This window comes from Hyla sarda, unplaced genomic scaffold, assembly GCF_029499605.1.
Source record: "Hyla sarda isolate aHylSar1 unplaced genomic scaffold, aHylSar1.hap1 scaffold_2088, whole genome shotgun sequence".
Lineage (NCBI taxonomy): Eukaryota > Metazoa > Chordata > Amphibia > Anura > Hylidae > Hyla > Hyla sarda.
The window spans coordinates 1-54556 of NW_026608753.1; the positions used below are offsets into that span (position 1 = coordinate 1).

At 46.0% G+C, this 54556-nt stretch overlaps 21 non-coding genes across 21 annotated transcripts; all 21 read left to right on the forward strand.

The window, feature by feature from the left end:
* The first annotated feature begins 2023 nt into the window (after positions 1-2023).
* Positions 2024-2214, forward strand: LOC130318943 (U2 spliceosomal RNA). The gene has a single exon (XR_008865366.1). It is a non-coding gene; the product is annotated as a U2 spliceosomal RNA (small nuclear RNA).
* A 2080-nt stretch (positions 2215-4294) lies between these two features.
* Positions 4295-4485, forward strand: LOC130318956 (U2 spliceosomal RNA). Its single transcript, XR_008865377.1, has one exon. It is a non-coding gene; the product is annotated as a U2 spliceosomal RNA (small nuclear RNA).
* Positions 4486-6568: 2083 nt separating this feature from the next.
* On the forward strand, positions 6569-6759 carry LOC130318963 (U2 spliceosomal RNA). Its single transcript, XR_008865384.1, has one exon. It is a non-coding gene; the product is annotated as a U2 spliceosomal RNA (small nuclear RNA).
* Positions 6760-8826: 2067 nt separating this feature from the next.
* Positions 8827-9017, forward strand: LOC130318959 (U2 spliceosomal RNA). Its single transcript, XR_008865380.1, has one exon. It is a non-coding gene; the product is annotated as a U2 spliceosomal RNA (small nuclear RNA).
* A 2077-nt stretch (positions 9018-11094) lies between these two features.
* LOC130318960 (U2 spliceosomal RNA) lies at positions 11095-11284 on the forward strand. The gene has a single exon (XR_008865381.1). It is a non-coding gene; the product is annotated as a U2 spliceosomal RNA (small nuclear RNA).
* Positions 11285-13360: 2076 nt separating this feature from the next.
* LOC130318962 (U2 spliceosomal RNA) lies at positions 13361-13551 on the forward strand. Its single transcript, XR_008865383.1, has one exon. It is a non-coding gene; the product is annotated as a U2 spliceosomal RNA (small nuclear RNA).
* A 2097-nt stretch (positions 13552-15648) lies between these two features.
* LOC130318961 (U2 spliceosomal RNA) lies at positions 15649-15839 on the forward strand. The gene has a single exon (XR_008865382.1). It is a non-coding gene; the product is annotated as a U2 spliceosomal RNA (small nuclear RNA).
* A 2094-nt stretch (positions 15840-17933) lies between these two features.
* On the forward strand, positions 17934-18124 carry LOC130318964 (U2 spliceosomal RNA). Its single transcript, XR_008865385.1, has one exon. It is a non-coding gene; the product is annotated as a U2 spliceosomal RNA (small nuclear RNA).
* A 2081-nt stretch (positions 18125-20205) lies between these two features.
* Positions 20206-20396, forward strand: LOC130318965 (U2 spliceosomal RNA). Its single transcript, XR_008865386.1, has one exon. It is a non-coding gene; the product is annotated as a U2 spliceosomal RNA (small nuclear RNA).
* Positions 20397-22484: 2088 nt separating this feature from the next.
* LOC130318945 (U2 spliceosomal RNA) lies at positions 22485-22675 on the forward strand. The gene has a single exon (XR_008865367.1). It is a non-coding gene; the product is annotated as a U2 spliceosomal RNA (small nuclear RNA).
* A 2098-nt stretch (positions 22676-24773) lies between these two features.
* LOC130318946 (U2 spliceosomal RNA) lies at positions 24774-24964 on the forward strand. Its single transcript, XR_008865368.1, has one exon. It is a non-coding gene; the product is annotated as a U2 spliceosomal RNA (small nuclear RNA).
* Positions 24965-27046: 2082 nt separating this feature from the next.
* LOC130318958 (U2 spliceosomal RNA) lies at positions 27047-27236 on the forward strand. The gene has a single exon (XR_008865379.1). It is a non-coding gene; the product is annotated as a U2 spliceosomal RNA (small nuclear RNA).
* Positions 27237-29323: 2087 nt separating this feature from the next.
* LOC130318947 (U2 spliceosomal RNA) lies at positions 29324-29514 on the forward strand. Its single transcript, XR_008865369.1, has one exon. It is a non-coding gene; the product is annotated as a U2 spliceosomal RNA (small nuclear RNA).
* Positions 29515-34288: 4774 nt separating this feature from the next.
* Positions 34289-34479, forward strand: LOC130318948 (U2 spliceosomal RNA). The gene has a single exon (XR_008865370.1). It is a non-coding gene; the product is annotated as a U2 spliceosomal RNA (small nuclear RNA).
* Positions 34480-36558: 2079 nt separating this feature from the next.
* LOC130318949 (U2 spliceosomal RNA) lies at positions 36559-36749 on the forward strand. Its single transcript, XR_008865371.1, has one exon. It is a non-coding gene; the product is annotated as a U2 spliceosomal RNA (small nuclear RNA).
* Positions 36750-38839: 2090 nt separating this feature from the next.
* Positions 38840-39030, forward strand: LOC130318950 (U2 spliceosomal RNA). Its single transcript, XR_008865372.1, has one exon. It is a non-coding gene; the product is annotated as a U2 spliceosomal RNA (small nuclear RNA).
* A 5325-nt stretch (positions 39031-44355) lies between these two features.
* On the forward strand, positions 44356-44546 carry LOC130318951 (U2 spliceosomal RNA). Its single transcript, XR_008865373.1, has one exon. It is a non-coding gene; the product is annotated as a U2 spliceosomal RNA (small nuclear RNA).
* A 2075-nt stretch (positions 44547-46621) lies between these two features.
* LOC130318952 (U2 spliceosomal RNA) lies at positions 46622-46812 on the forward strand. The gene has a single exon (XR_008865374.1). It is a non-coding gene; the product is annotated as a U2 spliceosomal RNA (small nuclear RNA).
* Positions 46813-48896: 2084 nt separating this feature from the next.
* Positions 48897-49087, forward strand: LOC130318953 (U2 spliceosomal RNA). Its single transcript, XR_008865375.1, has one exon. It is a non-coding gene; the product is annotated as a U2 spliceosomal RNA (small nuclear RNA).
* Positions 49088-51169: 2082 nt separating this feature from the next.
* LOC130318954 (U2 spliceosomal RNA) lies at positions 51170-51360 on the forward strand. The gene has a single exon (XR_008865376.1). It is a non-coding gene; the product is annotated as a U2 spliceosomal RNA (small nuclear RNA).
* Positions 51361-53435: 2075 nt separating this feature from the next.
* Positions 53436-53626, forward strand: LOC130318957 (U2 spliceosomal RNA). The gene has a single exon (XR_008865378.1). It is a non-coding gene; the product is annotated as a U2 spliceosomal RNA (small nuclear RNA).
* The last annotated feature ends 930 nt before the right edge of the window (positions 53627-54556 follow it).

A 54556-nucleotide genomic window follows, 5' to 3' on the forward strand; every position in this document is an offset into this window, starting at 1 on the left:
GCCCTGTGGGCCTTGCTGCTGCAGCCAAAAAACAAAAGGTGGTGCTGCTGCTGCTGCTTCTGCTTGTGTCTGGCCGCTGTTGGAGCGTCCAGGCACAGGACTTCTGCTGCTGCTGACTAAATGGCCTCCTTAATTGGATCATTTGAGTAGCCAGCACACCTGTGCAGGTAGGGCATGACATGATAGGCAGCTGCCTTGATAGCGGGTGGGTGCTGAATGTTCCTAATTGACAAAATAAGATTAATGCTTATGAAGAAATATAAAATCTCATCCCTTCCCCAATATCGCGCCACACCCCTACCCCTTAATTCCCTGGTTGAACTTGATGGACATATGTCTTTTTTCGACCGTACTAACTATGTAACTGTGTAACATAACATGGGGGGGGGGGGGGGGGGGTCTCCTGGCTGTTCACACAGGTGTGTCATTGCTGTACATTGACCATGCATTGCTTCTGTGGTATTGCAAAGGCAAAGACAAATGCTTCCAGCCATCCATTGCACTAATGGATTGGTCATCAGCTGGCTGTCTATGTCCCGCATCAATATAGACCAAAGTACAGAGGGTTAGGCTATGCTATTGTGCACCTACCTGATGCATCAGAAGGTGCGAGGCCCTTGCTAAATTCTGTGCACAGACTTTGAGATCTATACTTTAGACTGTATCTAAACCTGCTCCAACATGGACTGACATTCTGGCCTACTTTCAGCCGATGCGACTTGTCTGTCGCTGAACAGTCGCTTTTTATGTATTCAGCACCTATGTATAATGTTGTAAAAATGCTCTAGAAGCTAAAGTCGCAGAAATGTCACACATATTTGGCCTGCAACTTTCTGTGCGACAAATTCAGACAGGAAAAATCAGTATAAATCCTTAGAAAATTATCCCCCAGTGTCTCCATCTGCTGGCGGTATTGAATAAGCATTGCTGCACTGATGGGGTATGCATTAGACGAAAAAAAAGAAGAAAAAGAAGAATAATACGCCCAGAAAAGAGGCGAAAAGGAGAAAAACGTAAAAAAACGTGAAAAAAAAGTAAGAGGAAGAGAAGGGAAAAAAAGGTGGAAATGGGTTTAAAAGTGATTTCGGCGGAGAAATATATATACATATATATATATATATATATATATATATATATATATATATATATACGCGCACACACACACATATATATAAACGTATTCTCCGTTGAGATATTGCAGCCGCTGCTGTGTCCAGGCCCAGGAGCCTTAGCACTGTGCTGTGATGTCACTCAATACCACTGACATCACTAGGTGTAAACAACATCTCTCCTTTGCTGTGTATGTGACTATGGAGCTGTTTGGTGATGTCGTCTATTATGGCCTTCATAGAAGCAACAGGAGATTGTTGCATCCATCTAGAACCCTCAGAACTACAGTGCTATGATGTCACTCACTTCCACAGGCCTTGCAGAGTGTAAACAACAACAACCCAGCTTTGTTGTGTATGTAACCATAGGGATTTGTGATGTCACCTAGAACCTTCACAGCAGCGACAGCTTTATGAGGAGCATCAGCACTGCTCTGCCTGAGCAGAACCATCACCGCCATAGGTTGTCAAATAACCCGGATTTAACCCACACAGGTAAGTCCAATGGGGTGCAGGCATGTCCTCTATGCTTACAGCTTCCCGTGGGTGTTGGTTTGATACCGTTTGGGGACAGCCAAGGAGGCATCTGCAGGCAACAAAGGTAGGTGTGTGCTTGTGTGTGTGTTTCCTATGCAGATCCTAAGCCCAGTGTCACATGCAAGTAGGAGGAGTAAGAAGGGTTCCTGGCAAATCCGGGTTATGGATTGCATTTAAAAAGGCCCCGTGGGAGTGCAATGGGCCCCTGTCTTGCTGCTTAGCAATAATGGTATGGGTTTAGGTTCTGCTGTGTGTACTGGTGGTTGACTGCCCCCCAGCCCAGAGTGTGCATGGAAAATTGTCTGGCAGCCTCCCTGACAGCAAGCAGTGATAGTGCCCATGAAGGGGACCTTGTTGGGCCCGCCCCTTTCACGGTTATCGCTTCTCGGCCTTTTGGCTAAGATCAAGTGTAGTATCTGTTCTTATCAGTTTAATATCTGATACGTCCCCTATCTGGGGACCATATATTAAATGGATTTTTGAGAACGGGGGCCGATTTCGAAGCTTGCTTCCGTCGCCCTATGCATTGACCCGATATGGCAGTATCTTCGGGTACAGTGCACCACCCCCTTACAGGGTTAAAAAGAAAGATTCCTACTTTCATTGCTACCTGCTTGCTGGCTAGCCAGCTAGCCAGCCCTGTGGGCCTTGCTGCTGCAGCCAAAAAACAAAAGGTGGTGCTGCTGCTGCTGCTTCTGCTTGTGTCTGGCCGCTGTTGGAGCGTCCAGGCACAGGACTTCTGCTGCTGCTGACTAAATGGCCTCCTTAATTGGATCATTTGAGTAGCCAGCACACCTGTGCAGGTAGGGCATGACATGATAGGCAGCTGCCTTGATAGCGGGTGGGTGCTGAATGTTCCTAATTGACAAAATAAGATTAATGCTTATGAAGAAATATAAAATCTCATCCCTTCCCCAATATCGCGCCACACCCCTACCCCTTAATTCCCTGGTTGAACTTGATGGACATATGTCTTTTTTCGACCGTACTAACTATGTAACTATGTAACATAACATGGGGGGGGGGGGGGGGGGTCTCCTGGCTGTTCACACAGGTGTGTCATTGCTGTACATTGACCATGCATTGCTTCTGTGGTATTGCAAAGGCAAAGACAAATGCTTCCAGCCATCCATTGCACTAATGGATTGGTCATCAGCTGGCTGTCTATGTCCCGCATCAATATAGACCAAAGTACAGAGGGTTAGGCTATGCTATTGTGCACCTACCTGATGCATCAGAAGGTGCGAGGCCCTTGCTAAATTCTGTGCACAGACTTTGAGATCTATACTTTAGACTGTATCTAAACCTGCTCCAACATGGACTGACATTCTGGCCTACTTTCAGCCGATGCGACTTGTCTGTCGCTGAACAGTCGCTTTTTATGTATTCAGCACCTATGTATAATGTTGTAAAAATGCTCTAGAAGCTAAAGTCGCAGAAATGTCACACATATTTGGCCTGCAACTTTCTGTGCGACAAATTCAGACAGGAAAAATCAGTATAAATCCTTAGAAAATTATCCCCCAGTGTCTCCATCTGCTGGCGGTATTGAATAAGCATTGCTGCACTGATGGGGTATGCATTAGACGAAAAAAAAGAAGAAAAAGAAGAATAATACGCCCAGAAAAGAGGCGAAAAGGAGAAAAACGTAAAAAAACGTGAAAAAAAAGTAAGAGGAAGAGAAGGGAAAAAAAGGTGGAAATGGGTTTAAAAGTGATTTCGGCGGAGAAATATATATATATATATATATATATATATATATATATATATATATACGCGCACACACACACATATATATAAACGTATTCTCCGTTGAGATATTGCAGCCGCTGCTGTGTCCAGGCCCAGGAGCCTTAGCACTGTGCTGTGATGTCACTCAATACCACTGACATCACTAGGTGTAAACAACATCTCTCCTTTGCTGTGTATGTGACTATGGAGCTGTTTGGTGATGTCGTCTATTATGGCCTTCATAGAAGCAACAGGAGATTGTTGCATCCATCTAGAACCCTCAGAACTACAGTGCTATGATGTCACTCACTTCCACAGGCCTTGCAGAGTGTAAACAACAACAACCCAGCTTTGTTGTGTATGTAACCATAGGGATTTGTGATGTCACCTAGAACCTTCACAGCAGCGACAGCTTTATGAGGAGCATCAGCACTGCTCTGCCTGAGCAGAACCATCACCGCCATAGGTTGTCAAATAACCCGGATTTAACCCACACAGGTAAGTCCAATGGGGTGCAGGCATGTCCTCTATGCTTACAGCTTCCCGTGGGTGTTGGTTTGATACCGTTTGGGGACAGCCAAGGAGGCATCTGCAGGCAACAAAGGTAGGTGTGTGCTTGTGTGTGTGTTTCCTATGCAGATCCTAAGCCCAGTGTCACATGCAAGTAGGAGGAGTAAGAAGGGTTCCTGGCAAATCCGGGTTATGGATTGCATTTAAAAAGGCCCCGTGGGAGTGCAATGGGCCCCTGTCTTGCTGCTTAGCAATAATGGTATGGGTTTAGGTTCTGCTGTGTGTACTGGTGGTTGACTGCCCCCCAGCCCAGAGTGTGCATGGAAAATTGTCTGGCAGCCTCCCTGACAGCAAGCAGTGATAGTGCCCATGAAGGGGACCTTGTTGGGCCCGCCCCTTTCACGGTTATCGCTTCTCGGCCTTTTGGCTAAGATCAAGTGTAGTATCTGTTCTTATCAGTTTAATATCTGATACGTCCCCTATCTGGGGACCATATATTAAATGGATTTTTGAGAACGGGGGCCGATTTCGAAGCTTGCTTCCGTCGCCCTATGCATTGACCCGATATGGCAGTATCTTCGGGTACAGTGCACCACCCCCTTACAGGGTTAAAAAGAAAGATTCCTACTTTCATTGCTACCTGCTTGCTGGCTAGCCAGCTAGCCAGCCCTGTGGGCCTTGCTGCTGCAGCCAAAAAACAAAAGGTGGTGCTGCTGCTGCTGCTTCTGCTTGTGTCTGGCCGCTGTTGGAGCGTCCAGGCACAGGACTTCTGCTGCTGCTGACTAAATGGCCTCCTTAATTGGATCATTTGAGTAGCCAGCACACCTGTGCAGGTAGGGCATGACATGATAGGCAGCTGCCTTGATAGCGGGTGGGTGCTGAATGTTCCTAATTGACAAAATAAGATTAATGCTTATGAAGAAATATAAAATCTCATCCCTTCCCCAATATCGCGCCACACCCCTACCCCTTAATTCCCTGGTTGAACTTGATGGACATATGTCTTTTTTCGACCGTACTAACTATGTAACTATGTAACATAACATGGGGGGGGGGGGGGGGGTCTCCTGGCTGTTCACACAGGTGTGTCATTGCTGTACATTGACCATGCATTGCTTCTGTGGTATTGCAAAGGCAAAGACAAATGCTTCCAGCCATCCATTGCACTAATGGATTGGTCATCAGCTGGCTGTCTATGTCCCGCATCAATATAGACCAAAGTACAGAGGGTTAGGCTATGCTATTGTGCACCTACCTGATGCATCAGAAGGTGCGAGGCCCTTGCTAAATTCTGTGCACAGACTTTGAGATCTATACTTTAGACTGTATCTAAACCTGCTCCAACATGGACTGACATTCTGGCCTACTTTCAGCCGATGCGACTTGTCTGTCGCTGAACAGTCGCTTTTTATGTATTCAGCACCTATGTATAATGTTGTAAAAATGCTCTAGAAGCTAAAGTCGCAGAAATGTCACACATATTTGGCCTGCAACTTTCTGTGCGACAAATTCAGACAGGAAAAATCAGTATAAATCCTTAGAAAATTATCCCCCAGTGTCTCCATCTGCTGGCGGTATTGAATAAGCATTGCTGCACTGATGGGGTATGCATTAGACGAAAAAAAAGAAGAAAAAGAAGAATAATACGCCCAGAAAAGAGGCGAAAAGGAGAAAAACGTAAAAAAACGTGAAAAAAAAGTAAGAGGAAGAGAAGGGAAAAAAAGGTGGAAATGGGTTTAAAAGTGATTTCGGCGGAGAAATATATATATATATATATATATATATATATATATATATATATATATATACGCGCACACACACACATATATATAAACGTATTCTCCGTTGAGATATTGCAGCCGCTGCTGTGTCCAGGCCCAGGAGCCTTAGCACTGTGCTGTGATGTCACTCAATACCACTGACATCACTAGGTGTAAACAACATCTCTCCTTTGCTGTGTATGTGACTATGGAGCTGTTTGGTGATGTCGTCTATTATGGCCTTCATAGAAGCAACAGGAGATTGTTGCATCCATCTAGAACCCTCAGAACTACAGTGCTATGATGTCACTCACTTCCACAGGCCTTGCAGAGTGTAAACAACAACAACCCAGCTTTGTTGTGTATGTAACCATAGGGATTTGTGATGTCACCTAGAACCTTCACAGCAGCGACAGCTTTATGAGGAGCATCAGCACTGCTCTGCCTGAGCAGAACCATCACCGCCATAGGTTGTCAAATAACCCGGATTTAACCCACACAGGTAAGTCCAATGGGGTGCAGGCATGTCCTCTATGCTTACAGCTTCCCGTGGGTGTTGGTTTGATACCGTTTGGGGACAGCCAAGGAGGCATCTGCAGGCAACAAAGGTAGGTGTGTGCTTGTGTGTGTGTTTCCTATGCAGATCCTAAGCCCAGTGTCACATGCAAGTAGGAGGAGTAAGAAGGGTTCCTGGCAAATCCGGGTTATGGATTGCATTTAAAAAGGCCCCGTGGGAGTGCAATGGGCCCCTGTCTTGCTGCTTAGCAATAATGGTATGGGTTTAGGTTCTGCTGTGTGTACTGGTGGTTGACTGCCCCCCAGCCCAGAGTGTGCATGGAAAATTGTCTGGCAGCCTCCCTGACAGCAAGCAGTGATAGTGCCCATGAAGGGGACCTTGTTGGGCCCGCCCCTTTCACGGTTATCGCTTCTCGGCCTTTTGGCTAAGATCAAGTGTAGTATCTGTTCTTATCAGTTTAATATCTGATACGTCCCCTATCTGGGGACCATATATTAAATGGATTTTTGAGAACGGGGGCCGATTTCGAAGCTTGCTTCCGTCGCCCTATGCATTGACCCGATATGGCAGTATCTTCGGGTACAGTGCACCACCCCCTTACAGGGTTAAAAAGAAAGATTCCTACTTTCATTGCTACCTGCTTGCTGGCTAGCCAGCTAGCCAGCCCTGTGGGCCTTGCTGCTGCAGCCAAAAAACAAAAGGTGGTGCTGCTGCTGCTGCTTCTGCTTGTGTCTGGCCGCTGTTGGAGCGTCCAGGCACAGGACTTCTGCTGCTGCTGACTAAATGGCCTCCTTAATTGGATCATTTGAGTAGCCAGCACACCTGTGCAGGTAGGGCATGACATGATAGGCAGCTGCCTTGATAGCGGGTGGGTGCTGAATGTTCCTAATTGACAAAATAAGATTAATGCTTATGAAGAAATATAAAATCTCATCCCTTCCCCAATATCGCGCCACACCCCTACCCCTTAATTCCCTGGTTGAACTTGATGGACATATGTCTTTTTTCGACCGTACTAACTATGTAACTATGTAACATAACATGGGGGGGGGGGGGGGGGGGGTCTCCTGGCTGTTCACACAGGTGTGTCATTGCTGTACATTGACCATGCATTGCTTCTGTGGTATTGCAAAGGCAAAGACAAATGCTTCCAGCCATCCATTGCACTAATGGATTGGTCATCAGCTGGCTGTCTATGTCCCGCATCAATATAGACCAAAGTACAGAGGGTTAGGCTATGCTATTGTGCACCTACCTGATGCATCAGAAGGTGCGAGGCCCTTGCTAAATTCTGTGCACAGACTTTGAGATCTATACTTTAGACTGTATCTAAACCTGCTCCAACATGGACTGACATTCTGGCCTACTTTCAGCCGATGCGACTTGTCTGTCGCTGAACAGTCGCTTTTTATGTATTCAGCACCTATGTATAATGTTGTAAAAATGCTCTAGAAGCTAAAGTCGCAGAAATGTCACACATATTTGGCCTGCAACTTTCTGTGCGACAAATTCAGACAGGAAAAATCAGTATAAATCCTTAGAAAATTATCCCCCAGTGTCTCCATCTGCTGGCGGTATTGAATAAGCATTGCTGCACTGATGGGGTATGCATTAGACGAAAAAAAAGAAGAAAAAGAAGAATAATACGCCCAGAAAAGAGGCGAAAAGGAGAAAAACGTAAAAAAACGTGAAAAAAAAGTAAGAGGAAGAGAAGGGAAAAAAAGGTGGAAATGGGTTTAAAAGTGATTTCGGCGGAGAAATATATATATATATATATATATATATATACGCGCACACACACACATATATATAAACGTATTCTCCGTTGAGATATTGCAGCCGCTGCTGTGTCCAGGCCCAGGAGCCTTAGCACTGTGCTGTGATGTCACTCAATACCACTGACATCACTAGGTGTAAACAACATCTCTCCTTTGCTGTGTATGTGACTATGGAGCTGTTTGGTGATGTCGTCTATTATGGCCTTCATAGAAGCAACAGGAGATTGTTGCATCCATCTAGAACCCTCAGAACTACAGTGCTATGATGACACTCACTTCCACAGGCCTTGCAGAGTGTAAACAACAACAACCCAGCTTTGTTGTGTATGTAACCATAGGGATTTGTGATGTCACCTAGAACCTTCACAGCAGCGACAGCTTTATGAGGAGCATCAGCACTGCTCTGCCTGAGCAGAACCATCACCGCCATAGGTTGTCAAATAACCCGGATTTAACCCACACAGGTAAGTCCAATGGGGTGCAGGCATGTCCTCTATGCTTACAGCTTCCCGTGGGTGTTGGTTTGATACCGTTTGGGGACAGCCAAGGAGGCATCTGCAGGCAACAAAGGTAGGTGTGTGCTTGTGTGTGTGTTTCCTATGCAGATCCTAAGCCCAGTGTCACATGCAAGTAGGAGGAGTAAGAAGGGTTCCTGGCAAATCCGGGTTATGGATTGCATTTAAAAAGGCCCCGTGGGAGTGCAATGGGCCCCTGTCTTGCTGCTTAGCAATAATGGTATGGGTTTAGGTTCTGCTGTGTGTACTGGTGGTTGACTGCCCCCCAGCCCAGAGTGTGCATGGAAAATTGTCTGGCAGCCTCCCTGACAGCATAGCAGTGATAGTGCCCATGAAGGGGACCTTGTTGGGCCCGCCCCTTTCACGGTTATCGCTTCTCGGCCTTTGGCTAAGATCAAGTGTAGTATCTGTTCTTATCAGTTTAATATCTGATACGTCCCCTATCTGGGGACCATATATTAAATGGAATTTTTGAGAACGGGGGCCGATTTCGAAGCTTGCTTCCGTCGCCCTATGCATTGACCCGATATGGCAGTATCTTCGGGTACAGTGCACCACCCCCTACAGGGTTAAAAAGAAAGATTCCTACTTTCATTGCTACCTGCTTGCTGGCTAGCCAGCTAGCCAGCCCTGTGGGCCTTGCTGCTGCAGCCAAAAAACAAAAGGTGGTGCTGCTGCTGCTGCTTCTGCTTGTGTCTGGCCGCTGTTGGAGCGTCCAGGCACAGGACTTCTGCTGCTGCTGACTAAATGGCCTCCTTAATTGGATCATTTGAGTAGCCAGCACACTGTGCAGGTAGGGCATGACATGATAGGCAGCTGCCTTGATAGCGGGTGGGTGCTGAATGTTCCTAATTGACAAAATAAGATTAATGCTTATGAAGAAATATAAAATCTCATCCCTTCCCCAATATCGCGCCACACCCCTACCCCTTAATTCCTGGTTGAACTTGATGGACATATGTCTTTTTTCGACCGTACTAACTATGTAACTATGTAACATAACATGGGGGGGGGGGGGGGTCTCCTGGCTGTTCACACAGGGTGTGTCATTGCTGTACATTGACCATGCATTGCTTCTGTGGTATTGCAAAGGCAAAGACAAATGCTTCCAGCCATCCATTGCACTAATGGATTGGTCATCAGCTGGCTGTCTATGTCCCGCATCAATATAGACCAAAGTACAGAGGGTTAGGCTATGCTATTGTGCACCTACCTGATGCATCAGAAGGTGCGAGGCCCTTGCTAAATTCTGTGCACAGACTTTGAGATCTATACTTTAGACTGTATCTAAAACTGCTCCAACATGGACTGACATTCTGGCCTACTTTCAGCCGATGCGACTTGTCTGTCGCTGAACAGTCGCTTTTTATGTATCAGCACCTATGTATAATGTTGTAAAAATGCTCTAGAAGCTAAAGTCGCAGAAATGTCACACATATTTGGCCTGCAACTTTCTGTGCGACAAATTCAGACAGGAAAAATCAGTATAAATCCTTAGAAAATTATCCCCCAGTGTCTCATCTGCTGGCGGTATTGAATAAGCATTGCTGCACTGATGGGGTATGCATTAGACGAAAAAAAAGAAGAAAAAAGAAGAATAATACGCCCAGAAAAGAGGCGAAAAGGAGAAAAAACGTAAAAAAACTTGAAAAAAAAGTAAGAGGAAGAGAAGGGAAAAAAAGGTGGAAATGGGTTTTAAAAGTGATTTCGGCGGAGAAATATATATATATATATATATATATATTTATATATATATATATATATATACGCGCACACACACACATATATATAAACGTATTCTCCGTTGAGATATTGCAGCCGCTGCTGTGTCCAGGCCCAGGAGCCTTAGCACTGTGCTGTGATGTCACTCAATACCACTGACATCACTAGGTGTAAACAACATCTCTCCTTTGCTGTGTATGTGACTATGGAGCTGTTTGGTGATGTCGTCTATTATGGCCTTCATAGAAGCAACAGGAGATTGTTGCATCCATCTAGAACCCTCAGAACTACAGTGCTATGATGTCACTCACTTCCACAGGCCTTGCAGAGTGTAAACAACAACAACCCAGCTTTGTTGTGTATGTAACCATAGGGATTTGTGATGTCACCTAGAACCTTCACAGCAGCGACAGCTTTATGAGGAGCATCAGCACTGCTCTGCCTGAGCAGAACCATCACCGCCATAGGTTGTCAATAACCCGGATTTAACCCACACAGGTAAGTCCAATGGGTGCAGGCATGTCCTCTATGCTTACAGCTTCCCGTGGGTGTTGGTTTGATACCGTTTGGGGACAGCCAAGGAGGCATCTGCAGGCAACAAAGGTAGGGTGTGTGCTTGTGTGTGTGTTTCTATGCAGATCCTAAGCCCAGTGTCACATGCAAGTAGGAGGAGTAAGAAGGGTTCCTGGCAAATCCGGGTTATGGATTGCATTTAAAAAGGCCCGTGGGAGTGCAATGGGCCCCTGTCTTGCTGCTTAGCAATAATGGTATGGGTTTAGGTTCTGCTGTGTGTACTGGTGGTTGACTGCCCCCCAGCCCAGAGTGTGCATGGAAAATTGTCTGGCAGCCTCCCTGACAGCAAGCAGTGATAGTGCCCATGAAGGGGACCTTGTTGGGCCCGCCCCTTTCACGGTTATCGCTTCTCGGCCTTTTGGCTAAGATCAAGTGTAGTATCTGTTCTTATCAGTTTAATATCTGATACGTCCCTATCTGGGGGACCATATATTAAATGGATTTTTGAGAACGGGGCCGATTTCGAAGCTTGCTTCCGTCGCCCTATGCATTGACCCGATATGGCAGTATCTTCGGGTACAGTGCACCACCCCCTTACAGGGTTAAAAAGAAAGATTCCTACTTTCATTGCTACCTGCTTGCTGGCTAGCCAGCTAGCCAGCCCTGTGGGCCTTGCTGCTGCAGCCAAAAAACAAAAGGTGGTGCTGCTGCTGCTGCTTCTGCTTGTGTCTGGCCGCTGTTGGAGCGTCCAGGCACAGGACTTCTGCTGCTGCTGACTAAATGGCCTCCTTAATTGGATCATTTGAGTAGCCAGCACACCTGTGCAGGTAGGGGCATGACATGATAGGCAGCTGCCTTGATAGCGGGTGGGTGCTGAATGTTCCTAATTGACAAAATAAGATTAATGCTTATGAAGAAATATAAAATCTCATCCCTTCCCCAATATCGCGCCACACCCCTACCCCTTAATTCCCTGGTTGAACTGATGGACATATGTCTTTTTTCGACCGTACTAACTATGTAACTATGTAACATAACATGGGGGGGGGGGGGGGGGGTCTCCTGGCTTGTTCACACAGGTGTGTCATTGCTGTACATTGACCATGCATTGCTTCTGTGGTATTGCAAAGGCAAAGACAAATGCTTCCAGCCATCCATTGCACTAATGGATTGGTCATCAGCTGGCTGTCTATGTCCGCATCAATATAGACCAAAGTACAGAGGGTTAGGCTATGCTATTGTGCACCTACCTGATGCATCAGAAGGTGCGAGGCCCTTGCTAATTCTGTGCACAGACTTTGAGATCTATACTTTAGACTGTATCTAAACCTGCTCCAACATGGACTGACATTCTGGCCTACTTTCAGCCGATGCGACTTGTCTGTCGCTGAACAGTCGCTTTTTATGTATTCAGCACTATGTATAATGTTGTAAAAATGCTCTAGAAGCTAAAGTCGCAGAAATGTCACACATATTTGGCCTGCAACTTTCTGTGCGACAAATTCAGACAGGAAAAATCAGTATAAATCCTTAGAAAATTATCCCCCAGTGTCTCCATCAGCTGGCGGTATTGAATAAGCATTGCTGCACTGATGGGGTATGCATTAGACGAAAAAAAAGAAGAAAAAGAAGAATAATACGCCCAGAAAAGAGGCGAAAAGGAGAAAAACGTAAAAAAACGTGAAAAAAAAGTAAGAGGAAGAGAAGGGAAAAAAAGGTGGAAATGGGTTTAAAAGTGATTTCGGCGGAGAAATATATATATATATATATATATATATATATATATATATATATACGCGCACACACACACATATATATAAACGTATTCTCCGTTGAGATATTGCAGCCGCTGCTGTGTCCAGGGCCCAGGAGCCTTAGCACTGTGCTGTGATGTCACTCAATACCACTGACATCACTAGGTGTAAACAACATCTCTCCTTTGCTGTGTATGTGACTATGGAGCTGTTTGGTGATGTCGTCTATTATGGCCTTCATAGAAGCAACAGGAGATTGTTGCATCCATCTAGAACCTCAGAACTACAGTGCTATGATGTCACTCACTTCCACAGGCCTTGCAGAGTGTAAACAACAACAACCCAGCTTTGTTGTGTATGTAACCATAGGGATTTGTGATGTCACCTAGAACCTTCACAGCAGCGACAGCTTTATGAGGAGCATCAGCACTGCTCTGCCTGAGCAGAACCATCACCGCCATAGGTTGTCAAATAACCCGGATTTAACCCACACAGGTAAGTCCAATGGGGTGCAGGCATGTCCTCTATGCTTACAGCTTCCCGTGGGTGTTGGTTTGATACCGTTTGGGGACAGCCAAGGAGGCATCTGCAGGCAACAAAGGTAGGTGTGTGCTTGTGTGTGTGTTTCCTATGCAGATCCTAAGCCAGTGTCACATGCAAGTAGGAGGAGTAAGAAGGGTTCCTGGCAAATCCGGGTTATGGATTGCATTTAAAAAGGCCCCGTGGGAGTGCAATGGGCCCCTGTCTTGCTGCTTAGCAATAATGGTATGGGTTTAGGTTCTGCTGTGTGTACTGGGTGGTTGACTGCCCCCCAGCCCAGAGTGTGCATGGAAAATTGTCTGGCAGCCTCCCTGACAGCAAGCAGTGATAGTGCCCATGAAGGGGACCTTGTTGGGCCCGCCCCTTTCACGGTTATCGCTTCTCGGCCCTTTTGGCTAAGATCAAGTGTAGTATCTGTTCTTATCAGTTTACTATCTGATACGTCCCCTATCTGGGGACCATATATTAAATGGATTTTGAGAACGGGGGCCGATTTCGAAGCTTGCTTCCGTCGCCCTATGCATTGACCCGATATGGCAGTATCTTCGGGTACAGTGCACCACCCCCTTACAGGGTTAAAAAGAAAGATTCCTACTTTCATTGCTACCTGCTTGCTGGCTAGCCAGCTAGCCAGCCCTGTGGGCCTTGCTGCTGCAGCCAAAAACAAAAGGTGGTGCTGCTGCTGCTGCTTCTGCTTGTGTCTGGCCGCTGTTGGAGCGTCCAGGCACAGGACTTCTGCTGCTGCTGACTAAATGGCCTCCTTAATTGGATCATTTGAGTAGCCAGCACACCTGTGCAGGTAGGGGCATGACATGATAGGCAGCTGCCTTGATAGCGGGTGGGTGCTGAATGTTCCTAATTGACAAAATAAGGATTAATGCTTATGAAGAAATATAAAATCTCATCCCTTCCCCAATATCGCGCCACACCCCTACCCCTTAATTCCCTGGTTGAACTTGATGGACATATGTCTTTTTCGACCGTACTAACTATGTAACTATGTAACATAACATGGGGGGGGGGGGGGGGGGGGGGGCTCCTGGCTGTTCACACAGGTGTGTCATTGCTGTACATTGACCATGCATTGCTTCTGTGGTATTGCAAAGGCAAAGACAAATGCTTCCAGCCATCCATTGCACTAATGGATTGGTCATCAGCTGGCTGTCTATGTCCCGCATCAATATAGACCAAAGTACAGAGGGTTAGGCTATGCTATTGTGCACCTACCTGATGCATCAGAAGGTGCGAGGCCCTTGCTAAATTCTGTGCACAGACTTTGAGATCTATACTTTAGACTGTATCTAAACCTGCTCCAACATGGGACTGACATTCTGGCCTACTTTCAGCCGATGCGACTTGTCTGTCGCTGAACAGTCGCTTTTTATGTATTCAGCACCTATGTATAATGTTGTAAAAATGCTCTAGAAGCTAAAGTCGCAGAAATGTCACACATATTTGGCCTGCAACTTTCTGTGCGACAAATTCAGACAGGAAAAATCAGTATAAATCCTTAGAAAATTATCCCCCAGTGTCTCCATCTGCTGGCGGTATTGAATAAGCATTGCTGCACTGATGGGGTATGCATTAGACGAAAAAAAAGAAGAAAAAAGAAGAATATACGCCCAGAAAAGAGGCGAAAAGGAGAAAAACGTAAAAAAAACGTGAAAAAAAAGTAAGAGGAAGAGAAAGGGAAAAAAAGGTGGAAATGGGTTTAAAAGTGATTTCGGCGGAGAAATATATATACATATATATATATATATATATATATATATATATATATATATATACACGGCACACACACACATATATATAAACGTATTCTCCGTTGAGATATTGCAGCCGCTGCTGTGTCCAGGCCCAGGAGCCTTAGCACTGTTGCTGTGATGTCACTCAATACCACTGACATCACTAGGTGTAAACAACATCTCTCCTTTGCTGTGTATGTGACTATGGAGCTGTTTGGTGATGTCGTCTATTATGGCCTTCATAGAAGCAACAGGAGATTGTTGCATCCATCTAGAACCCTCAGAACTACAGTGCTATGATGTCACTCACTTCCACAGGCCTTGCAGAGTGTAAACAACAACAACCCAGCTTTGTTGTGTATGTAACCATAGGGATTTGTGATGTCACCTAGAACCTTCACAGCAGCGACAGCTTTATGAGGAGCATCAGCACTGCTCTGCCTGAGCAGAACCATCACCGCCATAGGTTGTCAAATAACCCGGATTTAACCCACACAGGTAAGTCCAATGGGGTGCAGGCATGTCCTCTATGCTTACAGCTTCCCGTGGGTGTTGGTTTGATACCGTTTGGGGACAGCCAAGGAGGCATCTGCAGGCAACAAAGGTAGGTGTGTGCTTGTGTGTGTGTTTCCTATGCAGATCCTAAGCCCAGTGTCACATGCAAGTAGGAGGAGTAAGAAGGGTTCCTGGCAAATCCGGGTTATGGATTGCATTTAAAAAGGCCCCGTGGGAGTGCAATGGGCCCCTGTCTTGCTGCTTAGCAATAATGGTATGGGTTTAGGTTCTGCTGTGTGTACTGGTGGTTGACTGCCCCCCAGCCCAGAGTGTGCATGGAAAATTGTCTGGCAGCCTCCCTGACAGCAAGCAGTGATAGTGCCCATGAAGGGGACCTTGTTGGGCCCGCCCCTTTCACGGTTATCGCTTCTCGCCTTTTGGCTAAGATCAAGTGTAGTATCTGTTCTTATCAGTTTAATATCTGATACGTCCCCTATCTGGGGACCATATATTAAATGGATTTTTGAGAACGGGGGCCGATTTCGAAGCTTGCTTCCGTCGCCCTATGCATTGGACCCGATATGGCAGTATCTTCGGGTACAGTGCACCACCCCCTTACAGGGTTAAAAAGAAAGATTCCTACTTTCATTGCTACCTGCTTGCTGGCTAGCCAGCTAGCCAGCCCTGTGGGCCTTGCTGCTGCAGCCAAAAAAACAAAAGGTGGTGCTGCTGCTGCTGCTTCTGCTTCTGCTTGTGTCTGGCCGCTGTTGGAGCGTCCAGGCACAGGACTTCTGCTGCTGCTGACTAAATGGCCTCCTTAATTGGATCATTTGAGTAGCCAGCACACCTGTGCAGGTAGGGCATGACATGATAGGCAGCTGCCTTGATAGCGGGTGGGGTGCTGAATGTTCCTAATTGACAAAATAAGATTAATGCTTATGAAGAAATATAAAATCTCATCCCTTCCCCATATATAGCGCCACACCCTACCCCTTAATTCCCTGGTTGAACTTGATGGACATATGTCTTTTTTCGACCGTACTAACTATGTAACTATTGTAACATAACATGGGGGGGGGGGGGGGGGGGGGGGGTCTCCTGGCTGTTCACACAGGTGTGTCATTGCTGTACATTGGACCATGCATTGCTTCTGTGGTATTGCAAAGGCAAAGACAAATGCTTCCAGCCATCCATTGCACTAATGGATTGGTCATCAGCTGGCTGTCTATGTCCCGCATCAATATAGACCAAAGTACAGAGGGTTAGGCTATGCTATTGTGCACCTACTGATGCATCAGAAGGTGCGAGGCCCTTGCTAAATTCTGTGCACAGACTTTGAGATCTATACTTTAGACTGTATCTAAACCTGCTCCAACATGGACTGACATTCTGGCCTACTTTCAGCCGATGCGACTTGTCTGTCGCTGAACAGTCGCTTTTATGTATTCAGCACCTATGTATAATGTTGTAAAAATGCTCTAGAAGCTAAAGTCGCAGAAATGTCACACATATTTGGCCTGCAACTTTCTGTGCGACAAATTCAGACAGGAAAAATCAGTATAAATCCTTAGAAAATTATCCCCCAGTGTCTCCATCTGCTGGCGGTATTGAATAAGCATTGCTGCACTGATGGGGTATGCATTAGACGAAAAAAAAGAAGAAAAAGAAGAATAATACGCCCAGAAAAGAGGCGAAAAGGAGAAAAACGTAAAAAAACGTGAAAAAAAAGTAAGAGGAAGAGAAGGGAAAAAAGGTGGAAATGGGTTTAAAGTGATTTCGGCGGAGAAAAATATATATATATATATATATATATATATATATATATATATATATACGCGCACACACACACATATATATAAACGTATTCTCCGTTGAGATATTGCAGCCGCTGCTGTGTCCAGGCCAGGAGCCTTAGCACTGTGCTGTGATGTCACTCAATATCACTGACATCACTAGGTGTAAACAACATCTCTCCTTTGCTGTGTATGTGACTATGGAGGCTGTTTGGTGATGTCGTCTATTATGGCCTTCATAGAAGCAACAGGAGATTGTTGCATCCATCTAGAACCCTCAGAACTACAGTGCTATGATGTCACTCACTTCCACAGGCCTTGCAGAGTGTAAACAACAACAACCCAGCTTTGTTGTGTATGTAACCATAGGGATTTGTGATGTCCACCTAGAACCTTCACAGCAGCGACAGCTTTATGAGGAGCATCAGCACTGCTCTGCTGAGCAGAACCATCACCGCCATAGGTTGTCAAATAACCGGATTTAACCCACACAGGTAAGTCCAATGGGGTGCAGGCATGTCCTCTATGCTTACAGCTTCCCGTGGGTGTTGGTTTGATACCGTTTGGGGACAAGCCAATGAGGCATCTGCAGGCAACAAAGGTAGGTGTGTGCTTGTGTGTGTGTTTCCTATGCAGATCCTAAGCCCAGTGTCACATGCAAGTAGGAGGAGTAAGAAGGGTTCCTGGCAAATCCGGGTTATGGATTGCATTTAAAAAGGCCCCGTGGGAGTGCAATGGGCCCCTGTCTTGCTGCTTAGCAATAATGGTATGGGTTTAGGTTCTGCTGTGTGTACTGGTGGTTGACTGCCCCCCAGCCCAGAGTGTGCATGGAAAATTGTCTGGCAGCCTCCCTGACAGCAAGCAGTGATAGTGCCCATGAAGGGGACCTTGTTGGGCCCGCCCCTTTCACGGTTATCGCTTCTCGGCCTTTTGGCTAAGATCAAGTGTAGTATCTGTTCTTATCAGTTTAATATCTGATACGTCCCCTATCTGGGGACCATATATTAAATGGATTTTTGAGAACGGGGGCCGATTTCGAAGCTTGCTTCCGTCGCCCTATGCATTGACCCGATATGGCAGTATCTTCGGGTACAGTGCACCACCCCCTTACAGGGTTAAAAAGAAAGATTCCTACTTTCATTGCTACCTGCTTGCTGGCTAGCCAGCTAGCCAGCCCTGTGGGCCTTGCTGCTGCAGCCAAAAAACAAAAGGTGGTGCTGCTGCTGCTGCTTCTGCTTGTGTCTGGCCGCTGTTGGAGCGTCCAGGCACAGGACTTCTGCTGCTGCTGACTAAATGGCCTCCTTAATTGGATCATTTGAGTAGCCAGCACACCTGTGCAGGTAGGGCATGACATGATAGGCAGCTGCCTTGATAGCGGGTGGGTGCTGAATGTTCCTAATTGACAAAATAAGATTAATGCTTATGAAGAAATATAAAATCTCATCCCTTCCCCAATATCGCGCCACACCCCTACCCCTTAATTCCCTGGTTGAACTTGATGGACATATGTCTTTTTTCGACCGTACTAACTATGTAACTATGTAACATAACATGGGGGGGGGGGGGGGGGGGTCTCCTGGCTGTTCACACAGGTGTGTCATTGCTGTACATTGACCATGCATTGCTTCTGTGGTATTGCAAAGGCAAAGACAAATGCTTCCAGCCATCCATTGCACTAATGGATTGGTCATCAGCTGGCTGTCTATGTCCCGCATCAATATAGACCAAAGTACAGAGGGTTAGGCTATGCTATTGTGCACCTACCTGATGCATCAGAAGGTGCGAGGCCCTTGCTAAATTCTGTGCACAGACTTTGAGATCTATACTTTAGACTGTATCTAAACCTGCTCCAACATGGACTGACATTCTGGCCTACTTTCAGCCGATGCGACTTGTCTGTCGCTGAACAGTCGCTTTTTATGTATTCAGCACCTATGTATAATGTTGTAAAAATGCTCTAGAAGCTAAAGTCGCAGAAATGTCACACATATTTGGCCTGCAACTTTCTGTGCGACAAATTCAGACAGGAAAAATCAGTATAAATCCTTAGAAAATTATCCCCCAGTGTCTCCATCTGCTGGCGGTATTGAATAAGCATTGCTGCACTGATGGGGTATGCATTAGACGAAAAAAAAGAAGAAAAAGAAGAATAATACGCCCAGAAAAGAGGCGAAAAGGAGAAAAACGTAAAAAAACGTGAAAAAAAAGTAAGAGGAAGAGAAGGGAAAAAAAGGTGGAAATGGGTTTAAAAGTGATTTCGGCGGAGAAATATATATATATATATATATATATATATATATATATATATATATACGCGCACACACACACATATATATAAACGTATTCTCCGTTGAGATATTGCAGCCGCTGCTGTGTCCAGGCCCAGGAGCCTTAGCACTGTGCTGTGATGTCACTCAATACCACTGACATCACTAGGTGTAAACAACATCTCTCCTTTGCTGTGTATGTGACTATGGAGCTGTTTGGTGATGTCGTCTATTATGGCCTTCATAGAAGCAACAGGAGATTGTTGCATCCATCTAGAACCCTCAGAACTACAGTGCTATGATGTCACTCACTTCCACAGGCCTTGCAGAGTGTAAACAACAACAACCCAGCTTTGTTGTGTATGTAACCATAGGGATTTGTGATGTCACCTAGAACCTTCACAGCAGCGACAGCTTTATGAGGAGCATCAGCACTGCTCTGCCTGAGCAGAACCATCACCGCCATAGGTTGTCAAATAACCCGGATTTAACCCACACAGGTAAGTCCAATGGGGTGCAGGCATGTCCTCTATGCTTACAGCTTCCCGTGGGTGTTGGTTTGATACCGTTTGGGGACAGCCAAGGAGGCATCTGCAGGCAACAAAGGTAGGTGTGTGCTTGTGTGTGTGTTTCCTATGCAGATCCTAAGCCCAGTGTCACATGCAAGTAGGAGGAGTAAGAAGGGTTCCTGGCAAATCCGGGTTATGGATTGCATTTAAAAAGGCCCCGTGGGAGTGCAATGGGCCCCTGTCTTGCTGCTTAGCAATAATGGTATGGGTTTAGGTTCTGCTGTGTGTACTGGTGGTTGACTGCCCCCCAGCCCAGAGTGTGCATGGAAAATTGTCTGGCAGCCTCCCTGACAGCAAGCAGTGATAGTGCCCATGAAGGGGACCTTGTTGGGCCCGCCCCTTTCACGGTTATCGCTTCTCGGCCTTTTGGCTAAGATCAAGTGTAGTATCTGTTCTTATCAGTTTAATATCTGATACGTCCCCTATCTGGGGACCATATATTAAATGGATTTTTGAGAACGGGGGCCGATTTCGAAGCTTGCTTCCGTCGCCCTATGCATTGACCCGATATGGCAGTATCTTCGGGTACAGTGCACCACCCCCTTACAGGGTTAAAAAGAAAGATTCCTACTTTCATTGCTACCTGCTTGCTGGCTAGCCAGCTAGCCAGCCCTGTGGGCCTTGCTGCTGCAGCCAAAAAACAAAAGGTGGTGCTGCTGCTGCTGCTTCTGCTTGTGTCTGGCCGCTGTTGGAGCGTCCAGGCACAGGACTTCTGCTGCTGCTGACTAAATGGCCTCCTTAATTGGATCATTTGAGTAGCCAGCACACCTGTGCAGGTAGGGCATGACATGATAGGCAGCTGCCTTGATAGCGGGTGGGTGCTGAATGTTCCTAATTGACAAAATAAGATTAATGCTTATGAAGAAATATAAAATCTCATCCCTTCCCCAATATCGCGCCACACCCCTACCCCTTAATTCCCTGGTTGAACTTGATGGACATATGTCTTTTTTCGACCGTACTAACTATGTAACTATGTAACATAACATGGGGGGGGGGGGGGGGGGGGGGTCTCCTGGCTGTTCACACAGGTGTGTCATTGCTGTACATTGACCATGCATTGCTTCTGTGGTATTGCAAAGGCAAAGACAAATGCTTCCAGCCATCCATTGCACTAATGGATTGGTCATCAGCTGGCTGTCTATGTCCCGCATCAATATAGACCAAAGTACAGAGGGTTAGGCTATGCTATTGTGCACCTACCTGATGCATCAGAAGGTGCGAGGCCCTTGCTAAATTCTGTGCACAGACTTTGAGATCTATACTTTAGACTGTATCTAAACCTGCTCCAACATGGACTGACATTCTGGCCTACTTTCAGCCGATGCGACTTGTCTGTCGCTGAACAGTCACTTTTTATGTATTCAGCACCTATGTATAATGTTGTAAAAATGCTCTAGAAGCTAAAGTCGCAGAAATGTCACACATATTTGGCCTGCAACTTTCTGTGCGACAAATTCAGACAGGAAAAATCAGTATAAATCCTTAGAAAATTATCCCCCAGTGTCTCCATCTGCTGGCGGTATTGAATAAGCATTGCTGCACTGATGGGGTATGCATTAGACGAAAAAAAAGAAGAAAAAGAAGAATAATACGCCCAGAAAAGAGGCGAAAAGGAGAAAAACGTAAAAAAACGTGAAAAAAAAGTAAGAGGAAGAGAAGGGAAAAAAAGGTGGAAATGGGTTTAAAAGTGATTTCGGCGGAGAAATATATATATATATATATATATATATATATATATATATATATATATATACGCGCACACACACACATATATATAAACGTATTCTCCGTTGAGATATTGCAGCCGCTGCTGTGTCCAGGCCCAGGAGCCTTAGCACTGTGCTGTGATGTCACTCAATACCACTGACATCACTAGGTGTAAACAACATCTCTCCTTTGCTGTGTATGTGACTATGGAGCTGTTTGGTGATGTCGTCTATTATGGCCTTCATAGAAGCAACAGGAGATTGTTGCATCCATCTAGAACCCTCAGAACTACAGTGCTATGATGTCACTCACTTCCACAGGCCTTGCAGAGTGTAAACAACAACAACCCAGCTTTGTTGTGTATGTAACCATAGGGATTTGTGATGTCACCTAGAACCTTCACAGCAGCGACAGCTTTATGAGGAGCATCAGCACTGCTCTGCCTGAGCAGAACCATCACCGCCATAGGTTGTCAAATAACCCGGATTTAACCCACACAGGTAAGTCCAATGGGGTGCAGGCATGTCCTCTATGCTTACAGCTTCCCGTGGGTGTTGGTTTGATACCGTTTGGGGACAGCCAAGGAGGCATCTGCAGGCAACAAAGGTAGGTGTGTGCTTGTGTGTGTGTTTCCTATGCAAATCCTAAGCCCAGTGTCACATGCAAGTAGGAGGAGTAAGAAGGGTTCCTGGCAAATCCGGGTTATGGATTGCATTTAAAAAGGCCCCGTGGGAGTGCAATGGGCCCCTGTCTTGCTGCTTAGCAATAATGGTATGGGTTTAGGTTCTGCTGTGTGTACTGGTGGTTGACTGCCCCCCAGCCCAGAGTGTGCATGGAAAATTGTCTGGCAGCCTCCCTGACAGCAAGCAGTGATAGTGCCCATGAAGGGGACCTTGTTGGGCCCGCCCCTTTCACGGTTATCGCTTCTCGGCCTTTTGGCTAAGATCAAGTGTAGTATCTGTTCTTATCAGTTTAATATCTGATACGTCCCCTATCTGGGGACCATATATTAAATGGATTTTTGAGAACGGGGGCCGATTTCGAAGCTTGCTTCCGTCGCCCTATGCATTGACCCGATATGGCAGTATCTTCGGGTACAGTGCACCACCCCCTTACAGGGTTAAAAAGAAAGATTCCTACTTTCATTGCTACCTGCTTGCTGGCTAGCCAGCTAGCCAGCCCTGTGGGCCTTGCTGCTGCAGCCAAAAAACAAAAGGTGGTGCTGCTGCTGCTGCTTCTGCTTGTGTCTGGCCGCTGTTGGAGCGTCCAGGCACAGGACTTCTGCTGCTGCTGACTAAATGGCCTCCTTAATTGGATCATTTGAGTAGCCAGCACACCTGTGCAGGTAGGGCATGACATGATAGGCAGCTGCCTTGATAGCGGGTGGGTGCTGAATGTTCCTAATTGACAAAATAAGATTAATGCTTATGAAGAAATATAAAATCTCATCCCTTCCCCAATATCGCGCCACACCCCTACCCCTTAATTCCCTGGTTGAACTTGATGGACATATGTCTTTTTTCGACCGTACTAACTATGTAACTATGTAACATAACATGGGGGGGGGGGGGGGGGGGGGGTCTCCTGGCTGTTCACACAGGTGTGTCATTGCTGTACATTGACCATGCATTGCTTCTGTGGTATTGCAAAGGCAAAGACAAATGCTTCCAGCCATCCATTGCACTAATGGATTGGTCATCAGCTGGCTGTCTATGTCCCGCATCAATATAGACCAAAGTACAGAGGGTTAGGCTATGCTATTGTGCACCTACCTGATGCATCAGAAGGTGCGAGGCCCTTGCTAAATTCTGTGCACAGACTTTGAGATCTATACTTTAGACTGTATCTAAACCTGCTCCAACATGGACTGACATTCTGGCCTACTTTCAGCCGATGCGACTTGTCTGTCGCTGAACAGTCGCTTTTTATGTATTCAGCACCTATGTATAATGTTGTAAAAATGCTCTAGAAGCTAAAGTCGCAGAAATGTCACACATATTTGGCCTGCAACTTTCTGTGCGACAAATTCAGACAGGAAAAATCAGTATAAATCCTTAGAAAATTATCCCCCAGTGTCTCCATCTGCTGGCGGTATTGAATAAGCATTGCTGCACTGATGGGGTATGCATTAGACGAAAAAAAAGAAGAAAAAGAAGAATAATACGCCCAGAAAAGAGGCGAAAAGGAGAAAAATGTAAAAAAACGTGAAAAAAAAGTAAGAGGAAGAGAAGGGAAAAAAAGGTGGAAATGGGTTTAAAAGTGATTTCGGCGGAGAAATATATATATATATATATATATATATATATATATATATATATATATATATATATATATACGCGCACACACACACATATATATAAACGTATTCTCCGTTGAGATATTGCAGCCGCTGCTGTGTCCAGGCCCAGGAGCCTTAGCACTGTGCTGTGATGTCACTCAATACCACTGACATCACTAGGTGTAAACAACATCTCTCCTTTGCTGTGTATGTGACTATGGAGCTGTTTGGTGATGTCGTCTATTATGGCCTTCATAGAAGCAACAGGAGATTGTTGCATCCATCTAGAACCCTCAGAACTACAGTGCTATGATGTCACTCACTTCCACAGGCCTTGCAGAGTGTAAACAACAACAACCCAGCTTTGTTGTGTATGTAACCATAGGGATTTGTGATGTCACCTAGAACCTTCACAGCAGCGACAGCTTTATGAGGAGCATCAGCACTGCTCTGCCTGAGCAGAACCATCACCGCCATAGGTTGTCAAATAACCCGGATTTAACCCACACAGGTAAGTCCAATGGGGTGCAGGCATGTCCTCTATGCTTACAGCTTCCCGTGGGTGTTGGTTTGATACCGTTTGGGGACAGCCAAGGAGGCATCTGCAGGCAACAAAGGTAGGTGTGTGCTTGTGTGTGTGTTTCCTATGCAGATCCTAAGCCCAGTGTCACATGCAAGTAGGAGGAGTAAGAAGGGTTCCTGGCAAATCCGGGTTATGGATTGCATTTAAAAAGGCCCCGTGGGAGTGCAATGGGCCCCTGTCTTGCTGCTTAGCAATAATGGTATGGGTTTAGGTTCTGCTGTGTGTACTGGTGGTTGACTGCCCCCCAGCCCAGAGTGTGCATGGAAAATTGTCTGGCAGCCTCCCTGACAGCAAGCAGTGATAGTGCCCATGAAGGGGACCTTGTTGGGCCCGCCCCTTTCACGGTTATCGCTTCTCGGCCTTTTGGCTAAGATCAAGTGTAGTATCTGTTCTTATCAGTTTAATATCTGATACGTCCCCTATCTGGGGACCATATATTAAATGGATTTTTGAGAACGGGGGCCGATTTCGAAGCTTGCTTCCGTCGCCCTATGCATTGACCCGATATGGCAGTATCTTCGGGTACAGTGCACCACCCCCTTACAGGGTTAAAAAGAAAGATTCCTACTTTCATTGCTACCTGCTTGCTGGCTAGCCAGCTAGCCAGCCCTGTGGGCCTTGCTGCTGCAGCCAAAAAACAAAAGGTGGTGCTGCTGCTGCTGCTTCTGCTTGTGTCTGGCCGCTGTTGGAGCGTCCAGGCACAGGACTTCTGCTGCTGCTGACTAAATGGCCTCCTTAATTGGATCATTTGAGTAGCCAGCACACCTGTGCAGGTAGGGCATGACATGATAGGCAGCTGCCTTGATAGCGGGTGGGTGCTGAATGTTCCTAATTGACAAAATAAGATTAATGCTTATGAAGAAATATAAAATCTCATCCCTTCCCCAATATCGCGCCACACCCCTACCCCTTAATTCCCTGGTTGAACTTGATGGACATATGTCTTTTTTCGACCGTACTAACTATGTAACTATGTAACATAACATGGGGGGGGGGGGGGGGGGTCTCCTGGCTGTTCACACAGGTGTGTCATTGCTGTACATTGACCATGCATTGCTTCTGTGGTATTGCAAAGGCAAAGACAAATGCTTCCAGCCATCCATTGCACTAATGGATTGGTCATCAGCTGGCTGTCTATGTCCCGCATCAATATAGACCAAAGTACAGAGGGTTAGGCTATGCTATTGTGCACCTACCTGATGCATCAGAAGGTGCGAGGCCCTTGCTAAATTCTGTGCACAGACTTTGAGATCTATACTTTAGACTGTATCTAAACCTGCTCCAACATGGACTGACATTCTGGCCTACTTTCAGCCGATGCGACTTGTCTGTCGCTGAACAGTCGCTTTTTATGTATTCAGCACCTATGTATAATGTTGTAAAAATGCTCTAGAAGCTAAAGTCGCAGAAATGTCACACATATTTGGCCTGCAACTTTCTGTGCGACAAATTCAGACAGGAAAAATCAGTATAAATCCTTAGAAAATTATCCCCCAGTGTCTCCATCTGCTGGCGGTATTGAATAAGCATTGCTGCACTGATGGGGTATGCATTAGACGAAAAAAAAGAAGAAAAAGAAGAATAATACGCCCAGAAAAGAGGCGAAAAGGAGAAAAACGTAAAAAAACGTGAAAAAAAAGTAAGAGGAAGAGAAGGGAAAAAAAGGTGGAAATGGGTTTAAAAGTGATTTCGGCGGAGAAATATATATATATATATATATATATATATATATATATATATATATATACGCGCACACACACACATATATATAAACGTATTCTCCGTTGAGATATTGCAGCCGCTGCTGTGTCCAGGCCCAGGAGCCTTAGCACTGTGCTGTGATGTCACTCAATACCACTGACATCACTAGGTGTAAACAACATCTCTCCTTTGCTGTGTATGTGACTATGGAGCTGTTTGGTGATGTCGTCTATTATGGCCTTCATAGAAGCAACAGGAGATTGTTGCATCCATCTAGAACCCTCAGAACTACAGTGCTATGATGTCACTCACTTCCACAGGCCTTGCAGAGTGTAAACAACAACAACCCAGCTTTGTTGTGTATGTAACCATAGGGATTTGTGATGTCACCTAGAACCTTCACAGCAGCGACAGCTTTATGAGGAGCATCAGCACTGCTCTGCCTGAGCAGAACCATCACCGCCATAGGTTGTCAAATAACCCGGATTTAACCCACACAGGTAAGTCCAATGGGGTGCAGGCATGTCCTCTATGCTTACAGCTTCCCGTGGGTGTTGGTTTGATACCGTTTGGGGACAGCCAAGGAGGCATCTGCAGGCAACAAAGGTAGGTGTGTGCTTGTGTGTGTGTTTCCTATGCAGATCCTAAGCCCAGTGTCACATGCAAGTAGGAGGAGTAAGAAGGGTTCCTGGCAAATCCGGGTTATGGATTGCATTTAAAAAGGCCCCGTGGGAGTGCAATGGGCCCCTGTCTTGCTGCTTAGCAATAATGGTATGGGTTTAGGTTCTGCTGTGTGTACTGGTGGTTGACTGCCCCCCAGCCCAGAGTGTGCATGGAAAATTGTCTGGCAGCCTCCCTGACAGCAAGCAGTGATAGTGCCCATGAAGGGGACCTTGTTGGGCCCGCCCCTTTCACGGTTATCGCTTCTCGGCCTTTTGGCTAAGATCAAGTGTAGTATCTGTTCTTATCAGTTTAATATCTGATACGTCCCCTATCTGGGGACCATATATTAAATGGATTTTTGAGAACGGGGGCCGATTTCGAAGCTTGCTTCCGTCGCCCTATGCATTGACCCGATATGGCAGTATCTCGGGTACAGTGCACCACCCCCTTACAGGGTTAAAAAGAAAGATTCCTACTTTCATTGCTACCTGCTTGCTGGCTAGCCAGCTAGCCAGCCCTGTGGGCCTTGCTGCTGCAGCCAAAAAACAAAAGGTGGTGCTGCTGCTGCTGCTTCTGCTTGTGTCTGGCCGCTGTTGGAGCGTCCAGGCACAGGACTTCTGCTGCTGCTGACTAAATGGCCTCCTTAATTGGATCATTTGAGTAGCCAGCACACCTGTGCAGGTAGGGCATGACATGATAGGCAGCTGCCTTGATAGCGGGTGGGTGCTGAATGTTCCTAATTGACAAAATAAGATTAATGCTTATGAAGAAATATAAAATCTCATCCCTTCCCCAATATCGCGCCACACCCCTACCCCCTTAATTCCCTGGTTGAACTTGATGGACATATGTCTTTTTTCGACCGTACTAACTATGTAACTATGTAACATAACATGGGGGGGGGGGGGGGGGGTCTCCTGGCTGTTCACACAGGTGTGTCATTGCTGTACATTGACCATGCATTGCTTCTGTGGTATTGCAAAGGCAAAGACAAATGCTTCCAGCCATCCATTGCACTAATGGATTGGTCATCAGCTGGCTGTCTATGTCCCGCATCAATATAGACCAAAGTACAGAGGGTTAGGCTATGCTATTGTGCACCTACCTGATGCATCAGAAGGTGCGAGGCCCTTGCTAAATTCTGTGCACAGACTTTGAGATCTATACTTTAGACTGTATCTAAACCTGCTCCAACATGGACTGACATTCTGGCCTACTTTCAGCCGATGCGACTTGTCTGTCGCTGAACAGTCGCTTTTTATGTATTCAGCACCTATGTATAATGTTGTAAAAATGCTCTAGAAGCTAAAGTCGCAGAAATGTCACACATATTTGGCCTGCAACTTTCTGTGCGACAAATTCAGACAGGAAAAATCAGTATAAATCCTTAGAAAATTATCCCCCAGTGTCTCCATCTGCTGGCGGTATTGAATAAGCATTGCTGCACTGATGGGGTATGCATTAGACGAAAAAAAAGAAGAAAAAGAAGAATAATACGCCCAGAAAAGAGGCGAAAAGGAGAAAAAACGTTAAAAAAACGTGAAAAAAAAGTAAGAGGAAGAGAAGGGAAAAAAAGGTGGAAATGGGTTTAAAAGTGATTTCGGCGGAGAAATATATATATATATATATATATATATATATATATATATATATATATACGCGCACAACAACACACATATATATAAACGTATTCTCCGTTGAGATATTGCAGCCGCTGCTGTGTCCAGGCCCAGGAGCCTTAGCACTGTGCTGTGATGTCACTCAATACCACTGACATCACTAGGTGTAAACAACATCTCTCCTTTGCTGTGTATGTGACTATGGAGCTGTTTGGTGATGTCGTCTATTATGGCCTTCATAGAAGCAACAGGAGATTGTTGCATCCATCTAGAACCCTCAGAACTACAGTGCTATGATGTCACTCACTTCCACAGGCCTTGCAGAGTGTAAACAACAACAACCCAGCTTTGTTGTGTATGTAACCATAGGGATTTGTGATGTCACCTAGAACCTTCACAGCAGCGACAGCTTTATGAGGAGCATCAGCACTGCTCTGCCTGAGCAGAACCATCACCGCCATAGGTTGTCAAATAACCCGGATTTAACCCACACAGGTAAGTCCAATGGGGTGCAGGCATGTCCTCTATGCTTACAGCTTCCCGTGGGTGTTGGTTTGATACCGTTTGGGGACAGCCAAGGAGGCATCTGCAGGCAACAAAGGTAGGTGTGTGCTTGTGTGTGTGTTTCCTATGCAGATCCTAAGCCCAGTGTCACATGCAAGTAGGAGGAGTAAGAAGGGTTCCTGGCAAATCCGGGTTATGGATTGCATTTAAAAAGGCCCCGTGGGAGTGCAATGGGCCCCTGTCTTGCTGCTTAGCAATAATGGTATGGGTTTAGGTTCTGCTGTGTGTACTGGTGGTTGACTGCCCCCCAGCCCAGAGTGTGCATGGAAAATTGTCTGGCAGCCTCCCTGACAGCAAGCAGTGATAGTGCCCATGAAGGGGACCTTGTTGGGCCCGCCCCTTTCACGGTTATCGCTTCTCGGCCTTTTGGCTAAGATCAAGTGTAGTATCTGTTCTTATCAGTTTAATATCTGATACGTCCCCTATCTGGGGACCATATATTAAATGGATTTTTGAGAACGGGGGCCGATTTCGAAGCTTGCTTCCGTCGCCCTATGCATTGACCCGATATGGCAGTATCTTCGGGTACAGTGCACCACCCCCTTACAGGGTTAAAAAGAAAGATTCCTACTTTCATTGCTACCTGCTTGCTGGCTAGCCAGCTAGCCAGCCCTGTGGGCCTTGCTGCTGCAGCCAAAAAACAAAAGGTGGTGCTGCTGCTGCTGCTTCTGCTTGTGTCTGGCCGCTGTTGGAGCGTCCAGGCACAGGACTTCTGCTGCTGCTGACTAAATGGCCTCCTTAATTGGATCATTTGAGTAGCCAGCACACCTGTGCAGGTAGGGCATGACATGATAGGCAGCTGCCTTGATAGCGGGTGGGTGCTGAATGTTCCTAATTGACAAAATAAGATTAATGCTTATGAAGAAATATAAAATCTCATCCCTTCCCCAATATCGCGCCACACCCCTACCCCTTAATTCCCTGGTTGAACTTGATGGACATATGTCTTTTTCGACCGTACTAACTATGTAACTATGTAACATAACATGGGGGGGGGGGGGGGGGGTCTCCTGGCTGTTCACACAGGTGTGTCATTGCTGTACATTGACCATGCATTGCTTCTGTGGTATTGCAAAGGCAAAGACAAATGCTTCCAGCCATCCATTGCACTAATGGATTGGTCATCAGCTGGCTGTCTATGTCCCGCATCAATATAGACCAAAGTACAGAGGGTTAGGCTATGCTATTGTGCACCTACCTGATGCATCAGAAGGTGCGAGGCCCTTGCTAAATTCTGTGCACAGACTTTGAGATCTATACTTTAGACTGTATCTAAACCTGCTCCAACATGGACTGACATTCTGGCCTACTTTCAGCCGATGCGACTTGTCTGTCGCTGAACAGTCGCTTTTTATGTATTCAGCACCTATGTATAATGTTGTAAAAATGCTCTAGAAGCTAAAGTCGCAGAAATGTCACACATATTTGGCCTGCAACTTTCTGTGCGACAAATTCAGACAGGAAAAATCAGTATAAATCCTTAGAAAATTATCCCCCAGTGTCTCCATCTGCTGGCGGTATTGAATAAGCATTGCTGCACTGATGGGGTATGCATTAGACGAAAAAAAAGAAGAAAAAGAAGAATAATACGCCCAGAAAAGAGGCGAAAAGGAGAAAAATGTAAAAAAACGTGAAAAAAAAGTAAGAGGAAGAGAAGGGAAAAAAAGGTGGAAATGGGTTTAAAAGTGATTTCGGCGGAGAAATATATATATATATATATATATATATATATATATATATATATATATATGCGCACACACACACATATATATAAACGTATTCTCCGTTGAGATATTGCAGCCGCTGCTGTGTCCAGGCCCAGGAGCCTTAGCACTGTGCTGTGATGTCACTCAATACCACTGACATCACTAGGTGTAAACAACATCTCTCCTTTGCTGTGTATGTGACTATGGAGCTGTTTGGTGATGTCGTCTATTATGGCCTTCATAGAAGCAACAGGAGATTGTTGCATCCATCTAGAACCCTCAGAACTACAGTGCTATGATGTCACTCACTTCCACAGGCCTTGCAGAGTGTAAACAACAACAACCCAGCTTTGTTGTGTATGTAACCATAGGGATTTGTGATGTCACCTAGAACCTTCACAGCAGCGACAGCTTTATGAGGAGCATCAGCACTGCTCTGCCTGAGCAGAACCATCACCGCCATAGGTTGTCAAATAACCCGGATTTAACCCACACAGGTAAGTCCAATGGGGTGCAGGCATGTCCTCTATGCTTACAGCTTCCCGTGGGTGTTGGTTTGATACCGTTTGGGGACAGCCAAGGAGGCATCTGCAGGCAACAAAGGTAGGTGTGTGCTTGTGTGTGTGTTTCCTATGCAGATCCTAAGCCCAGTGTCACATGCAAGTAGGAGGAGTAAGAAGGGTTCCTGGCAAATCCGGGTTATGGATTGCATTTAACCTCTTCAGGACATAGGGCGTATGGATACGCCCTGCATCCCGAGTCCTTAAGGACCGAGGGCGTATCCATACGCCCGTGGGAATTCCGGCCCACACCGCTAGCCGGTTGGGGACCGGAGCCGGATGCCTGCTGAAATCGTTCAGCAGGCATCCCGGCATATCGCCCAGGGGGGTCATTATGCCCCCCCATGTCGGCGATCGCCGCAGATCGCTGGACAATTCAGTCCAGCGATCTGCGGCGATTCCGGGTCAATCGGGTCTCCGGTGACCCGGTGACCCGGAATTACTGGCTGTTCGGGGCCGTCTCTGACGGCCCCGAACAGCCAGAGCCTGCAGGGGTGAGGTGGCACTGGTGCCACCTCACGATCGCCCTGATTCGTCGGCCGGATTACCGGCTCGACCAATCAGGGCACCTAACTCAGTGTTTCACGACCGGTGTGCCTCCAGCTGTTGCAAACTACAACTCTCAGCAGTCACCTTACACCATGCACCGTACATGCTGGGAGTTGTAGTTTTGCAACAGCTGGAGGCACACTGGTTGTGAAACACTGAGTTAGGTCACAAACTCAGTGATACATAACCAGTGTACCTACAGTTGTTGCAAAACTACAACTCTCAGCAGTCACCGACAGCCAACGGGCATGCTGGGAGTTGTAGTTATGCAACAGCTGGATGTCCCCCCCCCCAATGTGAACGTACAGGGTACACTCACATGGGCGGAGGATTACAGTAAGTATCTGGCTGCAAATTTGAGCTGCCGCAAACTTTCTGCTGCAGCTCAAATTGCCAGCGAGAAACTACTGTGAACCCCCCGCCCGTGCGACTGTACCCTAAAAACACTACACTACACTACCACAAAAAATAAAATAAAAAGTAAAAAACACTACATATACACATACCCCTACACAGCCCCCCTCCCCTCCCCAATAAAAATGAAAAACGTCTGGTACGCCACTGTTTCCAGAACGGAGCCTCCAGCTGTTGCAAAACAACTCCCAGTATTGTCGGACAGCCGTTGACTGTCCAGGCATGCTGGGAGTTTTGCAACAGCTGGAGGCACCCTGTTTGGGAATCACTGGCGTAGAATACCCCTATGTCCACCCCTATGCAATCCCTAATTTAGGCCTCAAATGCGCATGGCGCTCTCACTTTGGAGCCCTGTCGTATTTCAAGGCAACAGTTTAGGGTCACATATGGGGTATCGCCGTACTCGGGAGAAATTGTGTTACAAATTTTGGGGGGTATTTTCTGCTTTTACCCTTTTTAAAAATGTAAAATTTTGGGGAAAACAAGCATTTTAGGTAAAAAAAAAAAAAAAATTTTTACATATGCAAAAGTCGTGAAACACCTGTGGGGTATAAAGGTTCACTTAACCCCTTGTTACGTTCCCCGAGGGGTCTAGTTTCCAAAATGGTATGCCATGTGGGGTTTTTTTTTGCTATCCTGGCACCATAGGGGCTTCCTAAATGCGGCATGCCCCCAGAGCAAAATTCGCTTTCAAAAAGCCAAATGTGACTCCTTCTCTTCTGAGACCTGTAGTGCGCCAGCAGAGCACTTTTCACCCCCATATGGGGTGTTTTCTGAATCGGGAGAAATTGGGCTTCAAATTTTTAGGGGTATTTTCTGCTATTACCCTTTTTAAAAATAAAAATTTTTTGGGAAAACAAGCATTTTAGGTAAAATTTTTTTTTTTTTTTTTACATTTGCAAAAGTCGTGAAACACCTGTGGGGTATTAAGGTTCACTTTATCCCATGTTACATTCCCCGAGGGGTCTAGTTTCCAAAATGGTATGCCATGTGGGGTTTTTTTTGCTGTTCTGGCACCATAAGGGCTTCCTAAAGGTAACATGCCCCCCAAAAACCATTTCAGAAAAACGTACTCTCCAAAATCCCCTTGTCGCTCCTTCCCTTCTGAGCCCTCTACTGCGCCCGCCGAACATTTTACATAGACATATGAGGTATGTGCTTACTCGAGAGAAATTGGGCTACAAATACAAGTAAAAATTTTGTCCTTTTACCCCTTGTAAAAATTCTAAAATTGGGTCTACAAGAACATGTGAGTGTAAAAAATGAAGATTGTGAATTTTCTCCTTCACTTTGCTGCTATTCGTGTGAAACACCTAAAGGGTTAAAACACTTACTGAATGTCATTTTGAATACTTTGGGGGGTGTAGTTTTTATAATGGGGTCATTTATGGGGTATTTCTAATATGAAGACCCTTCAAATCCACTTCAAACCTGAACTGGTCCCTGAAAAATACTGAGTTTGAAAATTTTGTGAAAAATCGGAAAATTGCTGCTGACCGTTGAAGCCCTCTGGTGTCTTCCAAAAGTAAAAACACGTCAATTTTATGATGCAAACATAAAGTAGACATATTGTATATGTGAACCAAAAAAAAAATGTATTCGTAATATCCATTTTCCTTACAAGCAGAAAGCTTCAAAGTTAGAAAAATGCTAAATTTTCAAATTTTTCATCAAATTTACGGATTTTTCACCAAGAAAGGATGCAAGTATCGACAAAAATTTACCACTATGTTAAAGTAGAATATGTCACGAAAAAACAATCTCGGAATCAGAATGATAACTAAAAGCATTCCAGAGTTATTAATGATTAAAGTGACAGTGGTCAGATGTGCAAAAAAACGCTCCGGTCCTTAAGGCCAAAATGGGCTCCGTCCTGAAGGGGTTAAAAAGGCCCCGTGGGAGTGCAATGGGCCCCTGTCTTGCTGCTTAGCAATAATGGTATGGGTTTAGGTTCTGCTGTGTGTACTGGTGGTTGACTGCCCCCCAGCCCAGAGTGTGCATGGAAAATTGTCTGGCAGCCTCCCTGACAGCAAGCAGTGATAGTGCCCATGAAGGGGACCTTGTTGGGCCCGCCCCTTTCACGGTTATCGCTTCTCGGCCTTTTGGCTAAGATCAAGTGTAGTATCTGTTCTTATCAGTTTAATATCTGATACGTCCCCTATCTGGGGACCATATATTAAATGGATTTTTGAGAACGGGGGCCGATTTCGAAGCTTGCTTCCGTCGCCCTATGCATTGACCCGATATGGCAGTATCTTCGGGTACAGTGCACCACCCCCTTACAGGGTTAAAAAGAAAGATTCCTACTTTCATTGCTACCTGCTTGCTGGCTAGCCAGCTAGCCAGCCCTGTGGGCCTTGCTGCTGCAGCCAAAAAACAAAAGGTGGTGCTGCTGCTGCTGCTTCTGCTTGTGTCTGGCCGCTGTTGGAGCGTCCAGGCACAGGACTTCTGCTGCTGCTGACTAAATGGCCTCCTTAATTGGATCATTTGAGTAGCCAGCACACCTGTGCAGGTAGGGCATGACATGATAGGCAGCTGCCTTGATAGCGGGTGGGTGCTGAATGTTCCTAATTGACAAAATAAGATTAATGCTTATGAAGAAATATAAAATCTCATCCCTTCCCCAATATCGCGCCACACCCCTACCCCTTAATTCCCTGGTTGAACTTGATGGACATATGTCTTTTTTCGACCGTACTAACTATGTAACTATGTAACATAACATGGGGGGGGGGGGGGGTCTCCTGGCTGTTCACACAGGTGTGTCATTGCTGTACATTGACCATGCATTGCTTCTGTGGTATTGCAAAGGCAAAGACAAATGCTTCCAGCCATCCATTGCACTAATGGATTGGTCATCAGCTGGCTGTCTATGTCCCGCATCAATATAGACCAAAGTACAGAGGGTTAGGCTATGCTATTGTGCACCTACCTGATGCATCAGAAGGTGCGAGGCCCTTGCTAAATTCTGTGCACAGACTTTGAGATCTATACTTTAGACTGTATCTAAACCTGCTCCAACATGGACTGACATTCTGGCCTACTTTCAGCCGATGCGACTTGTCTGTCGCTGAACAGTCGCTTTTTATGTATTCAGCACCTATGTATAATGTTGTAAAAATGCTCTAGAAGCTAAAGTCGCAGAAATGTCACACATATTTGGCCTGCAACTTTCTGTGCGACAAATTCAGACAGGAAAAATCAGTATAAATCCTTAGAAAATTATCCCCCAGTGTCTCCATCTGCTGGCGGTATTGAATAAGCATTGCTGCACTGATGGGGTATGCATTAGACGAAAAAAAAGAAGAAAAAGAAGAATAATACGCCCAGAAAAGAGGCGAAAAGGAGAAAAACGTAAAAAAACGTGAAAAAAAAGTAAGAGGAAGAGAAGGGAAAAAAAGGTGGAAATGGGTTTAAAAGTGATTTCGGCGGAGAAATATATATATATATATATATATATATATATATATATATATATATATACGCGCACACACACACATATATATAAACGTATTCTCCGTTGAGATATTGCAGCCGCTGCTGTGTCCAGGCCCAGGAGCCTTAGCACTGTGCTGTGATGTCACTCAATACCACTGACATCACTAGGTGTAAACAACATCTCTCCTTTGCTGTGTATGTGACTATGGAGCTGTTTGGTGATGTCGTCTATTATGGCCTTCATAGAAGCAACAGGAGATTGTTGCATCCATCTAGAACCCTCAGAACTACAGTGCTATGATGTCACTCACTTCCACAGGCCTTGCAGAGTGTAAACAACAACAACCCAGCTTTGTTGTGTATGTAACCATAGGGATTTGTGATGTCACCTAGAACCTTCACAGCAGCGACAGCTTTATGAGGAGCATCAGCACTGCTCTGCCTGAGCAGAACCATCACTGCCATAGGTTGTCAAATAACCCGGATTTAACCCACACAGGTAAGTCCAATGGGGTGCAGGCATGTCCTCTATGCTTACAGCTTCCCGTGGGTGTTGGTTTGATACCGTTTGGGGACAGCCAAGGAGGCATCTGCAGGCAACAAAGGTAGGTGTGTGCTTGTGTGTGTGTTTCCTATGCAGATCCTAAGCCCAGTGTCACATGCAAGTAGGAGGAGTAAGAAGGGTTCCTGGCAAATCCGGGTTATGGATTGCATTTAAAAAGGCCCCGTGGGAGTGCAATGGGCCCCTGTCTTGCTGCTTAGCAATAATGGTATGGGTTTAGGTTCTGCTGTGTGTACTGGTGGTTGACTGCCCCCCAGCCCAGAGTGTGCATGGAAAATTGTCTGGCAGCCTCCCTGACAGCAAGCAGTGATAGTGCCCATGAAGGGGACCTTGTTGGGCCCGCCCCTTTCACGGTTATCGCTTCTCGGCCTTTTGGCTAAGATCAAGTGTAGTATCTGTTCTTATCAGTTTAATATCTGATACGTCCCCTATCTGGGGACCATATATTAAATGGATTTTTGAGAACGGGGGCCGATTTCGAAGCTTGCTTCCGTCGCCCTATGCATTGACCCGATATGGCAGTATCTTCGGGTACAGTGCACCACCCCCTTACAGGGTTAAAAAGAAAGATTCCTACTTTCATTGCTACCTGCTTGCTGGCTAGCCAGCTAGCCAGCCCTGTGGGCCTTGCTGCTGCAGCCAAAAAACAAAAGGTGGTGCTGCTGCTGCTGCTTCTGCTTGTGTCTGGCCGCTGTTGGAGCGTCCAGGCACAGGACTTCTGCTGCTGCTGACTAAATGGCCTCCTTAATTGGATCATTTGAGTAGCCAGCACACCTGTGCAGGTAGGGCATGACATGATAGGCAGCTGCCTTGATAGCGGGTGGGTGCTGAATGTTCCTAATTGACAAAATAAGATTAATGCTTATGAAGAAATATAAAATCTCATCCCTTCCCCAATATCGCGCCACACCCCTACCCCTTAATTCCCTGGTTGAACTTGATGGACATATGTCTTTTTTCGACCGTACTAACTATGTAACTATGTAACATAACATGGGGGGGGGGGGGGGGGGGGTCTCCTGGCTGTTCACACAGGTGTGTCATTGCTGTACATTGACCATGCATTGCTTCTGTGGTATTGCAAAGGCAAAGACAAATGCTTCCAGCCATCCATTGCACTAATGGATTGGTCATCAGCTGGCTGTCTATGTCCCGCATCAATATAGACCAAAGTACAGAGGGTTAGGCTATGCTATTGTGCACCTACCTGATGCATCAGAAGGTGCGAGGCCCTTGCTAAATTCTGTGCACAGACTTTGAGATCTATACTTTAGACTGTATCTAAACCTGCTCCAACATGGACTGACATTCTGGCCTACTTTCAGCCGATGCGACTTGTCTGTCGCTGAACAGTCGCTTTTTATGTATTCAGCACCTATGTATAATGTTGTAAAAATGCTCTAGAAGCTAAAGTCGCAGAAATGTCACACATATTTGGCCTGCAACTTTCTGTGCGACAAATTCAGACAGGAAAAATCAGTATAAATCCTTAGAAAATTATCCCCCAGTGTCTCCATCTGCTGGCGGTATTGAATAAGCATTGCTGCACTGATGGGGTATGCATTAGACGAAAAAAAAGAAGAAAAAGAAGAATAATACGCCCAGAAAAGAGGCGAAAAGGAGAAAAACGTAAAAAAACGTGAAAAAAAAGTAAGAGGAAGAGAAGGGAAAAAAAGGTGGAAATGGGTTTAAAAGTGATTTCGGCGGAGAAATATATATATATATATATATATATATATATATATATATATATATATATATATACGCGCACACACACACATATATATAAACGTATTCTCCGTTGAGATATTGCAGCCGCTGCTGTGTCCAGGCCCAGGAGCCTTAGCACTGTGCTGTGATGTCACTCAATACCACTGACATCACTAGGTGTAAACAACATCTCTCCTTTGCTGTGTATGTGACTATGGAGCTGTTTGGTGATGTCGTCTATTATGGCCTTCATAGAAGCAACAGGAGATTGTTGCATCCATCTAGAACCCTCAGAACTACAGTGCTATGATGTCACTCACTTCCACAGGCCTTGCAGAGTGTAAACAACAACAACCCAGCTTTGTTGTGTATGTAACCATAGGGATTTGTGATGTCACCTAGAACCTTCACAGCAGCGACAGCTTTATGAGGAGCATCAGCACTGCTCTGCCTGAGCAGAACCATCACCGCCATAGGTTGTCAAATAACCCGGATTTAACCCACACAGGTAAGTCCAATGGGGTGCAGGCATGTCCTCTATGCTTACAGCTTCCCGTGGGTGTTGGTTTGATACCGTTTGGGGACAGCCAAGGAGGCATCTGCAGGCAACAAAGGTAGGTGTGTGCTTGTGTGTGTGTTTCCTATGCAGATCCTAAGCCCAGTGTCACATGCAAGTAGGAGGAGTAAGAAGGGTTCCTGGCAAATCCGGGTTATGGATTGCATTTAAAAAGGCCCCGTGGGAGTGCAATGGGCCCCTGTCTTGCTGCTTAGCAATAATGGTATGGGTTTAGGTTCTGCTGTGTGTACTGGTGGTTGACTGCCCCCCAGCCCAGAGTGTGCATGGAAAATTGTCTGGCAGCCTCCCTGACAGCAAGCAGTGATAGTGCCCATGAAGGGGACCTTGTTGGGCCCGCCCCTTTCACGGTTATCGCTTCTCGGCCTTTTGGCTAAGATCAAGTGTAGTATCTGTTCTTATCAGTTTAATATCTGATACGTCCCCTATCTGGGGACCATATATTAAATGGATTTTTGAGAACGGGGGCCGATTTCGAAGCTTGCTTCCGTCGCCCTATGCATTGACCCGATATGGCAGTATCTTCGGGTACAGTGCACCACCCCCTTACAGGGTTAAAAAGAAAGATTCCTACTTTCATTGCTACCTGCTTGCTGGCTAGCCAGCTAGCCAGCCCTGTGGGCCTTGCTGCTGCAGCCAAAAAACAAAAGGTGGTGCTGCTGCTGCTGCTTCTGCTTGTGTCTGGCCGCTGTTGGAGCGTCCAGGCACAGGACTTCTGCTGCTGCTGACTAAATGGCCTCCTTAATTGGATCATTTGAGTAGCCAGCACACCTGTGCAGGTAGGGCATGACATGATAGGCAGCTGCCTTGATAGCGGGTGGGTGCTGAATGTTCCTAATTGACAAAATAAGATTAATGCTTATGAAGAAATATAAAATCTCATCCCTTCCCCAATATCGCGCCACACCCCTACCCCTTAATTCCCTGGTTGAACTTGATGGACATATGTCTTTTTTCGACCGTACTAACTATGTAACTATGTAACATAACATGGGGGGGGGGGGGGGGGGGGTCTCCTGGCTGTTCACACAGGTGTGTCATTGCTGTACATTGACCATGCATTGCTTCTGTGGTATTGCAAAGGCAAAGACAAATGCTTCCAGCCATCCATTGCACTAATGGATTGGTCATCAGCTGGCTGTCTATGTCCCGCATCAATATAGACCAAAGTACAGAGGGTTAGGCTATGCTATTGTGCACCTACCTGATGCATCAGAAGGTGCGAGGCCCTTGCTAAATTCTGTGCACAGACTTTGAGATCTATACTTTAGACTGTATCTAAACCTGCTCCAACATGGACTGACATTCTGGCCTACTTTCAGCCGATGCGACTTGTCTGTCGCTGAACAGTCGCTTTTTATGTATTCAGCACCTATGTATAATGTTGTAAAAATGCTCTAGAAGCTAAAGTCGCAGAAATGTCACACATATTTGGCCTGCAACTTTCTGTGCGACAAATTCAGACAGGAAAAATCAGTATAAATCCTTAGAAAATTATCCCCCAGTGTCTCCATCTGCTGGCGGTATTGAATAAGCATTGCTGCACTGATGGGGTATGCATTAGACGAAAAAAAAGAAGAAAAAGAAGAATAATACGCCCAGAAAAGAGGCGAAAAGGAGAAAAACGTAAAAAAACGTGAAAAAAAAGTAAGAGGAAGAGAAGGGAAAAAAAGGTGGAAATGGGTTTAAAAGTGATTTCGGCGGAGAAATATATATATATATATATATATATATATATATATATATATATATACGCGCACACACACACATATATATAAACGTATTCTCCGTTGAGATATTGCAGCCGCTGCTGTGTCCAGGCCCAGGAGCCTTAGCACTGTGCTGTGATGTCACTCAATACCACTGACATCACTAGGTGTAAACAACATCTCTCCTTTGCTGTGTATGTGACTATGGAGCTGTTTGGTGATGTCGTCTATTATGGCCTTCATAGAAGCAACAGGAGATTGTTGCATCCATCTAGAACCCTCAGAACTACAGTGCTATGATGTCACTCACTTCCACAGGCCTTGCAGAGTGTAAACAACAACAACCCAGCTTTGTTGTGTATGTAACCATAGGGATTTGTGATGTCACCTAGAACCTTCACAGCAGCGACAGCTTTATGAGGAGCATCAGCACTGCTCTGCCTGAGCAGAACCATCACCGCCATAGGTTGTCAAATAACCCGGATTTAACCCACACAGGTAAGTCCAATGGGGTGCAGGCATGTCCTCTATGCTTACAGCTTCCCGTGGGTGTTGGTTTGATACCGTTTGGGGACAGCCAAGGAGGCATCTGCAGGCAACAAAGGTAGGTGTGTGCTTGTGTGTGTGTTTCCTATGCAGATCCTAAGCCCAGTGTCACATGCAAGTAGGAGGAGTAAGAAGGGTTCCTGGCAAATCCGGGTTATGGATTGCATTTAACCTCTTCAGGACATAGGGCGTATGGATACGCCCTGCATCCCGAGTCCTTAAGGACCGAGGGCGTATCCATACGCCCGTGGGAATTCCGGCCCCCACCGCTAGCCGGTTGGGGACCGGAGCCGGATGCCTGCTGAAATCGTTCAGCAGGCATCCCGGCATATCGCCCAGGGGGGTCATTATGCCCCCCCATGTCGGCGATCGCCGCAGATCGCTGGACAATTCAGTCCAGCGATCTGCGGCGATTCCGGGTCAATCGGGTCTCCGGTGACCCGGTGACCCGGAATTACTGGCTGTTCGGGGCCGTCTCTGACGGCCCCGAACAGCCAGAGCCTGCAGGGGTGAGGTGGCACTGGTGCCACCTCACGATCGCCCTGATTCGTCGGCCGGATTACCGGCCGACCAATCAGGGCGCCTGCTGCGGGTGTCACTCCCGCACCCGCTCCGCCCCTCTTCCGGAGGGCGTGAGCGGGTGCGGGAAGACGACCCCCGGTGCTGGGGACCCCGATCCCCGGCGCCCCTGTTGGGATCGGGGCCCCAGGAGCAGCTGCGGCGGCGAGGGACAGTCCAGCGATGAAGCAACAGCAGGAGGTGAGTTACAGCCTCCTGCTGTTGCTTAGCAACAGCTCCCAGCATGCAAAAAGGGCATGCTGGGAGCTGTAGTTATGCAACAGCAGGAGGCAGACCACCACAACTCCCAGCATTCCCTTATGGGCATGCTGGGACTTATGGTTTTGCAACAGCTGGAGGCACATTATTTCTATGGAAAAGTGTACCTTCAGCTGTTGTCTAACTACAACTCCCAGCTTGCACAAACAGCTAAAGTGCATGCTGGGAGTTGTAGTGGTGCATCTGCTGGTTGCATAACTACAACTCCCAGCATGCCCGTTGGCTGTCGGTGACTGCTGAGAGTTGTAGTTTTGCAACAGCTGAAGGCACACTGGTTGTGAAACTCAAGAGTTTTTTTTTTACCTAACTCAGTGTTTCACGACCGGTGTGCCTCCAGCTGTTGCAAACTACAACTCTCAGCAGTCACCTTACACCATGCACCGTACATGCTGGGAGTTGTAGTTTTGCAACAGCTGGAGGCACACTGGTTGTGAAACACTGAGTTAGGTCACAAACTCAGTGATACATAACCAGTGTACCTACAGTTGTTGCAAAACTACAACTCTCAGCAGTCACCGACAGCCAACGGGCATGCTGGGAGTTGTAGTTATGCAACAGCTGGATGCCCCCCCCCCAATGTGAACGTACAGGGTACACTCACATGGGCGGAGGATTACAGTAAGTATCTGGCTGCAAATTTGAGCTGCCGCAAACTTTCTGCTGCAGCTCAAATTGCCAGCGAGAAACTACTGTGAACCCCCCGCCCGTGCGACTGTACCCTAAAAACACTACACTACACTACCACAAAAAATAAAATAAAAAGTAAAAAACACTACATATACACATACCCCTACACAGCCCCCCTCCCCTCCCCAATAAAAATGAAAAACGTCTGGTACGCCACTGTTTCCAGAACGGAGCCTCCAGCTGTTGCAAAACAACTCCCAGTATTGTCGGACAGCCGTTGACTGTCCAGGCATGCTGGGAGTTTTGCAACAGCTGGAGGCACCCTGTTTGGGAATCACTGGCGTAGAATACCCCTATGTCCACCCCTATGCAATCCCTAATTTAGGCCTCAAATGCGCATGGCGCTCTCACTTTGGAGCCCTGTCGTATTTCAAGGCAACAGTTTAGGGTCACATATGGGGTATCGCCGTACTCGGGAGAAATTGTGTTACAAATTTTGGGGGGTATTTTCTGCTTTTACCCTTTTTAAAAATGTAAAATTTTGGGGAAAACAAGCATTTTAGGTAAAAAAAAAAAAAAAATTTTTACATATGCAAAAGTCGTGAAACACCTGTGGGGTATAAAGGTTCACTTAACCCCTTGTTACGTTCCCCGAGGGGTCTAGTTTCCAAAATGGTATGCCATGTGGGGGTTTTTTTGCTATCCTGGCACCATAGGGGCTTCCTAAATGCGGCATGCCCCCAGAGCAAAATTCGCTTTCAAAAAGCCAAATGTGACTCCTTCTCTTCTGAGACCTGTAGTGCGCCAGCAGAGCACTTTTCACCCCCATATGGGGTGTTTTCTGAATCGGGAGAAATTGGGCTTCAAATTTTTAGGGGTATTTTCTGCTATTACCCTTTTTAAAAATAAAAATTTTTTGGGAAAACAAGCATTTTAGGTAAAATTTTTTTTTTTTTTTTACATTTGCAAAAGTCGTGAAACACCTGTGGGGTATTAAGGTTCACTTTATCCCATGTTACATTCCCCGAGGGGTCTAGTTTCCAAAATGGTATGCCATGTGGGGTTTTTTTGCTGTTCTGGCACCATAAGGGCTTCCTAAAGGTAACATGCCCCCCAAAAACCATTTCAGAAAAACGTACTCTCCAAAATCCCCTTGTCGCTCCTTCCCTTCTGAGCCCTCTACTGCGCCCGCCGAACATTTTACATAGACATATGAGGTATGTGCTTACTCGAGAGAAATTGGGCTACAAATACAAGTAAAAATTTTGTCCTTTTACCCCTTGTAAAAATTCTAAAATTGGGTCTACAAGAACATGTGAGTGTAAAAAATGAAGATTGTGAATTTTCTCCTTCACTTTGCTGCTATTCGTGTGAAACACCTAAAGGGTTAAAACACTTACTGAATGTCATTTTGAATACTTTGGGGGGTGTAGTTTTTATAATGGGGTCATTTATGGGGTATTTCTAATATGAAGACCCTTCAAATCCACTTCAAACCTGAACTGGTCCCTGAAAAATACTGAGTTTGAAAATTTTGTGAAAAATCGGAAAATTGCTGCTGACCGTTGAAGCCCTCTGGTGTCTTCCAAAAGTAAAAACACGTCAATTTTATGATGCAAACATAAAGTAGACATATTGTATATGTGAACCAAAAAAAAATGTATTCGTAATATCCATTTTCCTTACAAGCAGAAAGCTTCAAAGTTAGAAAAATGCTAAATTTTCAAATTTTTCATCAAATTTACGGATTTTTCACCAAGAAAGGATGCAAGTATCGACAAAAATTTACCACTATGTTAAAGTAGAATATGTCACGAAAAAACAATCTCGGAATCAGAATGATAACTAAAAGCATTCCAGAGTTATTAATGATTAAAGTGACAGTGGTCAGATGTGCAAAAAACGCTCCGGTCCTTAAGGCCAAAATGGGCTCCGTCCTGAAGGGGTTAAAAAGGCCCCGTGGGAGTGCAATGGGCCCCTGTCTTGCTGCTTAGCAATAATGGTATGGGTTTAGGTTCTGCTGTGTGTACTGGTGGTTGACTGCCCCCCAGCCCAGAGTGTGCATGGAAAATTGTCTGGCAGCCTCCCTGACAGCAAGCAGTGATAGTGCCCATGAAGGGGACCTTGTTGGGCCCGCCCCTTTCACGGTTATCGCTTCTCGGCCTTTTGGCTAAGATCAAGTGTAGTATCTGTTCTTATCAGTTTAATATCTGATACGTCCCCTATCTGGGGACCATATATTAAATGGATTTTTGAGAACGGGGGCCGATTTCGAAGCTTGCTTCCGTCGCCCTATGCATTGACCCGATATGGCAGTATCTTCGGGTACAGTGCACCACCCCCTTACAGGGTTAAAAAGAAAGATTCCTACTTTCATTGCTACCTGCTTGCTGGCTAGCCAGCTAGCCAGCCCTGTGGGCCTTGCTGCTGCAGCCAAAAAACAAAAGGTGGTGCTGCTGCTGCTGCTTCTGCTTGTGTCTGGCCCCTGTTGGAGCGTCCAGGCACAGGACTTCTGCTGCTGCTGACTAAATGGCCTCCTTAATTGGATCATTTGAGTAGCCAGCACACCTGTGCAGGTAGGGCATGACATGATAGGCAGCTGCCTTGATAGCGGGTGGGTGCTGAATGTTCCTAATTGACAAAATAAGATTAATGCTTATGAAGAAATATAAAATCTCATCCCTTCCCCAATATCGCGCCACACCCCTACCCCTTAATTCCCTGGTTGAACTTGATGGACATATGTCTTTTTTCGACCGTACTAACTATGTAACTATGTAACATAACATGGGGGGGGGGGGGTCTCCTGGCTGTTCACACAGGTGTGTCATTGCTGTACATTGACCATGCATTGCTTCTGTGGTATTGCAAAGGCAAAGACAAATGCTTCCAGCCATCCATTGCACTAATGGATTGGTCATCAGCTGGCTGTCTATGTCCCGCATCAATATAGACCAAAGTACAGAGGGTTAGGCTATGCTATTGTGCACCTACCTGATGCATCAGAAGGTGCGAGGCCCTTGCTAAATTCTGTGCACAGACTTTGAGATCTATACTTTAGACTGTATCTAAACCTGCTCCAACATGGACTGACATTCTGGCCTACTTTCAGCCGATGCGACTTGTCTGTCGCTGAACAGTCGCTTTTTATGTATTCAGCACCTATGTATAATGTTGTAAAAATGCTCTAGAAGCTAAAGTCGCAGAAATGTCACACATATTTGGCCTGCAACTTTCTGTGCGACAAATTCAGACAGGAAAAATCAGTATAAATCCTTAGAAAATTATCCCCCAGTGTCTCCATCTGCTGGCGGTATTGAATAAGCATTGCTGCACTGATGGGGTATGCATTAGACGAAAAAAAAGAAGAAAAAGAAGAATAATACGCCCAGAAAAGAGGCGAAAAGGAGAAAAACGTAAAAAAACGTGAAAAAAAAGTAAGAGGAAGAGAAGGGAAAAAAAGGTGGAAATGGGTTTAAAAGTGATTTCGGCGGAGAAATATATATATATATATATATATATATATATATATATATATATATACGCGCACACACACACATATATATAAACGTATTCTCCGTTGAGATATTGCAGCCGCTGCTGTGTCCAGGCCCAGGAGCCTTAGCACTGTGCTGTGATGTCACTCAATACCACTGACATCACTAGGTGTAAACAACATCTCTCCTTTGCTGTGTATGTGACTATGGAGCTGTTTGGTGATGTCGTCTATTACGGCCTTCATAGAAGCAACAGGAGATTGTTGCATCCATCTAGAACCCTCAGAACTACAGTGCTATGATGTCACTCACTTCCACAGGCCTTGCAGAGTGTAAACAACAACAACCCAGCTTTGTTGTGTATGTAACCATAGGGATTTGTGATGTCACCTAGAACCTTCACAGCAGCGACAGCTTTATGAGGAGCATCAGCACTGCTCTGCCTGAGCAGAACCATCACCGCCATAGGTTGTCAAATAACCCGGATTTAACCCACACAGGTAAGTCCAATGGGGTGCAGGCATGTCCTCTATGCTTACAGCTTCCCGTGGGTGTTGGTTTGATACCGTTTGGGGACAGCCAAGGAGGCATCTGCAGGCAACAAAGGTAGGTGTGTGCTTGTGTGTGTGTTTCCTATGCAGATCCTAAGCCCAGTGTCACATGCAAGTAGGAGGAGTAAGAAGGGTTCCTGGCAAATCCGGGTTATGGATTGCATTTAAAAAGGCCCCGTGGGAGTGCAATGGGCCCCTGTCTTGCTGCTTAGCAATAATGGTATGGGTTTAGGTTCTGCTGTGTGTACTGGTGGTTGACTGCCCCCCAGCCCAGAGTGTGCATGGAAAATTGTCTGGCAGCCTCCCTGACAGCAAGCAGTGATAGTGCCCATGAAGGGGACCTTGTTGGGCCCGCCCCTTTCACGGTTATCGCTTCTCGGCCTTTTGGCTAAGATCAAGTGTAGTATCTGTTCTTATCAGTTTAATATCTGATACGTCCCCTATCTGGGGACCATATATTAAATGGATTTTTGAGAACGGGGGCCGATTTCGAAGCTTGCTTCCGTCGCCCTATGCATTGACCCGATATGGCAGTATCTTCGGGTACAGTGCACCACCCCCTTACAGGGTTAAAAAGAAAGATTCCTACTTTCATTGCTACCTGCTTGCTGGCTAGCCAGCTAGCCAGCCCTGTGGGCCTTGCTGCTGCAGCCAAAAAACAAAAGGTGGTGCTGCTGCTGCTGCTTCTGCTTGTGTCTGGCCGCTGTTGGAGCGTCCAGGCACAGGACTTCTGCTGCTGCTGACTAAATGGCCTCCTTAATTGGATCATTTGAGTAGCCAGCACACCTGTGCAGGTAGGGCATGACATGATAGGCAGCTGCCTTGATAGCGGGTGGGTGCTGAATGTTCCTAATTGACAAAATAAGATTAATGCTTATGAAGAAATATAAAATCTCATCCCTTCCCCAATATCGCGCCACACCCCTACCCCTTAATTCCCTGGTTGAACTTGATGGACATATGTCTTTTTTCGACCGTACTAACTATGTAACTATGTAACATAACATGGGGGGGGGGGGGGGGGGTCTCCTGGCTGTTCACACAGGTGTGTCATTGCTGTACATTGACCATGCATTGCTTCTGTGGTATTGCAAAGGCAAAGACAAATGCTTCCAGCCATCCATTGCACTAATGGATTGGTCATCAGCTGGCTGTCTATGTCCCGCATCAATATAGACCAAAGTACAGAGGGTTAGGCTATGCTATTGTGCACCTACCTGATGCATCAGAAGGTGCGAGGCCCTTGCTAAATTCTGTGCACAGACTTTGAGATCTATACTTTAGACTGTATCTAAACCTGCTCCAACATGGACTGACATTCTGGCCTACTTTCAGCCGATGCGACTTGTCTGTCGCTGAACAGTCGCTTTTTATGTATTCAGCACCTATGTATAATGTTGTAAAAATGCTCTAGAAGCTAAAGTCGCAGAAATGTCACACATATTTGGCCTGCAACTTTCTGTGCGACAAATTCAGACAGGAAAAATCAGTATAAATCCTTAGAAAATTATCCCCCAGTGTCTCCATCTGCTGGCGGTATTGAATAAGCATTGCTGCACTGATGGGGTATGCATTAGACGAAAAAAAAGAAGAAAAAGAAGAATAATACGCCCAGAAAAGAGGCGAAAAGGAGAAAAACGTAAAAAAACGTGAAAAAAAAGTAAGAGGAAGAGAAGGGAAAAAAAGGTGGAAATGGGTTTAAAAGTGATTTCGGCGGAGAAATATATATATATATATATATATATATATATATATATATATATATATATATACGCGCACACACACATATATATAAACGTATTCTCCGTTGAGATATTGCAGCCGCTGCTGTGTCCAGGCCCAGGAGCCTTAGCACTGTGCTGTGATGTCACTCAATACCACTGACATCACTAGGTGTAAACAACATCTCTCCTTTGCTGTGTATGTGACTATGGAGCTGTTTGGTGATGTCGTCTATTATGGCCTTCATAGAAGCAACAGGAGATTGTTGCATCCATCTAGAACCCTCAGAACTACAGTGCTATGATGTCACTCACTTCCACAGGCCTTGCAGAGTGTAAACAACAACAACCCAGCTTTGTTGTGTATGTAACCATAGGGATTTGTGATGTCACCTAGAACCTTCACAGCAGCGACAGCTTTATGAGGAGCATCAGCACTGCTCTGCCTGAGCAGAACCATCACCGCCATAGGTTGTCAAATAACCCGGATTTAACCCACACAGGTAAGTCCAATGGGGTGCAGGCATGTCCTCTATGCTTACAGCTTCCCGTGGGTGTTGGTTTGATACCGTTTGGGGACAGCCAAGGAGGCATCTGCAGGCAACAAAGGTAGGTGTGTGCTTGTGTGTGTGTTTCCTATGCAGATCCTAAGCCCAGTGTCACATGCAAGTAGGAGGAGTAAGAAGGGTTCCTGGCAAATCCGGGTTATGGATTGCATTTAAAAAGGCCCCGTGGGAGTGCAATGGGCCCCTGTCTTGCTGCTTAGCAATAATGGTATGGGTTTAGGTTCTGCTGTGTGTACTGGTGGTTGACTGCCCCCCAGCCCAGAGTGTGCATGGAAAATTGTCTGGCAGCCTCCCTGACAGCAAGCAGTGATAGTGCCCATGAAGGGGACCTTGTTGGGCCCGCCCCTTTCACGGTTATCGCTTCTCGGCCTTTTGGCTAAGATCAAGTGTAGTATCTGTTCTTATCAGTTTAATATCTGATACGTCCCCTATCTGGGGACCATATATTAAATGGATTTTTGAGAACGGGGGCCGATTTCGAAGCTTGCTTCCGTCGCCCTATGCATTGACCCGATATGGCAGTATCTTCGGGTACAGTGCACCACCCCCTTACAGGGTTAAAAAGAAAGATTCCTACTTTCATTGCTACCTGCTTGCTGGCTAGCCAGCTAGCCAGCCCTGTGGGCCTTGCTGCTGCAGCCAAAAAACAAAAGGTGGTGCTGCTGCTGCTGCTTCTGCTTGTGTCTGGCCGCTGTTGGAGCGTCCAGGCACAGGACTTCTGCTGCTGCTGACTAAATGGCCTCCTTAATTGGATCATTTGAGTAGCCAGCACACCTGTGCAGGTAGGGCATGACATGATAGGCAGCTGCCTTGATAGCGGGTGGGTGCTGAATGTTCCTAATTGACAAAATAAGATTAATGCTTATGAAGAAATATAAAATCTCATCCCTTCCCCAATATCGCGCCACACCCCTACCCCTTAATTCCCTGGTTGAACTTGATGGACATATGTCTTTTTTCGACCGTACTAACTATGTAACTATGTAACATAACATGGGGGGGGGGGGGGGGGGGGGGTCTCCTGGCTGTTCACACAGGTGTGTCATTGCTGTACATTGACCATGCATTGCTTCTGTGGTATTGCAAAGGCAAAGACAAATGCTTCCAGCCATCCATTGCACTAATGGATTGGTCATCAGCTGGCTGTCTATGTCCCGCATCAATATAGACCAAAGTACAGAGGGTTAGGCTATGCTATTGTGCACCTACCTGATGCATCAGAAGGTGCGAGGCCCTTGCTAAATTCTGTGCACAGACTTTGAGATCTATACTTTAGACTGTATCTAAACCTGCTCCAACATGGACTGACATTCTGGCCTACTTTCAGCCGATGCGACTTGTCTGTCGCTGAACAGTCGCTTTTTATGTATTCAGCACCTATGTATAATGTTGTAAAAATGCTCTAGAAGCTAAAGTCGCAGAAATGTCACACATATTTGGCCTGCAACTTTCTGTGCGACAAATTCAGACAGGAAAAATCAGTATAAATCCTTAGAAAATTATCCCCCAGTGTCTCCATCTGCTGGCGGTATTGAATAAGCATTGCTGCACTGATGGGGTATGCATTAGACGAAAAAAAAGAAGAAAAAGAAGAATAATACGCCCAGAAAAGAGGCGAAAAGGAGAAAAACGTAAAAAAACGTGAAAAAAAAGTAAGAGGAAGAGAAGGGAAAAAAAGGTGGAAATGGGTTTAAAAGTGATTTCGGCGGAGAAATATATATATATATATATATATATATATATATATATATATATACGCGCACACACACACATATATATAAACGTATTCTCCGTTGAGATATTGCAGCCGCTGCTGTGTCCAGGCCCAGGAGCCTTAGCACTGTGCTGTGATGTCACTCAATACCACTGACATCACTAGGTGTAAACAACATCTCTCCTTTGCTGTGTATGTGACTATGGAGCTGTTTGGTGATGTCGTCTATTATGGCCTTCATAGAAGCAACAGGAGATTGTTGCATCCATCTAGAACCCTCAGAACTACAGTGCTATGATGTCACTCACTTCCACAGGCCTTGCAGAGTGTAAACAACAACAACCCAGCTTTGTTGTGTATGTAACCATAGGGATTTGTGATGTCACCTAGAACCTTCACAGCAGCGACAGCTTTATGAGGAGCATCAGCACTGCTCTGCCTGAGCAGAACCATCACCGCCATAGGTTGTCAAATAACCCGGATTTAACCCACACAGGTAAGTCCAATGGGGTGCAGGCATGTCCTCTATGCTTACAGCTTCCCGTGGGTGTTGGTTTGATACCGTTTGGGGACAGCCAAGGAGGCATCTGCAGGCAACAAAGGTAGGTGTGTGCTTGTGTGTGTGTTTCCTATGCAGATCCTAAGCCCAGTGTCACATGCAAGTAGGAGGAGTAAGAAGGGTTCCTGGCAAATCCGGGTTATGGATTGCATTTAAAAAGGCCCCGTGGGAGTGCAATGGGCCCCTGTCTTGCTGCTTAGCAATAATGGTATGGGTTTAGGTTCTGCTGTGTGTACTGGTGGTTGACTGCCCCCCAGCCCAGAGTGTGCATGGAAAATTGTCTGGCAGCCTCCCTGACAGCAAGCAGTGATAGTGCCCATGAAGGGGACCTTGTTGGGCCCGCCCCTTTCACGGTTATCGCTTCTCGGCCTTTTGGCTAAGATCAAGTGTAGTATCTGTTCTTATCAGTTTAATATCTGATACGTCCCCTATCTGGGGACCATATATTAAATGGATTTTTGAGAACGGGGGCCGATTTCGAAGCTTGCTTCCGTCGCCCTATGCATTGACCCGATATGGCAGTATCTTCGGGTACAGTGCACCACCCCCTTACAGGGTTAAAAAGAAAGATTCCTACTTTCATTGCTACCTGCTTGCTGGCTAGCCAGCTAGCCAGCCCTGTGGGCCTTGCTGCTGCAGCCAAAAAACAAAAGGTGGTGCTGCTGCTGCTGCTTCTGCTTGTGTCTGGCCGCTGTTGGAGCGTCCAGGCACAGGACTTCTGCTGCTGCTGACTAAATGGCCTCCTTAATTGGATCATTTGAGTAGCCAGCACACCTGTGCAGGTAGGGCATGACATGATAGGCAGCTGCCTTGATAGCGGGTGGGTGCTGAATGTTCCTAATTGACAAAATAAGATTAATGCTTATGAAGAAATATAAAATCTCATCCCTTCCCCAATATCGCGCCACACCCCTACCCCTTAATTCCCTGGTTGAACTTGATGGACATATGTCTTTTTTCGACCGTACTAACTATGTAACTATGTAACATAACATGGGGGGGGGGGGGGGGGGTCTCCTGGCTGTTCACACAGGTGTGTCATTGCTGTACATTGACCATGCATTGCTTCTGTGGTATTGCAAAGGCAAAGACAAATGCTTCCAGCCATCCATTGCACTAATGGATTGGTCATCAGCTGGCTGTCTATGTCCCGCATCAATATAGACCAAAGTACAGAGGGTTAGGCTATGCTATTGTGCACCTACCTGATGCATCAGAAGGTGCGAGGCCCTTGCTAAATTCTGTGCACAGACTTTGAGATCTATACTTTAGACTGTATCTAAACCTGCTCCAACATGGACTGACATTCTGGCCTACTTTCAGCCGATGCGACTTGGTCTGTCGCTGAACAGTCGCTTTTTATGTATTCAGCACCTATGTATAATGTTGTAAAAATGCTCTAGAAGCTAAAGTCGCAGAAATGTCACACATATTTGGCCTGCAACTTTCTGTGCGACAAATTCAGACAGGAAAAATCAGTATAAATCCTTAGAAAATTATCCCCCAGTGTCTCCATCTGCTGGCGGTATTGAATAAGCATTGCTGCACTGATGGGGTATGCATTAGACGAAAAAAAAGAAGAAAAAGAAGAATAATACGCCCAGAAAAGAGGCGAAAAGGAGAAAAACGTAAAAAAACGTGAAAAAAAAGTAAGAGGAAGAGAAGGGAAAAAAAGGTGGAAATGGGTTTAAAAGTGATTTCGGCGGAGAAATATATATATATATATATATATATATATATATATATATACGCGCACACACACACATATATATAAACGTATTCTCCGTTGAGATATTGCAGCCGCTGCTGTGTCCAGGCCCAGGAGCCTTAGCACTGTGCTGTGATGTCACTCAATACCACTGACATCACTAGGTGTAAACAACATCTCTCCTTTGCTGTGTATGTGACTATGGAGCTGTTTGGTGATGTCGTCTATTATGGCCTTCATAGAAGCAACAGGAGATTGTTGCATCCATCTAGAACCCTCAGAACTACAGTGCTATGATGTCACTCACTTCCACAGGCCTTGCAGAGTGTAAACAACAACAACCCAGCTTTGTTGTGTATGTAACCATAGGGATTTGTGATGTCACCTAGAACCTTCACAGCAGCGACAGCTTTATGAGGAGCATCAGCACTGCTCTGCCTGAGCAGAACCATCACCGCCATAGGTTGTCAAATAACCCGGATTTAACCCACACAGGTAAGTCCAATGGGGTGCAGGCATGTCCTCTATGCTTACAGCTTCCCGTGGGTGTTGGTTTGATACCGTTTGGGGACAGCCAAGGAGGCATCTGCAGGCAACAAAGGTAGGTGTGTGCTTGTGTGTGTGTTTCCTATGCAGATCCTAAGCCCAGTGTCACATGCAAGTAGGAGGAGTAAGAAGGGTTCCTGGCAAATCCGGGTTATGGATTGCATTTAAAAAGGCCCCGTGGGAGTGCAATGGGCCCCTGTCTTGCTGCTTAGCAATAATGGTATGGGTTTAGGTTCTGCTGTGTGTACTGGTGGTTGACTGCCCCCCAGCCCAGAGTGTGCATGGAAAATTGTCTGGCAGCCTCCCTGACAGCAAGCAGTGATAGTGCCCATGAAGGGGACCTTGTTGGGCCCGCCCCTTTCACGGTTATCGCTTCTCGGCCTTTTGGCTAAGATCAAGTGTAGTATCTGTTCTTATCAGTTTAATATCTGATACGTCCCCTATCTGGGGACCATATATTAAATGGATTTTTGAGAACGGGGGCCGATTTCGAAGCTTGCTTCCGTCGCCCTATGCATTGACCCGATATGGCAGTATCTTCGGGTACAGTGCACCACCCCCTTACAGGGTTAAAAAGAAAGATTCCTACTTTCATTGCTACCTGCTTGCTGGCTAGCCAGCTAGCCAGCCCTGTGGGCCTTGCTGCTGCAGCCAAAAAACAAAAGGTGGTGCTGCTGCTGCTGCTTCTGCTTGTGTCTGGCCGCTGTTGGAGCGTCCAGGCACAGGACTTCTGCTGCTGCTGACTAAATGGCCTCCTTAATTGGATCATTTGAGTAGCCAGCACACCTGTGCAGGTAGGGCATGACATGATAGGCAGCTGCCTTGATAGCGGGTGGGTGCTGAATGTTCCTAATTGACAAAATAAGATTAATGCTTATGAAGAAATATAAAATCTCATCCCTTCCCCAATATCGCGCCACACCCCTACCCCTTAATTCCCTGGTTGAACTTGATGGACATATGTCTTTTTTCGACCGTACTAACTATGTAACTATGTAACATAACATGGGGGGGGGGGGGGGGTCTCCTGGCTGTTCACACAGGTGTGTCATTGCTGTACATTGACCATGCATTGCTTCTGTGGTATTGCAAAGGCAAAGACAAATGCTTCCAGCCATCCATTGCACTAATGGATTGGTCATCAGCTGGCTGTCTATGTCCCGCATCAATATAGACCAAAGTACAGAGGGTTAGGCTATGCTATTGTGCACCTACCTGATGCATCAGAAGGTGCGAGGCCCTTGCTAAATTCTGTGCACAGACTTTGAGATCTATACTTTAGACTGTATCTAAACCTGCTCCAACATGGACTGACATTCTGGCCTACTTTCAGCCGATGCGACTTGTCTGTCGCTGAACAGTCGCTTTTTATGTATTCAGCACCTATGTATAATGTTGTAAAAATGCTCTAGAAGCTAAAGTCGCAGAAATGTCACACATATTTGGCCTGCAACTTTCTGTGCGACAAATTCAGACAGGAAAAATCAGT